The sequence below is a fragment of the Sceloporus undulatus genome, chromosome 1, assembly GCF_019175285.1.
Source record: "Sceloporus undulatus isolate JIND9_A2432 ecotype Alabama chromosome 1, SceUnd_v1.1, whole genome shotgun sequence".
Taxonomy (NCBI): Eukaryota; Metazoa; Chordata; class Lepidosauria; order Squamata; family Phrynosomatidae; genus Sceloporus; species Sceloporus undulatus.
In genome coordinates this window covers 195,959,660-196,023,694 of record NC_056522.1, presented here as the reverse complement: position 1 = coordinate 196,023,694, position 64,035 = coordinate 195,959,660, and the positions used below count along the sequence as shown (strand labels likewise).

Sequence of the window (64,035 nt, the reverse complement as noted above, 5' to 3'; positions counted from 1 at the left end):
CATCTGAAAAACTTCAGCGCAATCTCATGACTTTGCTGGGAGTATGTCCTTTTCTTCTCCAATTTCCCCCGTCTGATAATCTCCATAGTCCAATACTCAAACCACCACACTACAATGGCTCTCTGAAGTGAAAGACACCAAAGCAAAGCAGGAGAGTAGAGGCAGAGCTTCTCCACTGTTATCTGCACAAGAGAGAAATGGCCCCATGTGTAGAGGGGAGGTGCTTGTATAAAAGGGAGTCCCCAAGCATATGTAAAATCTTGGATTACAGCCAGCAGGAGTTGTCACAAATCAGGAAAGATGTAATGAATGTGGCATTAATAAAAATGACAGTCACCACCTCAGCTCCTTGATTATAGAGTCTTTTAGGCTTTTGTCATAGCATTTATCTCTGGGTAGCAGGTGAATAAGCTAAAGGTGTGTGCTTCTGGAAACATAATAATTATGAGAAGTCAGATAGTCCTGATATTTCAGCTTCCTCATATCACTGGGAGTGGGATGAACGAACAATTGGGTGAGCAGATTTACAAAGACAGAAGGCAGAAAAGCAAAACCCGAATGCAGAAACACAGCATGAAGAAGGATCATGCACAAGAAAACTGCAATGAGTAGAAATGTGAGGGCTCGGGGGGAAAACTGCAACTGAACACACTGGGTTTTAGATGATGGGCAGTCATGCAATGGTGCCACAATGATAAATGTTAATACAGAACAATTACGAGGTTAAAAGTGTAGCTTAAGATATAACTGCCTAACAGGATGCCAGCCAGAGTTACTCCTCAGAGCAGAAAAAGACTGGGAGTCTACAATCTGTAAACATTACGGTTTCTAGATTGGAGCCTTTTGTCCACTTTGTTTCCCAATTATTTTTGAACCTCATTAGAGTTACCATAGCACAGAGATCTGGCCTCACACCCTTTTTTAAAGTAAATCATCCTTGCAAGTTTTTATTTAAACAGGTAACACACACACATCAAGAAGTGTGTGCACATGCATGCGCATGCACGCACGCACGCACACACACACACACACCAAGAAGCCAGCATATAAAAATATGCATATTTTTCTAAGCAGAATGAGAAAAAGTGTATAACCCAAATACAGAACCGGGGAGCAGATGAAAAACTGGAATTTTCTCCCCATAACGGTTACATAGTTGGGTGTCATAAGTAATTAAGATAAGTACTAAATCAAAAAAGGGAATAAAAAAGCTATACTAAGGGTTAGAGATAAAATTACCAAATGTAGGGATAGCCATGCTGTCGATCATAAGGCAAAGTCCACATTCTGGTAAATTGTTTATTAGGTCAAATAGAAAGGCACATAATTCATTATGCAGAGGAACACAATTCATTGTGTGAGCTTCTGGGACGGACATGGTTCTTCCATCAGGCGCAAATGGTAAAATGAGACATGCAAGTGAGCAGTGATAGGAAGGAAAGAGACGATGTTAGAGGAGTCACGTAGTCTGCATGTTGTTTTCAGTTGTTATGGAGGAAGGCCTTGCAGACTATCAAATTAGACTCATTAACCACCACCACCCAACCCTATGGTCCTGACCTGCTGGAAGCAAGGAAAGCAATAAAATAAGAGCAATAAATTTTGGTTCGCCATTTGAAATAGACACATCTCTATGCAAATTATATATCAGAGGCCTCTTTTCAGGGGGAGAGACACAACTGCTGGATTAAAAACTGGAGAGGGTTCCTATATCTTTTAATGATTTTACAGAACAGGGATTTCAGCAGATGTTGTTTGTCATGCAGCCAGGGAACAAGCAAATCACTCAAATTACCTTTTCTACACAACCATCAAAGGTATAGGAGCCCTCTCCAGTTTTCACTTGGGCAACATTAAACCAGCTATTTTTTCCTGCGTTGATACAGCAGTCTTACTTCACGTTGCACAGGAGTACTGTATTATTATATCTTTCCTTCAAGTAGGCAGACAGCATACACCAAAAGCATAGGGCTGTAAATGCTTTTCTAAGTGGGGACAGGGTCAAGTTGAAAAAAGTATTGTTCCATTCGAAAAGGTGTTTTATATAGTGGGTACTATAAGGAATATGTTGTCAATTTTTCAAACCCTCACCTAAATGGGTATACACCCCTCTCCCCAGACTGACCAAGAGCACACTTCTACTTTTGTTGGTAAGCTCAAGACTGGATTTCTTCAATGCACTGTACAGTGGATTTCTTCAATGCTAGCTCTGTACCAAGTTCAGAAACATCTATTGGTTCAAAACATGGAAGCCAGATAGGTTATTGTTAAATCTAGGAGTGATAATATTACACCAATATTAAAATAACTTATTTGGTTGCCAGTCAGTTTCTGGGCAAGGTACAAAGTGTTGGTCATTGCCTTTGAAACCCTGCATGGTTTGGGTGTAGATTACCTACAGATCGCCTCCTTCCATATAATCCACTCTGTACACAGTCCTCTGGCAGACATTTACTCCAGTCATCCAGGACTAGGTTGGCAACTATCAGCAATGGACTTTTTCATTAGTTGCCCTAGGAATGACCTGCCAGAAGAGATTGGCCAACTGAATACTCTAAATTTAAGACAGCTTTAAAGACCAGTCTTTCCCACAGGCCGATCCCGATGATTTTAAAATTATGCTTTTTAAAATTATGAGTATTAAAGTATGGATTGCTTGTTTTAATATACAGTATATTGGTCTGATATATTCAGACTGATGCTATGTGTTTTAAACAAATGCATGTTTTAAACTGATGTTATGTGTTGTATTTTTATCTGTTGTTTTACCCTGCCTCAATTCATAGGGAGAGGTTGGTAAGAAATAACAACAACAGCAACAACAATCTTTTGTGTTATGACAATGGGTCAGTTATGATATCAGTTCAAAGCTCTGCGTGTATATGCTTTCAAGTCATCTTTTGACTTACGGTGACCTCATGAATTTCATAGGATTTTCTTAGGCAAGGGATGTGGTTTTCACATCCTTTGCCTAAGAAAAGTTAGAAGCAAGTTCAAGCAGAGACTGCACAACGAGAAACCTGAAAAGCCATCTTTGTAGTCTGTATCAGCCTTTTCCATGTTGTATTACAGCTTCCGCTGTGCCAGCAAGAATGTGCAGCTGGGAGTTGTGGAATATGCTGGCTGACTCATCTGGTTGTTGCTCACTTTGGGGAAAGGTGTATATATGTGTAAATGTATCCCAGTTTTCTGCTGGGTACTATTTTGAACATGGATGGCAGAAAGTGGGGAAAATTTGGCCCTCCAGATAGTTTGGCCTACAACTCCCATCATCCTCATAGTGTGGCCAGTGCTTAGGGTGTTGTACTTTAACACATCTGGAGGGCATTCTCCAGCCCAGCTGAAACACACATAAAAAGAGAACACACAACCAGGAACACCAATACCTGCCCCTTAGTTAGAAAGCCATGAGACATTTCACACCTGCATCTAAAACGGGGCCTCCTTAAAGGCAACATATGGGCACATTGTGGGTCTGGTTTCCTCTATTGGTATCGTTTACAAATTTTCACATTTTGCTGGCATGCATTTCAGAGGCTATTTGTTAATTAATAATTACAGTTGGTCCTCTGTATCCACGATTCTTTATCCATGGATTCAAGCATCCATGGATTATATATATGTAAATTCCCAAAAGCAAACCTTGATTTTGCCATTTTTTTATACAGGATACAATTACTCTGCTAATGTATTTAATGGGACTTGAGCAGCCACAGATTTTGGTATCCACGATGGGGGGGCCTGGAACCCAAATCCCAGCAGATACCAAGGGCCCACTGTATTATTGGTTTTTGCCATATGATAACAATTTTAGTAATAATTATAGACTTGCCATTGCATGCCTATTTGTCAGGCTGTAAGCCCATACCGGTCCCAAACAAACCACCAGCTGAAGAAAAGTGAAACAGATCCCTGTGCTTGCACCTTGGAGAATCTGAGAATACAGGCCTTATTCTGGGACAAGGTATTTAATAAGATGGTAACTATCTTGTAATTTTCTTGCCAAGCTGGAGAATTTACGAGCAGAAGCAAAGTATATCTTGCACATGACGTTCTCAACGCACTATTTAAGGCTGTCTCAGTCCCTACTGAGAGTTGAACACTTTGCACATGCTTGGAAGCAGTTGGCAGCAGGTAGGTAGGGTTTGTGAACAGGCACTTGGCTGTGAACCTGTTATACATTTTGTGGACACCTAAATATCCTAAAGGCAGCAGATTTTGTCTGATCTTGGAACCTAAGCAGGGTCAGACCTGATTAGTACTTGGATGGGAGACAGCTAGCGAAAAACAGGTGCTGCAGGTGATATTTCAGAGGAAAGAACTGGTAAAACTATCACTGAGTTGGTTAAGAAACCCTATCAAATGTCATGGAGTTGCCATAAGTCAACAGGCGACTCAGAGACATGCAACGTCCTCATAGGTTTAATAGACAACGGTTAATAGTTTGTTGTCACATACGAACATTAAACACAGTGCAAGACTTGACAAACATGGGGAGATTAGGACTCTTGCCTTGCCTGCCATGTAATGTGTGGCCATTGTTTTCCAATATGATGAAAAACTGAGTGTGCAAATGTAAAAATGCAACCAAAAGGAATACAGTGACTTTTAACTGTTACTAATAGTTCCAAGTGGCCAGTCATTCTTTCCCCTTTTTTAGACTTTGCCCCTCTGTAGCTTTCAGAAGCATGTATATTTACAATACAAGATCATGGTTAGATCCCAGCGTATGTCTGCCTGTAAGTTTGTTGTTGTGTGCTTTCAAGTCGTTTCCGACTGATGGTGACCTTAAGGCAAACCTGCAAGGCAATGTGGCATAGTGGTTTGGGTGTTGGGCATCAATTCCTGGAGACCAGGGTTCGAATCAATCAAGGTTTGAATCATGGAAAGCCACTGGGTGGCTGGGTGACCAGATATTGTAACTGCAAAGGAGGACAAGGCACTGCAAAGTGTATGCACTCAAGAAAAATGTAAGGCATTACAAAATAAAAGCTTAAAACACATAAACATCAATTCATGCTTCTTAGTCATGGGAATTCCTCCTGGAAAAGGAGGACATCTGGTGACCGTCACTGGGTGACCTTCAGCAAGTCACACTCTCTCAGCCTCAGGGAAGGCAGTGGTAAACCTCCTGTGACCAGGAGAACCAGTATGGCATATTGGTTTGGACTGGGACTCTGGAGACCAGGGTTCAATATTAAATAATATTAATAATAAATTGTAATTAATAATAAATTAAATATAATATTAATAAGAGAACCAGTATGGCTTATTGGTTTGAGTGCTGGACTGGGACTCTGGAAACCAGGGTTGAATATTAAATATTAAATAACTCAGCCATGGAAACCCACTGGGTGACCTTGGGCAAGTCACACTCTCTCAGCCTCAGGGAGTCACACTCTCTCAGCCTTTCAGGGGAAGGCCATGGCAAAACCTCCTCTGAACAAACCTTGCCAAGAAAACCCCATGCTGGGTTCTCCTTAGGGCTGCTGTAAGTTGGAAAGGACTTCAAGGCACAGAAGGCACACATGACTTGAACATGAGCCAACAGTGTGATGCAGCAGCTAAAAAGGCCAATGCGATTCTAGGCTGCATCAATAGAAATATAGTGTCTAGATCAAAGGAAGTAATACTGCCACTGTATCCTGCTTTGGTCAGGCATGGCAGAAGGGGGTTGGATTGGATGGCCCTTGTGGTCTCTTCCAACTCTATGATTCTATGACTCTATGGGGAAACCCAGCCTTCTGGGAAGCGAGCGAGCGAGCGAGAGAGAGAGAGAGACAGAGAGAAAACCCAGAGCAAAGAAAGGGGGCGGGGCTGGGAGGGCCTGTGAACATTCTAGGTCACAGGACAAAAGAATCCCCGCCAGCCAATCAGAGCGCCTCCCGGGGCTGCCTTGTTACATTCCGTTCCATTCCGGCGTCTCCGCGTCCCACGGACGGTTCCATCGCAGCCGCAGGGGGGGCGGGATCCTCCACCTCGCGCTCCCTCTTTCTCCAGGGCTGTTCAGAGCACTGGAGGGAATGGAGGCGGGGCCGCGAAACTCAACCCCCACCCAATGAGTTTCCACCGCGTGGGCGTCCGGCTTCCTCCCTCTGCTTTGTCTTCCTCTCCCCCCTTTCTTAGATGCAATGGTCCAGTCCGGCTGGGTATAAAAGGCGAGCGCAGCACATGCTTGCCTTTAGACAGAGGGGGAGCGTTTGCAAGGAAGGAGGGTCCTTGTATGGGGAGAGCAGTGAGGAAAGGGAAGGGCCATTGTAAAACAAGAATAATAACAACAATATTTGGTTAATAATTATATATATTGTTATTGATTTATCAAGGAGGAGAGGAGGAGGTTCTTTGCCTTGGGGAGGGGGAAGGAGCCAGGCAGTGGGGGTTCCCCCCTTTTCCTATTAGTCCTGTTCACCCCCTTTCCCCCCTATTAGTCCTGTTCACCCCCTTTTTTCTGGGTGTTGATCAGCAATAGAAACCAGCTGTCTTTTTTTAGGACTCTTCTCTCTCTCTCCCCTTTCCAAGACCCCTCCCAAGAATAAACACAATTTATTAATAATATTATTATTAATCAATATTATTAATATTGATATAACGAACTGGTCGCCAGCTCTTTCATTGCCCACCCCAAGTGCCCCCCTCTGTCTCTGTGTGCCAAGGAATGCTTGGTCCAGCTCAGCCTGGCCCCCCCAATAGTCTGCCCCCCATCATCACCATCCTCTTCCTCTCCTCTTCTTCCTCCTTTTCCTGAGCCAACAGGATGAGCATGGCCAACGACACATACATCTTCATAAAAGACATAAAGCCTGGACTGAAAAATTTAAATGTCATCTTTATTGTGCTGGAGATAGGTAAGTTGTGCACAGAGAGGGAAAAAAAAAAACCTTTGGCAAAGCTTTTGGCTTCTTGTCTTGTCCCCCCCCCTTTCTCCACCCCACTTCTTCCCTCTTTTTCTTGGGTCAGGAGTTGCAAAGTGTGTGTCCCTTGGGGTGTGTGTGTTTGTGTGTGGCACGTGGTCCCCTTGCCAAACATTTGGGATTTACTCCTCCCTGCTTTGCCCCACCTTCTCTCCTCCTCTTCTCCTGCTCTTAAATAACCCCCCCACACTATTATTTAGGGTTCCTCCCTGATGTGCAATGCCCCCCCTTCTGTCAGTTATTTCCACTTGCATGCAAAGCCCTGAGGGTCTTCCTAAGGAGTTCGTTACATTGGTGGGGTTCATTTTGGCATTAAAAGAGAGATTAAAGCGCATGTAAAGCATCCCACAAACGAAGCGGAAATGGCGAGTAACTGCATGAATGGTTATCGCACGCAGTTGCGCAAATGATATCGGGAATGCGTGGTCGCTGAAACCCAGAAAGTAAAAAGATGTGCATTAATGCTTCGTTATGGCCACGCTAATGGCGGGTTTTGTGCAACGCGTAAATAAAGCAGTTTTTTTCCAGGATATTCACAGGACAAACTCCCAAGTCACTTTTTGCCTGTGAGTAAACTTTTTAAGTAGCCAGTAGGCAAAAGGGATCTTGCAGCACCTTTTCCAGACTAGGTCTTTGAATTTTAAGGAATCGGCTTATACTAATGGTTTAAGATTGACAGTAATGGTTTGAGACTTATGCAGTCAGCCCTCCATATCCACGGATTCCTTATCTACGGCTTGAAAATATATATTTTTAAATTCTGAAAAGCAAGCGGTGATTGTGCCATTTCATGTAAGGGTAACCATTTTATTCTGCCATTGTATATAATGGGCCTTGAGCATTCATGGATTTAGATATCCACAGAGAGTCCTGGAATCAAACCCCAGTGGATACCAAGGGCCCACTGTACTAATTAATGATTTGGAACGTCTCTCAAGGATTTGAATTTTAAGTAGCCAGTTTATACTAATGATCTGAGGCTTTCCTCTTTTCCTCCTCTTCTCTTTCTCTCTCTCTCCCCCTCTTTTTTCTTGTTTGCAGGGCGAGTTACCAAAACCAAAGATGGGCACGAGGTGAGATCCTGCAAAGTAGCAGACAAGACAGGCAGCATCACCATCTCAGTATGGGACGAACTTGGCAGCCTCATCCAGCCGGGCGATATTATCCGATTGACTAAAGGGTATGTAATGCAGGGACATAATGCTGATCCCAGCCAGTCACTCATTGTTAGCTGTTGGAGGAACTCCTCTCATGGCTGACTGTTCCTGTTAATGCCTTCCTGGTTGGTTCTGACTCACAATATGTCTTCCTCTCTTTTGCAGTGATAATTAGTTCAGGAGGGATATTTGGCTTGGTCTCACAGGGCCAAATTAGATGTGATGGCACCAGTCTTGATGAAGCCTGAGTCTTGCTCACATCACATCCTTAGGAGCTGTGCAGTAACGCTACCAGGGTTTGCAGGATGGACTTGTGGATTAGGAGGGATGATGGCATTATTTGCCACACCCACACCTTTCCTCGGGGCTTTCCTGTTTCCTCTGAGCATAGCTGCAATTGGTTGTGAGCACTGGGCGTATATATGCACACTAGGGATGGGAAGAGTATTGGCAGAATCTCTTGTTCTCGGCAAGAGAGGCTGTCTCGACAGGTTTAGACCAGCTGCAGGCCACTGTGAGATGATGGGTTCTCTGCTTTTTCATACTGAAGTTTACATAATTTGCATGGGAATGTCTAAGCACAAAATTGCTGCCTTCTCTCTTTGTGAAGGAGAGCACAAACATAGCAAATGCAAGAGGGTCAAAAAGAAGCTCAAAAGTGGTAGTGAGGCTTTTTTAAAAAGTTAATTTTTTTATGCCCATGCTACAAGGCAGCAGCTCTTGGCATTTACATTGCAGTATGCATCACAAATGATTCTCGAAAATGTGAAAACTCTCAGATCAAATATCTCTCTCCTGCCTTTGGGGTGGGGAACCTGTGGTTTCTTGATTTTGCCCTTAAGAGTGTAGTGTAGCAGGCAAGGGTTTTTCATCCCTACGTAAACATGCATGCATGTGTACACAGATAAATATGGATGCATCTCCACTTGCATTTTTGGATTCTCTTTTGGAGAGGGTTGGTTATGGGAGCTCTCTTCATTAATGCTGTTACTCCATGATGACGGTTCTCATAATCCACTGCAGAGGAAGCTGTATCTTTGGCTGAGTGTTTTGCCTGGTCTGAATGGCTCTTGGGTTTTCTCCTCCACCTGCTACCCTAGATCCTGAGGTTTCAACCTGGGTCCTTTTATCATGCAGCTCATGTGCTCTGGCCTCTCTCGCTGTATTTTATTCTTGTTATATACCTGCAATTTGACTCTGACCTATGGTGACATGGTTTTTCTTAATAAGAGTTTTTCAGAGGCCCTTCTTCCATTGCCTTCCTCTCAGTCTGTGAGAGTGTGGTTTACCCAAGGTCATGCCTGAATCCTGGTCTCCTGGAGTTCTAGCCCAGCTCTCAAACCACTACCCCATACTGTATGTGGTTTATTTTTTAAAGCAAAGCGAACTCATCTGTCTTTCACATCCCAGCATGCTTCCCTGCAGTTGTCCAGTCTTAGTGGTCCAGTCCCTGCGAGCTACCTTGAGGGCAAAAATTGCTTGGGGAGTTAAGTAGCAGAGGAAGAAGGTTTCAGTTCCTTTCATTGTTGCTTCTGCCCCTGCCTGTGCCCCCAATCCCGAAAGCATCATTTTGTGCATTCATATGTACACGCATATTCTCCCTGCTTGGTACATGATTGGGGCAGATCCAGTTTTAAGCAAGTAGGTTGTCTGCCATCACTTCCATCTTGAGTCACAGTGATGCAGCCTTTCTTGACCGCTGTGGTCAGTGACTCATCTTTCTAAGAAGCTGGTGGTGTTTACTTGAAGGAGACAATGACCCACCCACATTTCCTGCATAGTCTCCTTTTGGCTTTTATACTTTTGCCATTCTTAAATACTGGGTAGACTAGTGTTTTCACATTACAAGAAAGCAAGGGTTTGTTTTTGTCCCTGAGATCCAGAGTGAGCATCCCAGTAGTGCTTGTCCTTAGGACACAGTGAATTTATACAGGTGAAGAGGGCTGGTTGCTCATTATCCTAGCGTTGTCTGACATAAGTTTTGCTGATCCCCATCAGGACAAAAATAACTTGAATAAAGTTGTTTTTGAAGAGAGGATGATTGCTCTGTAAGTAGCCTGCAGTCTCCTAATGTTTTATTTGTAATTTTTAAATTTAAACCAATTATAGTACTAAAATATTAATTAATGATGCATATCTATATAAACACAGATACAGACACACACTCTCCAGATGTCTGGGCAGCAGCTCTCACAGTTCCCTATTATTGGCTATACTTAGTGATCCCCACTCTTTATGGGAACTCAGTGACAGTTTCCTTCATTCACAAAATCTGCTGCTGTGTCACGCAACGTGGTCTGATGTGATCCATGGGCAGCTGCCTCCAAACATGGTGTCATGCTTGAGGGTACATTCAGGAGACAAAATGTTCTCTGGTTTACATTTTTAGTTATAGGCTTAATGTGAAAGGTGGCCCTTTATTTATTTATTTATTTATTTAGGTATTTATATCCCGCCCTTCAGCCCTAATGGCTCTCAGGGCGGTTTACAATTCTTATTTTTAATCAGACAGTTCCCTACCCTCAGGCTTACAATCTAAAAGACATGAAACAAAAGGAGAAGGGAATGGTGGAGGGAAAGGGGATGAGGTCCAGTGGTTCTTCTCTTCCTTGAGGCCTGGACCAAGGCAGATGGATTGGAGGGAGGGTTCTTCCTTCTTCCAGGCTAGTCCTGATGGAGCTGGACCTGCCTGGTGAACTCCCTCTCAGGCCGGCGGATGGCAGTTATGGAGGTGGAGTCTCCTTCCTCTCAGGCTGGCCCTGGTGGAGCTGGCCCTGCCTGGTGAACTCCCTCTCAGGCCGGCGGGTGGCAGTTATGGAGAGTGGAGTCTACTTCCTCTCAGGCTGGCCCTGATGGAGCTGGACCTGCCTGGTGAACTCCCTCTCAGGCCAGCGGGTGGCAGTTATGGAGGGTGGCGTCTCCTTCCTCTCAGGCTGGCCCTGATGGAGCTCCACCTGCCCGGTGAACTCCCTCTCAGGCCGGCGGATATCAGTTATGGAGGGCGGAGTCTCCTTTCTTCAGGCTACCTCTGATGGAGCTGGACCTGCCTGCCAGCCGGGCAGCCCTCTGTCCTCTGCAGCCCCTGGCTGGGCTCCTCCGAACTAGAGTCCTCCTCCGCTCCTGCCGGCGGCGGGGCTTATGTAGTTCATTATCAATATGTAGTTCATTATCAAGCCAAAACATTGACACTGTTGTCTCCAGCCTTTTCTATCCTTTCCCAACAGAGTTGGATCTGCAGAGCTAAATCTTTAGTGGCACATCCCTCGCAGTCAACTAGTGTAGTAGTACCTGGCTTTTTTTACACACATAGTAAGAAAAGCCCAAGTGTGTCCATCTGTGGTATCTTTTTGAATTTTGATATATTAGAGGATTGAGGCTTCAGCATGTAAGATGATTTGTAACATAGCACTTTCCCTGTAGTGGCTGGTATTTTTGCTTCCTCTTTCTATGAGCTACCTTCAGGCACAACAGAGAGAATGGCTTGCTTTAGAAGAGAAATAGATCTATCAGCTAACAACAAAAAGCATCCTATTACCAAGTGTGTACTATTTGCAAGTGACAGATGCAGCCCACAGGAGATCAAAGAGATTGCCATGTTACATCATTTTGTAAACATAATTAAAAATGAGAACCCAACTAATATTTGCTTGCCTTTGCATTAACTGGTCCATCGTTTATTGTCAACATGTAATATAGCCATCTTCCTACCATATGTTTTGAGAGAGAAAAAATGTTTGTCTGTATTCTGGCTTAGAAAGTTAGGTCAGAATATAGTGAAATACATTGCTGTTAGCTTCCCTCTAGTCATTCTCAACTCATGGAGACCCTGTGGATGAGACATCTCCAAGACCTCCTTTGCTCTACCTCCCTGATCGGGTCTTACAGGTCCAGGCCCATGGTCTCGCTGACTGAATGTAGTCCTCTGACCTGTGGTCTTCCTATCATTCTGCTGGCTTCCACATTTCCTAGCGTTATTGCTTTTTCTAATGAATCTTTCCTTCTAATGTTGTGTCCAAAGTATGACAACCTCAGTTTAGTCATCCTGGCTTCCAGGGAGAGTTCGAGCTTTATCTGTTCTGGGGTCCAGATGTTCATTTTTTTGACCATTCATGGTATCCTTAGCACTCTTCTCCAGCACCACATCTCAAATGAGCTTATTTTCTTTTTGACTGCTTTCTTTCCTGTCCAGCTCTCATGTCTGTACATGGTGATGGGGAATACAATAGCTTGGATGGTAGTATTTAGTGAAATATATAGACTTTTATTAAAATTTTTGTGCTAACCTTGAAAATGTGAGGTCACCATAGGAACTTTGTCAACTGTTTACTCATTTGCAGTCTGGACATAATATCTATTTCCCAGGGTGTAAAGGTTATAATGTATACAAAAGCCTATAAATGCTACATACATACGTTTTAATGATGTCAAAGTAGAAAATGCTAATGGCATTATCCCTGGGCAGCAATATTTGTTAGCAAAAAATCATAGTTGTACTCTTAAAGGAAAATGGCATTCTTTTTCCTTATAAGTTAATTTTAGCAGATGTTCATTTATTGAGTATGCACTGGTGAACACAGACCTCATCTTTTACAGAAAGAAATTTTATAATTTTTGTCTCACAAAGCTACTTTCTCCCGTCTAGGTTTAAAGGCACCCAGCTTTGTTTGCATGACTGATGTGTTTGGCCAGTGGGAATGCTTGCATCAAACTGCCTGGTATGGCAAGACATTTCTATAGCCATTTTATAGCTATCCCCAAGCTTATAGAACCCAAAAATAATTGGTTATTAAGTTGTGTCAAAAAGTAACATGGTGACACATGACTAAGAATGTTTGAAAGATAAATCCTAAACCTGTTTGGGAGTTGAATAGAGGGTGGCACACTCTCCTTGGAGGTCGTTAAACAGAGGCTGAATGGGCATTTTCAGGAGTGCTTTAATTGTATATTCCTGCATGGCATGTTCCCTATGGTTCCTTCCATCTCTATGGTTTTATGATTCTATAACCTATTTATGTGCCGATGACAAAGCCATCTGAAAGCCCTCAAGAGAACTAAAATACTCTTTTTAGTTGTGGTTTTCCTTTAGCATAGCGACAGTAGGCAGACCAAGGAAAATATGCAAGGCTACATGTACAGCTTGTGTGGTGGAGTGTAATCTGTAAGGAAACTGCATTGACTTGTCTTCAAACTTCTGTTCAGCTCTGATGTTCATCAGAGGATCTTGGCCAAATCATTTCCTCTCTCAACCAGACCAGCGTCACAGGATTGTGATGGGGACAAAAATGGAAGAACCCACCTATATGTCCTCCAGAAGCTACTTGAAAGATGTTTTGCATACAAATGTGATTTGTACATAGAATTATCCAAAGTGTTGCAAGAACATAGTTCTTGATTTGATGCAAAAACAATCATTAGTGTTTCTGCAGGGCCATATAGAGTTCTTGGATTACCTCCATATCTACATGCGTATGTAACAGGTTTTGCTCTTTGGGATAACGTGTAAGGTGTTCAGGTTACAATTTGGCTTTAGACACCAGGCAAAGGTCATTCTCTATTTGTGTCAGAGCTTTTATATGACAGTATCCACACAAAGTCAATGACTAACTTGTTTAGATACTGATAAAACTTAACAGCATTTGTAGCACCTATGTAGGAAAACGTTAGAAATGTAGAGGGAGATGGTATCCTAGATACTTAGTATGTTTTTTTTCTCTTACTGAGCCTTAGGAATGGGTTTCTTACAAGATAACTAATGATTATATAAGTAAAGATTTTTGCTTGATGATCTCAACAGTTAGTTTTCAAGGCCCAACTGAGCAGAGAGCTGGAAATGTAAGAATCATTACAAACAACACATCTCAACCTGCTGTCGAAAAAACAGTAACAGTTTGAAAATCATTTTTCTTGTGTATCATCCACTTATTTCTTTAATAATGTTTTGTTCCATCAGGCACGATACAGCTGCTCAGTCACCTAGTGATTAGAACCAAAAAATAAAGGACATGTATTTATTGAAGAATAAAGTTTTCTTCTTTGCAGGCCAAAACTTTAAGAGTGTTAGTAATTGTTTGTGAGGTTAGATCATTTTTTCCAGTGGTATATTTTGTTGAATATAAACTTCTGGATCACGGCATTGTCTTAACTGCCATGTGCCTGATTTCTACTGGATTAGGTTATGTATACTTGAGGGGAAAAGAGAGGCAAATGGGAGAATACTGATGAAGAGTTGGGCCATATTGGGCTACTCCTCAAGTATTCTGTTTAAAAGTATAAAGGAAATTGTATTGTCCGCTGGTTTCTTTTTGATTGCAAGTCTTAGTAGGTCTAACCAGTATGTCTGGTGGTGAGTAATTCATGGAGTTGCAGTCTGGTAGTACTTGAAGGGCTATGTGATCCCTCCACCCATAATGAAATATAAGTCTTGGCTTTTAGGTACTGATCCTAGTTTAGCTCATGTGGGTTATGCAATTGGGGGTGCCACTTGGTTGCAGCAGTGGTCCTGCTAACATGAATACAGTACTTGAGTGTGATTCAGTTTCACTAGATATGGACTTAACTCTTCAGGCCTCATGGTTCCCTAGAAGGTGTAGACAATTTATGAAAAACTTTTTTTAAATGGCTGATATTTAGGACTGCTGGTAGATCAAAAGCACAGTAAAGCATTTTTAACAAAAAATTAAGTTGTTGATGATCATCTTAAAGCTGTTTAATTTGGTGATTGCACAGTGGCTATTTTGCTCTAAAATAAGGGGGAACATGATTATATCTTGATACCCTAACAGACAGAATGGACACTAGCGCAGAGGTTGGGAATCTTAGGCCATTGAGATGCTGATGAACTACTATTCCCATTACTACTACTGGTCAGGCTAGCTGGGGCCGGTGAAGCTTGAGTTGAATAATGTGTGGTTTTCCAGCCTTGTTCTAAAATAGAGTTGAGAATAAAGTGTTAAGATGTTGTAGCAGCCCTAACCAGCAGCGACGAATGCTGGGAGGTGCAGTCCTACAATATATGGAAGGCCTCATGTTCCTGCCACTTTGCTAGAGAATCAGTTTGGATAGCAAGTTCATACTGGTGTGGCTGTAGTAAAACTGGTATGTGTGACCTCTGCTGATTTAACATTTGTAGTAATGGCTACAGTGAAGGGCTCATGGAAAAAAACCTGCAGAACATCATAGCCATGAAAGATAATCCATTGTGTGCTGATGGTTTATCAAAATTGCCTGTTGGACAAACCCAGTATCTTCTGTACAAAGTTGAGCACTTCAAAATTCTCTTGGTTTCAGTGGATCATGTGTTTAACTGTCCAATATGATGAGATGAAGATGTGCTTAAGTTTTGCTAGGCCATTTCTTGCCTTTTCTTTTGTCAAGCTGGAACAGTGTTTCTTCTTTTCTTTCCATGCCTTCTAATGCTGCTGGTGCTCTTTTGGTTAGGTATGCATCTCTGTGGAAAGGATGCCTTACGCTTTACACTGGAAGGGGCGGCGACCTTCAAAAAATTGGGGAGTGAGTATCTCATTTTACACATACTTGGTACACCTGCTTGCAGCCTTGTGCTGGGCAGCCTACACTGCTAGGTATATGTTGCCAACAGGCCTCAAGTAACAAACATATTTGCCTGTTATTACTATTTTCTTGTGCTTAGTGTGGTAGTCTGCCAGAACATTCTATTTATGACAATTTGGCTTTTTCAAATGGAGCAGTGTTATCCATTTACAATTGTTTATATAAGATGATTTAAACTATCCCCAAAACACTTTCCCAAAGGGGTTTACATGTGACATTCATTTCTCTTCTGGGTACAGCTGTAAAAAGGTACGTTTTAGGTGTCTAAGCTGTCTCCTTTGTTGGTTAATGCAATTGTCGCTTTCAAGGACTTGCAGCACTGAAAACTGAAGTCCTCTATTTATCCACAGGCCAGTACGGTAGAGGCAGCCGCAATGCAGGCTTCCACATTCTACTCTGGTCATGAGCTCCAGCTTGTCTTGGAGGAGCCAGCCTCTCTAGGGGTGTAAAGGTAAATTTCCCCCTCCATCTAGCAGAGTCTTTCGGGGCATAATGATGATGGTCTAAGTCATAAGCGGGGAACTGTTGACTCTTCAGGTATTTGGACTACAACTCCCACAATCCCTTAATTGTTGACCTTGCTTGTTGGGGCTCTGGGTGCTGAAGTCCAAGACATTTGGAGGACCAGATGTTCCATGTCCAGACATTAAGGCAGCCTTCTCATCCTTGCACCCTTCAGATACTTTAGGCCACAGCTCTTACTAGTCTGGACCATTGGCCAAGCTGCTGGGTATGATGGGTGTTTCAGTTCAAAACATGTAGGTGTTGCTGAGATGGTGAATGGTTCCTTCAGGTGTCAGGGATCATGCTGTTCCTTTGCTTCTTTAACACAGAAAGCAGTTTTGAATTGGTAGTCTGTAGAAACTTGTGATACAGATTTTAAAAGTAGGCAGCTCAGTGTTGTTGGAAAGGTAAATGCATTACAGTATAACCCATATATCTGCGGGCCTACTACCCGTGATTTCACTTACTGATTCTGGATCCTCCAGGTGATTCTATGGTATGCTGGCAGTGGTTGACCATAGAGCCATGCTGAAGGACCTAGAAATGCCTAGATAGGTATTCTGTCTAGGACTCTCTAGGTCCTCCAGTGCAACTCTGTGGTTAACTTCCCTTAGAAGTCATTCATTTGAACACAGTTCACTATTATTTGTAGTTCCGTGTTTTTATGGTACATCCAGGAATGTATCCCCCCTTCCTTGCATACAGATGTCATATTGGAGTTAGTCCACCCAGATGTGTTTACCCACTGATGGTTGAAACATCGTGTGTGCAGATGGATGCATGGATGGGCCATTACATAAATAACAATGGGTATAAGACATTGGTCACTACTGACATCATCACATCAAATACAATGTTTTCTAAAGGTGATCATGATTTAGCTGCTCTTAATTATGTGTATGGTAACTGAACTATGATCATTCATGTATGAGCCAGCCACAATTGTGGTAGAATGTTGTGGACATTTTCCATCTGTAGGATATGAAACATTACAAATTTACCACCAATGGGCTTCCATGCTGTATTTGTGGCCTACTATATAAAGTATGGCCTTTGGATATTTTTTTAAAAAACTTCTTACACTTCAGAAAAAGAGAGCAAGCAAGTTTCTGTGCCACATGGTACATTGCTGGGGATTAAAACAAGTGGATAGGAATGCTATACTGAGAAATAAAACCTTCTCAGTGGAACCAGTCTAGAATTGGCTGGTACTAATATTTTCAAAGACAGAGGGTTTTCTTGATATCATTTTGGGATTTAGGAGGATTAAAACAGATTTATGGAATCATTCACTATTTCTGATTTTAGTTGGAATAGGCAGTGTGACAGGTCCTGCCCATTTCTAATTGGAACAGCATGTTTGAAGAAATGATAATTAGAGGCATGGTGGGATCTTTTTTGATGCCCATAGATTCTTTGCTGATGTGTTGAATGGGCCTGCTGAGCCAATTGTCACTTAACAACTATTAACCTGAGTAGCCTTGCAGACAACTTTTTTCCTTCAGTATTGTGAAAGTGCTTGACAGTTTCATAGACAACGTAAGGTTGTGTGTGAGTTCTGCAGTTTAGCATGCCCTTATATAGTGCTTACAGAGCTTGAAAGATTAAAATAGTAGTTATGTTTCAGGAGTACATATTGCATTAAACCAGGTATGGGGCATCACAGGCCCATCTATCCTAACCAGTGTAGCCAGTGATCTGATGAGAGAAGTAGTTTATTTATCCCCTATAGGGTCATACTCAAAATCTGAGTTTTTCTTTCATCATCTTTGTTGTGGATATTTCCTGTTAACCTGGTCTTGTTTTTTGAGAAGTAAGACATGCTTAAAATAATGAAACTTGCTTTGAACAAAATATGTACAGCAGGACTGGGCAGTTATAGCCCTCCAGATGTTGTAATACAACTCGCACACCCATTGCCATTGGCTGTGCTTGCTAGGGCTGATGGGAGCCATGGTTCAACATCTGGAAAACCACAGTTGCCCACCTCAGTCTATATGATACCAATCTTGGTATGTATGGAAGTGAATGATAACATTCAAGATAGGTATCTCTTGAATACCATGCTGTAAAAGAAGCAATATGGAAACTCCATTGTATCCCGAATGGCAACTTAGTTAGAAGAAGCTGCGTTGACATTGATAGGATCTCTGAGTAGACCTGCTTAGAACTTGACTTGAGTCGCATTGATAAGGCCAACCACTGAGTGTGAACCTTGCTACTGGAGCACGAGTGGGGGCTGCTTGCATCCCTGTCTATCTCTGGGAATTAAAAGAATGCATTCTGTGATCAGGCTAGCAGAGATAATTTTTGCAAAGTACTTTTACAAAGTAGTTTTAGCAAAGTAACCCTCTCATGAGTTTGTTTTGTTTTACAGGTTCTGCATGGTGTACTCGGAAGTGCCCAACTTCAGTGAGCCCAATGCAGATCACCTTGGGCAGCCTACCAAAGCGGTATGTCAGCTGTGTGCTGCTTTGTGTGTGTATCTGTGGTTCAACAGCTTCATGCAGGGTTTAGCTTCATTCTAGGGGACATCCTTTGGATGATGAAGAGTTCTCTTCTGTTCATCCCAGGCTGACTAAGTCTAAAAAGAGTACAGCAACATTCTGAAGGCTCACTAAACTTTTCCTTATACAGTGGTGCCTCGGGTTACGAAATTAATTCGTAACGCGGCCGCTTTCGTAACCCGAAAAGCCTTCGTAAGCCGAATTGCCATAGGCGCTAATGGGGAAAAGCCGCGATTCCGTGCGAAAAAGCCGAAAAAAGCACCAAAAGTTTTTTCGTAACCCGAAAAAACATTCGTAACCCGAAACAATAATTCCCTATGGGATTTTTTCGTATCCCGAAAATTTCGTAACCTGGGTATTTCGTATCCCGAGGTACCACTGTACAGTTCTTTTAAGTGTGATTTTGCCAGTGGTTTGTTTGGTGTACTGTATGGGAGGAGATGGGCACTTAAAAAGATGGGGGAAAGCTATCTTGTAAAGGATAACTTTGGCATCTGTTGAAAGTAATGCCCCCTGGAACCTCCATATTGCTTTCTGTTTTGATAGGTTGGTTAGTTGTCTTAATGGATCTCTCTCTTACATTTCTTTTAAAGGCACAGGGTGAGCAGAGTAATAATTCCCTTCCATCAGCTAATGTGGGTACTTGTACTTTTGGGCCAGCTGGTAAGTATAAGAGTGCATGTTTGACCATACAAGCAAGTGAGTGATTTTTGGAAATGAGATTTAGGAATACTGTGGCAATTAGTTTAAACTGGTTTATTGACACAAGCTAAGATCAGAGCCCATGGATTTATGCTGACTTGTTTCAGTAGGCCTTTGTTTAAATCAGGCCTCCAGAGGTTGTTGGACTGCAGCTTTCAGTAGCCCTAGCCAGCATTGCCAATGGTGAGGAATGCTGGAAGCTGCAGTTCAACACCATCTGGAGGACCCATCATTCCAACCATAGTTTGGAGGCAAAAGATGAACTGGCTGGTTCAGACCAAAAGTAGATATTTCCAATTGCTTCCAGTGCACCTTCACTTTGCAATCTTGGGTTTTCTGAGCATGTCTTCTACTCATTCATTCTCTCTGTCTCTTATTTAGCTAGACTTTCTGCTTATTTTTGGTTGTTTTGCATATACTGTACCTTCCTGATCATCATTCACACAGTATAGAGTCTGTTTTCTTTTGGCTGCCTCCTTAATGAATGGCAATTGCCAACCATTTTTATCAAATGGCGACATGTTGAGATGAATACATGGCCTTTTGCAGGGCTGCTGGTGGGTGTCATGTTCTGGTTGTCACAAGCTCATTTTTCAAAAAAACTCTCCTGTTGAGAGCAAGACCACAGAATACTTCTCACATGTGGGGTGGTATTAGTGGTATTGGATATAACAAAATAAATCCCTCTGTGCTCATCATGCAATGTTCAAAAACGATTTTGTATTCCCTCTTATTACTGCAGTGAGGATAGATGATGAGTCCCAGGCCTGCTTTTCTTCTTATCTATCCTCCCTTTTCCTTTGAGCACCTGCGTCCACTAACAGGCCAGTTGTAGCATCTCAGCACATTTTGCTATCAGTTAAAGCAGACCTCTGGGAAGAGGCTGCTAAGTCACAGAGGCATATAGCAACTTGTTTTCTCTGTACTTTGGTTACCGTTGCGTGGCGTCTGAAAATACAGACTGTCCCTGGGGACTGAGTGTTCCCCACAGATGCCTTCCTAGCTCTTGTCAACCTCGAGTAGACATGTTTCCTGATTTTAAGGACAAGGCTGCTTAAAAGGCAAAGCTGTTTTCAGAACTGATGGCCAGGAACCCTGAGAACTTGGAGTGTCTGATGCTCTCTCTTTTTCTCTTTTCTTGTTTATTCTTTAGGCAATGGTTTGCCCACAGGACCTGAGCTGGGTGGCGTGTCAACCACTTATAACCATGCCCCCTCCTATGCAGGTACTGGGAGGGCCAGTGGACGAGGTGCCCCCACTCCTTCAGTGCCGCCTAACAATACTCGTTCCCTTCAAAGCACCATAAGTAATGGGAGGGACCCCCGCAGAGCTTCGAAAAGATGACCAAGCCAAAATTCCACACTCTCTGCCTAAACTCTTTAATGCCCTACTTGAAAACACTTCCTGCACTTTTATTTGTGGTTAACTGTGAAAAAGGTTTGTCCTTCCCCTTGTTCATAAGCCTTCTGTTTGTCTGGAGAGAGGGATTTTTTCTCTCTCTTCCCCACGTCACAGCTGAAAATCCAGTGGAAGTGAAACTGCTGATACTGTGTTGCCCCAGGAAGAAAACATCTTTAAACAGCGGCATGGTTGATTTTTTTTTAAATATTAGACCATGATTCCCAAAATACACCGAGGCATTCTGGGTTGCTTATTTTTATTCTGGTCTGGTTTGAACAACACAGCCTTAAGATGTTTAATAGCTCCTCTCCTCCCTGTGTCGGACTTTTATCATGGTCAGTGGGAGCTTGTGCATAAAACATGGGGAGGAACCTCAAATCTAAAAAGTGTCCATTAAAATGACATGGTGTTAAGTGTAAACTGTCTGATGCTGTCACAGAAATGCTGTCTGGTTTCTTTCTTTCATTTTTCCTGTTGGCTAATTCATTTAGAGAGTCAGATTTCTCTTGTGACCCTGTTTATATATTTAAAGTCCCTGCAGTAGTACATACATGGACTGCATGCCCCAGCCATCTTTCCTAGATGAGAATGCTGGGAGTTGCAGTTCAGCAACTTGTTCTATCTCTATATAAACAGTGCTGCAACATTTCAGACTTAAATCTCTGTAAAATAATACCTTTCATGTTTGTAATAGACCTCCATGGAAATTGAAAGGTACTGTAGATGCAGTAGTATTGTCCTGGGGCTCTTTCACACTGTACCATTGTAGCACTCTTGATTCTACTTTAATTGCCATGGTTCCATTCTGTGAAATCCTGAAACTGGCAATTCAGGGAGGGACCTTTGCAGTATTCAGGCAGAGACCTCCACTGGTGCCTCTGACCAAACTGCAAAGCCCACGGTTTTATAAGGTAGAGCCGTATCCGTTAAAGTGATATAATTATGCGGTGTGAAAGTGTTCCTAGTCTTCAAAACATCCAGCAGCATGTACCTACTTGAAAGATGTGCAGTCCAGAAGAATATCTACTGCTTGACTCTGCAGTAATGTATAAAAAGACCATTTTCTATGTGTCGCTTACTTCAAAAAGGTAAAGATACAGTTTCATGTTTTGTTTTTGTGGAATGGGGGCAATAAAGCACAGAAGTGTAGCCTGCCAGACAAAACCAGCTTGAATGATTCTTACTTGCTAGTTTTTTGTTTGGTAGTATTTTTTTTTATCCACCCTCTAATGTAGAACCTTCAGCATCATGTCCAGGAGACACTTCACTGCTTGATTGTCCTGATGTCATAAACTGGCTCAAACGTGTGTCAGAGAGCTGCAAACAAAGTGTGTCTCTCTATGTGAGAATATTCACTGTTGATGCCCCCTTTTCTTGAGGAGACCCTCTATCTGAATTCTCAAGTACACTCTTTTGCCCATGATTGGCTTTGGAGCTACTCTTCTTGATTTGTAGAAAGTCAGCCTCACACCTGTTCATGCAAATAGTTTTCAAGCTATTGTGTTTGAATAAGAGAAGGTGTATTCTGTTGGTCCTGGCCCTCAAGTAAAAGGGGTGCATTTAAATATTCTTGGTGTCCTTTACCACCAGGCCATGAGAACATGTTGACTAATTCCTTCGTGGGGACACCTTCAGGTTTGGAATGGATTTAAATGCTGTTGAACGACTGTTTCCCCCCACCCTTGAATTTTTGAAGTGGACCTCAAATAAAAGTTGCACTAGCCATGTGAAGGGGGGGGAGCACCCTAATATCTTGTTTCCACCTAATTATTCAAGAGTACCTGGGATGGAAATGTATGTGTTCAGCTTTTACCTTAACCATATCTCCTTGGAAGTGGATCCTGACAACTTATTTGCAAGCAAGGAAAGGTGGGGGTATTAACATGGTTTAGCTTCACCTTTGATGTATAAAACCTGATCAGGCTTTTGGCATCTTGTTCTATCTGTCCACTTGTGTTAATTTTCCAAAATGTCAATGAAGAGTTTAAATAGGATGGATTACTTGGAAGGGAGGTTGCAACTTTGGCTAATGCAGTAGTACTCCTATATAAAATGCTACTGCCTGTATTTTAATTTTTTGACATTAGCTCACTGTTGGGATATCACAAGAAGTTTAATGGCATGTTTTGACCACTATCCAGTTCTGTCTTCATATTTTAGTTAGAAGTATTAGTGCAAAGTCTGTAGTTCTAAAACTACTCTTGGGTTGGAGCAGAGGAAACAACACCTGCCACCTGCTTAAATGGGGGTGTAATTGCTCTAGGAGAAACCCTCATTATTGCAGCCAATGTTCAGTGTTCATTGCTAAACATGAGTTACAGGCTGTCCACAAAACACTGCTTTTGCGTGCTGCTCATTGCTGTAGATGAACATGTCATATTTTGTAACCAAAGCCGCAAACATAAAAGTAGCACAGAAGGAAAGATGCCACTCTTTTTTTGTAAATATTTTTTAATTCAATATCCAAAAAGAAAAAAAGACACATGATTCAATTTCTCACCCCTATTAAAAGAAAATGATTTCCTGCTTCTCTCAGGCTGTATTTTAGGTATATTTCTATGCTTCTCCATCCTTTCTTACCATCTCTTATTCAACTTGTCTTACCCTTACAAAAACAATTTCCTTATAACAATTTACAGTCTAAGCATCGAACCCTATAATACTGGTGTTCCTCCTTTTTAAATTACAAATTCCATAAAAGGGTTCCATATATCTAAGAAAGCCTCTATTGAGTTGCCTCATGGCCAAATTAGTTAATTATCTGAGCCAATAGCACTTGATTCTGCAGTAACATAAGAAGGCCATTCAGATGAGGGAATCTAGTAGCACCTAAAACATGACTGGTTTCTTCTAGTGGGTTCCCCTGCTGTAGTTTCCTTCATGCTGTTGACATCACAGCTTTCAGAATTGCACACCTGCTGTCTGGCCTCAGTTTGGAAGTCCCAATAGTATCTGGGGCCTTGGAGGATTGACAGACCACCCTGAAGGGGTGGTGTGACACCGGCCCTTTCCTAGCTGGATTGGGACTGCAGCAATTGCATGGTGCAGCCCTGATCCAGTCTTTCTAGGGCGCAAAAAGGAGCCACAAAAAGTGGCTCCTTTTTGCGCCCTGGAAAGGGCATCATAGCTGTGCTGCTATAGCTTGGCAATGCTCTTTTGGCACTGTGTTGTGTGGATGCAATGTCGGAGAAGTGGCATGACACCATGCGCTGTGTAGAGTGGCGTGCGGTGTCATGGCACCCTGGCAGTGGAATCAGGACGACTGTCATCTGGATGCAACACCCTAATTCCACCCCCTGACCGTCCTTAGTGGCTAGTCTGAAGAGGCCCATACGCTTGGGATCCACTGATCTGCACTCTAAATAAGTCAGACCATTTTTCATTTGGCCAGTCACCATTCTCATGGTTTGTAGCTTCTCGGAACAAAAATATATTGAAAACCACAAAGTGTGCCACTTTTGTTTGTTGTTGTTGTTAAATGACAGTACTGCAGCCACAAGGTTATGAGTTTGATCCAGGGCTCCAAGGTTGACTCAGCCTTCCATCCTTTTATAGGTCAGCAAGATGAGTACCCAGCTGGTTGGGGGCAAATGGTTTACAGATTGTAAACTGCTGAGTCCCCTGATAAGTGGTGTAGAAGTGTAAATGCTGTTGCTAAATTGTCATGAAGAAAAGGTTTGTTTTTCCAGCAGTTGAGAGCAAGTGTAAAAAAACCCCACAAAACCATAGAGCAGCAGAACCTGAAAAACAGTTTTAATTTTTATGAGTAGCAATTTTAATTTTTATGAGGGTGTTGCAAGTAGCATATTTATGCTTGAATGAGCAGATTTCCAAGTAGAAGTATGGAGACATTTCTGGAATTGTCCTGCAATGATGTAGCACCCAGATAGGAAGTGAGGAGTACAGTCATAAGTTATTTCTTGTTGCAAGGTTTTTAGGTTCTGTTTTGGAAGCACAGTAGTTCTCCCTCCCATGGTGGAATCAATCGTTGCTAGTTTCTGTGACTTAGCATGAATGCCAAAACGGGATTGATGAGACGAATGTAGTTGATGACGTGGTGCTCTAATCCATAATGCCACACACCTATCGTCATACAAAAACACCACAAGTATTGAAATCTTGATTTGTGAGAAAGTAGTTTCTGGTAAACATGATTTAAGTTTAATAGCAAAGATGATAAAATGTTCAATTTGATTTGTATTGAATGTTGTGAAGCCCACCCCAGCTCTGTGTGGATGTTCAACCAAAATGTTCTGTTAAGTAAAAGCAGTGCTGCTCAGCAGGTGCCATTTCATAGATGAACCAAGAACATCTGTGTAATCTTTATGGTCAGTAATTTTTCTGTTTGTTAATTTAAGCTTAACTGTTCTTATTTTCACTCAATTAATCACTTCTCTATTTTCTTAAGGGCAAAATCGGTATCAAGCCAAAAGAAAATGGAATAAGACAGCACAGGAGGAAGTTTTACTTGGTTCGCCCATCTCCTCATGGATAGCTCTTGTGCAGATGTCTATGTTGGATTTTTGCTTGCTTTATATAGGTTTTAAAAAATCTTGTTTGCTTTATATAGGTTTTTTAAAATGGTGTCCTGAGTGGAAAGAAATGGTCTGTGTGAATGGAGAACAGACTAACCTTGGTAACTTCTTGGAGCCTCGAAAAGAGAGGTGGATGAAGCCAATTCTTTTTTCTTTTTGTATGCACTTGAAACCCTTTGTCCTTGGGAAACCCATGATGTATGCATCATTTCCATACCTTCATTCACTCAAAAGTCCTCTTTCCCTTAATGTAGTACCATCATAAACAAGATGACTGTCACTAGCTCCACTTTGACACTTGATGGCATGTTACCATCGCTGAAGGTACTAAGTGCCAGTTTACTCAATTTATTAAATGTTTATTCATCACTTCTCAGCCTTTCAGGGCTCCCAAGGTGATCCACAACAGGTGACACAACCTTCTTTGAAAACCAACATTAAAATAATTATTTTAAAGTGAGCTATAAAACAGAAACACAAACCGAAGCACACATTTTAACACTGCTCAGAACTATGTGGAACAAAGCAATCCTGGTTGCCTGCCAGAAGCTCATTAGCAGTGGAGTTGGCCTGATTTTTTCAGGGTGGCCTGTGTGTGGCTACAAGGGGGTTTCCACTATATAGGTGCTCACCTGGCCTTTTCAGGGGGATCAGGCCCATTAATAGACAAGCCACAGGAACGTGGCTTCTGGACAGGATCATAGGAGACAAGGTGGTCTTTTGGCTACCCTGTGGATTATCGGTTTTCTTAGTCAAACATTTAGGCATTGTGCCTCATGAGCCTCCATTTCAGTTGTGTAGGAGTACATTCAAGAATGGGGAAAGTTGCTTTGTTAGGCCTGTTTACAGACTGCCACAATTAAAGCTGGTTCGGGTCTCTTTGGAGGCATGCTGTTTAAATGATGCATGCATCTGAAGAATCCGGAAGCTGCACCAAAGCTGCACTCCAGTGTTTAGGAATGGAGTGTGGCTTTGGTGCGACATCCGGACTCTTAGGACCCATGCATCATTTAAATAGCATACCTCCAAAGAGACCCGAACCAGCTTTATTTTGGCAGTCTGTAACAGGCCATAGACTCCAATTCAACAGCTGATTTTTTAAAATATGAGGATCAGGACAAAAGTAGATGCCAGTTTACTGTTAGAACTGATCTTTCACTGTGATGGTTGGAAAGAAGCATCTGTAAGGCTACCATGGTCAGATTTCCAACAACAAGCCTTACAGTAGCCCTCATCTACATGGTGAATCCTTCCCTCTTAAGGGCTATAAACTCAGGCAACAACAACATCAAATCTTACCTAGAACTGTAAAGATGACAAACATTTGTGTAAATGCCCCCTCTAGTGGTAGTAGACTATATGTAGCTCCCCAGTAGCAGATCAGTAACAGTCTTGTTTGATGAGGCCAGAAATAGACCAGAATTGAGAATGTGTAGTTTTCCTTGTTGGGGAGTGGGTGGGCTTGAATTAAGAATGGTGAAAGGGATGAAATGCTTGTCAGTAAGTCCACATAATAAAGGTATCTTGTAGCTGCTTTGTGAGAAGTTGGTTTGCTGCCACGCTGTAGGATCAATGATGTTTGACATGGCTTTAGTTGGCATGGATTAATGCTATGGAATCCTGTGATCTGTAGTTTGTTGTGAAACCAGAATTTTGACAGAAAAGGCTTAATATCTCACGCAGCTACAGATCTCAGAATTACATAGCACTGAACCATGGCAGCTGATGTAGTGCATTGCTTCTGCAGTGTACTGCATTAATTCTGCATGTAGATGCCGCCTAAGTATTTCATCTGATGCCAGATACAAGTATGTGAAGAAAGTGATAGCAAAATGGAGTATAACATGGTGTAGTAGCATGGTATTGTAGTTTGAGCATTGGACTCTGGAAATGAGGGTTTGATTCCCCTGCTTGGCCATAGTAACCTACTGGGCAACCTTGGATGAGTCACACACTCTCAGCCCTAGAAAACTGAGGCTTAGCGTTGGCATAAGTCAGAAATGACTAGTAGGCACACAACAGCATGTGTATGCTTATTTGCATGTATAATAATTCCATGTCACAGTGAAAAAGATGCACAGCATATATCTGGATATCTAAATATTGTAGAGTCCACAGTCATGCTATCATGTTCATGCCCCGCTGCCCTCAAGACTGAGGGTAAACCGACAGCACAAGACAGTGAGTGAGTCAGGCCATAAATGGCAAGCAGTTATGAATATGACAGTGTTATATTTCTTGGGGAGAGAATATGATGGCGTAATACTCCAAAGCACTTTGGTAGAATTATGCATGTTGCAGGGCCTGGTAAACCTGTGATCTGACAAATCAAATGTAACTGTTATGGGTAGTGGTCTGGAACTTGATTGGTTAGGACAGGAATGGCCAGTTTTAGATCATCTTGAGCCACAGGCTGCAACTTATTTTTAAGGGGTTTTTTTTGGGGGGGTGTGTGTGTGTGTGTATGTGTGTGTGTGTGTGTGTATATATATATATATAATATTGCTGTAAATATATAATATTGCAATAATTAATTGCAATGTTAAAGCCACAAGATGGCTGTATCTCCTTAGCAGAACATTGTAATAGGTAATACTAACATTTTAATGTAATCACACAGCTAATTGGAGACTGTGGCCTTTTGGATCTTACTGATAAATCCTTTGAAATCTAGTTGAGCATGATTACTATTAGTAGTAGTCAGCTTTTTCACAAAGGAATCAAGGTGGATTCCAACAGGATAAATAAAACATCAAACAATTAAAAATTACAATTAAAAAAACCCCAAAACCCAACCCCTCCCCCCAATCATAAAAATAGTGATCAACCCCTAAAAAATGATTATGGTAAACATCAAAAAATTTAAGATTGTCCAATATGAATACACTAAAATTTTGGGCCGATATAAATGGCAGGCCTTGGAGCTAGCAACGTAATCCCTCTTTTCCTGGGCGAAGCCTGTCAAGAGAACAGAAAAGCCTGGAGCAGATGCAGATTTATCAACTTCTTGTGCCTTATGAAATTTGGGGAAGGCCCTTTAAGGAGCAAATGAGGTGAGGCCTATAACATTATTCCTCTAGAGCAGTGGTTCTCAACCTTCCTAATGCTGTGACCCTTTAATAAAGTTCCCCATGTTGTGATGACCCCCAACCATAAAATTATTTTCATTGCTTACATGCAAATATGTGTTTTCCGATGGTCTTAGGCGACTCCTATGAAAGGGTCGTTCGACCCCCAAAGGGGTCCCGACCCACAGGTTGGGAACCACTGCTCTAGAGTGTCTGATACAGTGGATCAACATTTTCTCCCAGATTGTGGCAGGGACAGGAGATATATATTTTTGTCATATGATAGTTTCTTGGAAATTCACTGCAACAGCAGCCAATGGTCCACAGCCTACTACTGAGCAGCACTGGTCTATAGGGTATAGTTGGAAGAGGAGAAGGTGTGTATGGGGGTTGTTTGTTGTCATTTCCAATTTATGGCAGTCCTTAGATGAACCCATCACAGAGTTTTGCCTTCCCCTTCCTCTGAGGTTGAGAGAGTCTCTGTTGGCTAAAATCACCCAGTGGGTTTCCATAGCTGAGCAGGGATTTGAATCCTGGTCTCCAAGAGTTGCAGTCCAATGCTCAAAGCACTACGCCATGCTAGCTTCCATATTTACAGCGCTTCATAAATAAAGGTTAATAATAATAATAATAATATTGGATGGCCGTGGTTTGTACATCAAGTCTAAATTTGTTGCTCACAACTTGATAATCTTTGATAGTGGTTTGACATTAAAAAAATTTTTTTTGCATGTTTCAAAAGAATACATTTATGTCTTAATGATTAGCATTAACTCAATAATTTTGTCAAAATTCTATTGGCATGGAATCAAAGTGGGAAGGGACTATGAAATCCAAACATACCTAACTAAAGCACCCCTGAGATGGCCATCCAAGTTTTGTCTAAAGACTTCCAAAGAAGGAGAATCCATCACCCTCTGAGGCAATCTATTAAACTATTGAGCAGTTCTTGCAGTAAAAAAGTTCTTAATGTTTAGATGGACTCTTTTCTTGTGATCGGAATACATTTGTTTGTATTCTAGGCACCGTAGTAGCAGAAAACAAGCTGGCTTCATCTTCTGTGTGACATCCTTAGAAATACTTTACTATCATGTCACTTCTCAATCTTTTCATTTCCAACCTATTAACAAATGTCCATGAATTAATTTTTAGATATAAATGACTTGTGCATTAGAACGAATTCCAACATTACCAGGTTGTAGCATCTTGATCTTTTTCCTCTGTCCTCCTTTAGCACTCTCTTCTCTGTTATTTATGCTTTCTGTGGCACTTCAGCAACTCCTCTATCTTGCATGCCAAGTTCTGCTGTCCTTTGCCTTCTCTGGTGGTTATACAAGTATCCATAAAATCAAGCTACACATTATTTTAAAGATGTAGCTAACAGGGATCTAGCAATAAACATTGTAAGTGTGATCTAGCAGTGGAGTTCAGGACCTTAGTAGGAGGCAAAATGTTAGCACAACCTGCCAATGCACTATGAGCTCCAATTCAATTAGGTCCCTCTGTATACAAATGCAGAGCTGCAAGATGTTTCTTTAAAGCTGTGTGTAGTTTGGATCTCGGAGTTGGAGTGTGTGCACAAAAGGCATAGCTTATCTTGGTTGGCTCAAGGGCATAAACAAGAACCCAACAAGAGCACTCCTGGTCAAACCAGGGTTCAGTATTTTATTTTCTCAGTGACCCACCAGATGCTCATATGGGAAGCTTACTAGTAGGATATGAGTGCAAATGCACCTTCTAGTTTACATCCTCCAGCAGTGGATATACAGAGGTGTTCTTTCTCTGACACAAGGTGTGCTTGTGTATGTGCTATTGAACCATTATGACTAGTAGTAACTGGTATTTTGAACTCCATCTTAGACCTATAACTGTCCCCTGAAAGAGCTTCCACATCATTTTGGCTGCTCCTCATCATGACGGAACACTTTGAATGTTGGACTATGACTCTGGAGACCAGGGTTTGATTCCCAGCTTGGCCATGGAAACCCACTGGGGGACCTTGGGCAAGTCACATGCTCTCAGGGGAAGGCAATGGGACACCTCCTTTGAACAAATCTTGCCAAGAAAACCTTATGCTAGTTTTGCCTTAGGGTCACCATAAGTTGGAAACAACTTGAAGGCACATGACAACAAAGAAAACAACCAAAGGGTTCTAGCAAAAAGATATGTATAAGGAAATAACAGCACCCTTTAAGATACTATATTGTTTTTTTGCTCCAGGGTGCTGTTATTTCCTTATACATGTCTTTTTGCTAGAACCCTTTGGTTGTTTTGTTTGGTTTTTTATCTTGGGTTTTTTCAGTTTGGTTGGTTTACATGACAACAAAGTCCAGAACCTCAAAAGATAGGGTTTGTCAAGATAACTGGCAGGATGTTTTTATAGGTGTGCTTCCTCCTAATTTATTTATTTTTTACCTGCCTCTCCCCATGAATCAGGGTGGGGAATGACAGCAAATCAACAATGCACATCAGTTAAAGCACATTAATTAAAACATGCAGCAGTTTAAAAGGCTGTGCAAGTCTGTTTCTCAATTTGCTTGTGGAAAATGTGCCATTCCATGAAAATGGAGATATTCCCTTAATCCGAACATCTTTGTTGAGATGTCCCACAAAAATTACTTCTAAGTGCAGTTAAAAAAATATTACTTTGGTTGAGCCTTTAACGAAGTCTGACATAGGAGGAAACAGTGGGAAGGAAAAATCTAGGAGCTGCCTGGCCCAGCACAACAGTTTTAGAACAATTTTTATCTGCCTGAAATCTTTCACCATCTCATCATGCCAGCCAGGAATGATGGAAGTTGTAACCCTAGACAGCTGAAGGACCTTCAGGTTGGTTTAGGCTGGTAGAGACAGTGTGGAGGCAGATGGATGAATGGATAGACCTGGTATAAGAATGCTACCCATGTTTCTTTCCAAATGGACAGTGCCAATATTGGACTAAATTTCCCATCCTGCCTGGTCACTGGTTTTGGTTATGAAAGTTCGGCAAGGTCTGGATAACTAATAAGCTGACACCTTCTGGAATGGTGATGTCAGTTGCAATTCTACCTTACAGTTAAAAACTATAGGCTTTTCTGTTTGACACAAGCTCTTGCAGTGTTGTGGCAACCTTACGAAAAGCACAGCAAAGGAACAAACAACCAGGATTTGTGGGAGTTTACATTAGCTATTTTTATGTTTCTTTGCTTGTTGATAAGACTCTCCTGCATTGGGGAATTGTTTGCCTTTCCTTTTTCCTTCTTGATTGGCACGAAGTTTAATTTAAGCTAATCAGGCTGAGCGCACGAAAGGAAAGTGCAGCTCTTGGCTGATTGCAGTGTAGAATGTGGTTTGATGAAGGGCTGCAATAAATAGTATATATTTTTATGCACCTCTCAGTAGGATTGGGAGGAAGAAAACTACCAAGGGAATAATTCACTCTTCTATCTGCTTAGGAGGAGGTGCAGGAATGGACAAGAGGAATGTTGTGAGGAAAGGGGACTGTTGACAGAGTTTGGAAAAGTTAGATCTATGGCTCTGGCTGTTTTGGCTGGAAGATTTTATAGAGCTATAGTCCAAAGAAGAAGAAGAAGAAGAAATGTTCCCATTGCTTCCATGCCTTTGTGTGCTTTCAAGAAACAGCTGGCTGGATATTTTGGTTCAATGGGAGCAGGTAGTTCCTACATTCTCCTACACAATATCCATCTCTTTTAGAATAACATTGATTGAATCTGCCATTCCTGAGCCAATTTGGTGTCATTTGTAGCAGAACAGACCTTGGACGTTTCAAAAGGCGGATGATAAAGAGAAGAAATACACATTTCTTTCTTTTCAACTAGTACAAAAAGGAGGGTGAGGTGGGTGGCGGGGGGGAAGGTTCTCTAAGAAATCTGTCTATATTTCTAGAAAGGCTGAACAAGAGATTGTAATACATATAATGGACAATCTGTTTGATATATAAGGTTGAAAGCTGGAATCAAAATTCCTGTTGAACAGCATTTGCAAGCCTAGCCCTTTAGTTAAAGGTAGGTTTTGACAATTTTACCATGATTCTTCAGTACAAAATGTGTTCCACGTGGAAGAGCTTTCAGTCCCCTGAAAAGTGAAGGACACAAAGAGCCTTGCATTTCTTTATCCTTCCCCATCCCCCTGGTTATTTCAAAGATAAAAATCTTTGAAACAATTTCCCCTACCCTAGGGCCATCTGTTCAAAAGTGACTGTAATTTTCTAGGTGAGTGCTCCTCTTCAAATATTCTGCAACCATGTCTATCTTCCATTGAGCTGGAACCTCAGGTGCCAAATAGAAAGGGAGTGTAAAGCATTCTGAAGACACACATGCTGTTACCTGGTAAGAGTTCTCACAACACAATTTAAGAGGTTAGCATACAATCCTCTGTTCTTGCCACAATTAATGAAAGAATACACATATGTATCGGCTTGGGAGAAGTACCTATCATATGTGTCTGCAAGCACTGTAGGAGCCATTGCTGGTCTGAGACTCTTTCCCAAACTTCTTCATCTCTGCCCTGTTGCTTTACCAGCATGTCTTTTGGGTCTTTTAGTTTTATTTCTCTCTCTCTTTTTAACACAATTTGGGCATGGTGGCAATGCAATTTAAGTGGATGAGAGGGGGGGGGGGGAGAAAACATTTTTTGAAAGGGTGCTCTCTCATCCTGGAGAGAAGTGGCCAGTGAGATGCCATAGGGTTTTGTGCTGGGCCCAGTGCTATTCAACATCTTTATCAATGACTTGGATAAAAGAATAGACGACATGCTTATCAAATTTGCAAATGACACCAAATTAGGAGTAGTTAATACCCCAGAGGATAGGATCAAAATTCAAAATGATCTTAATAAAGTTGGTACAAAACTAACAAAATGAATGCCGGCAGGGAGAAATGAAAGGATGAAAAAATGAAATGCACAGATATAGGAAGTGAAAGGGATCTAGAAGTCCTAGTAGATCTAAACATGAGTCAACAGTGTAATGTGGCAGCTAAAAAAGCCAATATGATTCTAGTCTGTATCAATATAGGTATAGTGTCTAGATTGGAGGATGCTCTCCCACTGATGAATGATAGAACTGGTAGTCCACTCAGCTCTTGCACATGGAAAGGGGAAAGGTGCCATCTTCCTCTTTATCTCAGGCAGAAAAATGTCTTGGGTTGACCCTGATGTACATACTGGTTTCATTCCATTCATTGTCATGGAGGCAGCCGTTGGCCTATCTGCAGAATATGCCATTTGTATCTTTGTCTACAGTGTTTATAAACTGAGAAGAGCATGGGGTAAGAGCAGCGTGTTCCCATAAAAGCAAGAATCTGACATAATTATCTGAAAGCCAATACAGTTTGAACGCTGGTAAACATCTGATGGTGAACAGCTATTCCAGCACAAAAGAGCACGCCTTGAATATTCAGAGCTGAAACAATACATTTAAATAAAGTAAGAAGCATTATTGTCACTGTATTAATGCTGTTTTTCCCAGTGTGTTGTCAGCAGTACCTTGGTTACAGAAAGGGGTCAACTTTTAATTGACTTTTAATTAGAAGAAGCATGTGTTTCTCCCCTACTAGGCATTTGCAAGTAACCACCAGAGAATCCCAGTTAACAGTATAACCAATTTGTAAGAAATTCCAAAGCTTGTTTCCTTTGCAGTAAAAAGTGCTCCCTTGGCACCTGGAGTGTGTTAGCCAAAGATACCTCACTATGCCAAATAGTACTGCCTGACTTCAAGTTTCACAAATTGCCTTCCATGTGGCATCATACCAGGATTGGGAGTTCACAACCTTCACCATCCTATCCCTCCTATTTAGTCTCAAATTCTACAGTAGTTGCTGCCCTATTTCTAAATTCTATTAAAGCTTGGAAAACTTCAAAACCATAAACAGAATTCTACATGCACTACGTACTTCATTACATAAGTATGTTAATTGTGTAGTTAAGTAGTGTCTCCTGGCCTAACCCTTCCAAATCTAATTTACTGGCAGCAGCCATATGGAGAAAAGATGATCCATTCTTCTGGCAATTGGAGTGTGGGTGGATGATGTTTTCACTCTCCTTCCCGGCAGCCAGGCAGGCTGTGACAAAGAAATGTGACAGGAGTTCGGCTTCTAATTGTCACAGCCTTGCTTGCTGGTGGAAAGGGGTGGAAATGTCATCTGTCTATCCACTGATCACCAGCAGAATGAACCCACGTCTCTCAGTGTGGCTGATGCCTGGAAAAAAAGATCTGAAGGCATACAATTGAGGCAACAGTGCCATGATTGTGGCTATGTAGGGACCATGAATACAGATCTACTATGGACACATAACCCCAGGTTATGCATAAATCGGATCCTGAATTCCATCCCATAGTTCCCAGAATTCTCCATGGCCATATTGAGGATAGCTGGACCATTATGCTATGCTGGCTTGTTTCTAAAAGCCCATACCTAAAATGCCTAGTTCAGGATTCTGTAGGATGGAACCATGGCAGAAAGTGGGATCATAGTGGTATACTGTAATTGTGTCAAGTGAAGGTGTTTGTCATTTTTTATTTTATTTTTAAATAATTATACAGTCCCCCCCCCCCCCCCCCCCCCTGCGATATACATTTTTCACTTCTACTTTTATCCTAGTAATAATTCAATGGAGTCAGATGTTCACAGCCTCAGAAAATCCCATGATAGGTTTGACTTAGGGTCACCATAAGTCAGAAACAACTTGAAGGCACACAAGAACAAAGTTAGGCTAAGAGATGGTTCCTAGCCCAAGGTCATCGAGTGAGTATCAAAACTCAGGTCTCTTCCCTCTTGTCCTAAATTCCCTTTCTGTTTCTAGAGTCAATAGCTTAGTGGTTAACCAACATTTACATATATCTAGTGATTCAGTGAGGCTACTCCACCTGGAACTAGCAAATAGATTTAGGCTTTACCAAAAGCAAACCAATGAAAACCCAACCTCCACTGCAAGTGTGTACATAAGCTGCCTCTTTACTGTCCTTTTATTACGTTCCTGTTCCTGAATATAACACCACATAATCACTGGATTAGCGATAATTAATAGAATTCTGAGTAATCACTGGATTAGAATTCATTAATGATGTTACAGGTAAGCTTGGCCTTATTTTAATGAGAGTTTCAGAGTGGTGATAGATGAGAATTTAGCTGTCTGCCTAGCAAGTGCTAAAATACAGTAGCTTTTCTGGGCAGGAAATTAGATACTTTCTGATATTGTGTCTCTTCAAGTCATTTTGGACTTCGGTTGACCCTAAGGTGAATCTATCACAGAGTTTTCTTGGCAAGATTTGTTCAGAGGGTTTGCTTTTGGCTTGCTTTGAAGCTAAAAGAGTGTGACTTGCCCAAGGTGACCCAGTGGATTTGCATGACCCAGCAGAGATTTGAACCCTGTTCTCCTGAGTCCTAGTTCAATGCTCAAACTACTACATCATGCTGTCTCTCTTTTACAGGTACTTTTACAGATGTAGCAAACTCTGGATAAGAAGAAACAAGAGTACCATGTATAACAGCCAAACCATTTTCAAACTACATCACATTGCTTATGCTATTCTTTATTCTACATTCGTGTTTAGCTGGTAAAAACATTTTCTCTAATTTCTGCCCTCTACGTTTTTGTTGCCCGCTTGCTGTCAGCTTTGATGCAAATGTAGATTCAATGCCTTTCAAAGGTAGTCTTTTATAGAGCAGAGGTTATACCTAACCTTATCAATTCTGTCCCCCTCCCCAATAGTGTTACTTCAGGTGAGTGATGTCTTCTCTGCCAGATCATATCTATGACAAATTTAGAATTTCAGTCTCATTGCAGAAAACAGAGACAATGAAAAAGAGCTGGAATCTATGGTTCAGTTTCATCAGACACCTGTTAAGGCCCCCAATTCTGCAAGGGAGCTATTGCCAGTCTCTGGAGCCTCCTACATTGGTGTTGCAAGCAAGTGAGCAATGAGAGGAACAAGTTGAACAGTACTGTCTTTTGTGTGCCTTTTCTTCTCTCACTGGAAAGTGGTGCCACTTGAGCTCAAAGGAACGGAAACCAAAATGGCAAGGAGGAAGAAATGAGTGCACTCACTGAGCAGAGGGCTGGTGAGAGCCTAATGCCTAACACCCAAGTATTTGAAGGGGTGTCACATTGAGGATGGCGCAAGCTTGTTTTCTGCTGCTCCAGAGAGTAGAACATGGAACAATGGATACAAGCTCCAGGAAAAGAGATTCCACCTCAACATAAGGAGGAACTTCCTGACAGCAAGAGCTGTTCGACAGTGGAACACACTCCCTCAGAGTGTGATGGAGTCTCCTTATTTGGAGGTCTTTAAGCAGAGGCTGGATGGCTATCTGTCAGGGATGCTTTGACTGAGATTTCCTGCATGGCAAAGGGTTGGGCTGGATGACCCTTGTGGTCTCTTCCAACTGTATGATTCTAAGATACCCATAGATCTTATGATATAGGGCAGGATATGAATATTTACATCAGGGACGTAGGCAGGATTTTAGGAAAGGGGTGGGTGGGTCCAGACTAAGTGCCACCATTATAATGGAGCTTGGGTGCAGTGGCGCAGCAGCACACACCATTCATTTTTCTAATGGAGCGGGGGGTCCGGACCTCAAGATCCCCCCCTTGGCTACGTCCCTGTTTATATATTACATAATCAGTACCCTCCCATCCTGAAACCAGAATGGCAGTCATGCTACACTCTTGCAACAAAACAGAGCAAAATCCTCTGGCACTTTAAAGACTGGTAGGCTGTTAGCCAGTGGATTGTTGTCCATTGCATCCAGCACATTCCCTTGGTGAATGTAGACACATTTACAGGGTTACAAATGTCTACAAAAGGCCAATTCAGCACTAAGTATGTGATCTGTCTATGCAAATGTATAAAGGATATAAGCAAACTGAGCATTCACAACAGTAGTCACAGTAAAAGTGCTGTGTTTCTAGCTAGGACTGTCTAATGTAATACTGGTAGGTAGGGAATAAAAGAGCCCCAGAGTCTCAATTAAGTCTGAATCAGTTTAGGACTTAGGGCCAACCCAAGGCATCTTACCACCTGAAGCAGATGAATAGATGCCACCCCACCAATGCTTTAAAGGCTAATTAAATGAATTTGTTAAATGGCCTGAATTTCCTCATTTTGGCTGAATTCCATAGACCAATTAATTTAAAATGCAGTTACTCCTACACTTTAATGGATTAGTTATTTGGGATCATTAGAATTTTTAAGAGAGGTTTTCCCTCTCTGCCAATAGAACAAGACAGGAGGGCCTCAAGAGAAGAAGGTTGAGACTAGAGGAAATAAGTCCTATGGTTTTCTGATGGCTGGCTTTCATAGATTAGACACAAAAGAAGTGATAAGGAAAGAAACACACACAATAGTAAACCCTTCTAGAGTGGAGGAATGGAATGGGAAGGGGGGTTTGCCTAGCAAAAGGCCTTCAGAGATAAGCTCTGCCTTCAGACCCTTTAGGACTGAAGGCAGGTGCCTCTGTGGACGCTAGTGCAGTTTTTCTGGGTGGCAGTTGAAGAATGGGAGAGATTGTGAGTCACTACCATCCTCCTCCTGTAATTTATATTTTAAATTTTATTATCAAGTCTTTAAGTGCTTTTATCTGTGACCCATCTTTCCAAGAGGAAGGCAGCAAAATAAATAAATAAATAATTTATTGATTTTATTTTCTGGTTTAGAATATTATTGTTCGAGATGAGCTTTAATGAACCTGTTGCTGTTGCTATGTGCCTTCAAGTTGCTTCCGATTTAAGGCAACTCTAAAGTGAACCTGTAATGGAGTTTTCTTGTCAAGTAGGCAGCAGTAGAAGGCTATTGTTGGCAGGTGATGGTCTGAGTCATGCTGGAAGATGAGCAGACGAAAGAGTCCTCAGAGGTATGGTTGATGTGATTAAGTCCTGCAATGGTGTTGCAGGAGGAGGTTTGTTGCTGGACATAGTTCATGGAAGTATGCCAGGACTGGCTCTAATCAAATCTGTGCACTCTAATTCAGTCCTGTGCGAAAACACGGGCATCATCTAAAATCCAATAGGCATCATGTTGTATAGATTTTAGGTAAAAGGAATAGTCCTAGTGAATATGTCAAAAATACCCAGAAGGAACTGGAATGATAAAGCAAGATTCCTTGCTGGAATCCAACTTGTGGTCAGTTATTACCCCTCTCCCGCTCCATTGCAAGTTAAAAGAAATGGAAGCTGGCAGTTGTGAGTTACCTAGAATTTTGTTAGTATCTGTGTTACAATGAAAATGTGCCATTTGTCCCTTTTATGGCATGGTTTAAAATGGCCTGCCTGATGTATGCTGGGGAAATGTATACGCAGTGAATAATTCACTACGGCATCTGTTCCCCAAGACTACATATATAATTTTCCTCCCAGAAACTACCTAATATGGTGTCTGTGTTGGCAGCAATTTCTCTTTCAGTATTTTAAACAAAGGTTTATTATTTCAACCAGCACATTTCACCCCAAGTGTGTCAGCGCACTGCAGAACTGATTTTGATCTATGTTTATAGGATGGGTGAAAACTCAGCTAGAGTCATAATTTTCTTCTTTGGCTTAGCGGAATAAGAGCTGTGTATATACTTTGAGTAAACAGTCCAATTTGGACAAGCGAAGAAGCGCAGCAAACACACCATTTTGATGTCTTAAAGCACTCAAGAAATACTGCTATCTAATAGTTTCACAGTATCATCTGCTTTATAAGCTGAAGTGAAAGATACCTCCTTTCCTAACAATTTATTAACATTGCCAGGTTTGTAAAAACTGGGTTGTCTTTTCTTCCGCTCTTGAAAATGGAAGTAAAATATATTTGCCTGATGCCTATTATGAAGCGTTATACATATTTGTCAGGGTATAAATAAGCAAGCACCTTTTGACTTTCTTTCAATAACACACAGCGGATACATTCCAAGATCATTTTATCAAGTGAGTTTCTGACATCTCATGGTATTTTAAGACTCACAATTTCAATACAAAGGCTAGCATAGAAAAAATTCTGGATTTGTGTTAATATTTTTACTTTCCTTGATGCCTGTCTCACATTTCAGATGGAAATAGCCCAAGGCTGGCCCAAGATATCTGGCTGCCTGAGGCAAAGAACAAGATGGTGCCCACTCTATTTCATGTCCTAGCAATTGAATCTTAGATATGGGCAATGGGAGGACCCTGTACTATACTTGAAGACAGCAGATGAGTTTAGGGGATGAAGAACACACACACCTCTGCCCCCCAAGAGAAAGAAATGGAACCAAGGAGGAATGCCTGGTCAGAGGGCACCACGGTCTCTCAAGATCTGTGGCCTGGCTCTTTTGCCTTAGTTTGCCACATGATAGAGCAAACTTGGAAGCGGCAAAGGTTGGTGAGGAAGGGGGCATTATAATAAATTTACATTTCAAAAGTATCATGAATGGAAATGATGTGATACATTTTTGGTGATAAGTACCATTTCTAGGCCCTGCCCCCCTCTCCCCAAAAGTTACAGAAAAGTTACAAGAAATGGAATGAGCAATGGAAAGGATTGCTAATTATTTGTGATAATGTTCATTGACAGTTAATTTCCTTTGGCAGCTTTGCAAAAAGCTACACAATAAATTCATTTTTAAAAAAACCTAAAAACATTCTGAGCTCTGTAGTAGAGTTGGACTTGAGATGGTCTTAATGTGGTTTTGTATTTCAACACTTCTAAAGGGCAGTGGAATCCAAGGCTTAAGCAGTGACTTGTTGAAATCAATTTATCTTTTAACTTTGACTTATATATGCTGGTATATTCACTACCAGCTCTATTGATTACAAAGGATTTGTTTGAAAAATGAAATAGAAGAGACTGTTGATGTGTCCCAAAAGCTGTTGCATCTTGGCAGGCAGCAAATGAAATTTCACAGCTGGGGACAGATGATGGTTTCTTCAGAGAGCTGAAGACAGCTTGAAAGAGACCTCTTTGCTTGCCCCTTACGTCATCATAAACTACATTCAAGTTGACTTTGTCTCTTGGTGATCCTGTGAATAAAGCACCTTGAAGCCCTTCTCAACTGCACTGCTTAGGTCTTGCAGGATCAGGCCTGTGGCTTCTCTGATTGAGTCTAACCATCTGGCCTTCCTCTCTTGTTACTTGTCTCCATCTTTCCTAGCATTATCATCTTTTTAGTGAGTCAACTCATGATGTGGCTGAAGTACAATAGCCTCAGTTTAGTCATCTTGGCTTCCAGGGAGAGTTCAGGTTTGATCTGTTATCTTTTTGGCCATCCATGGTATTGTCAGAACTCTTTTCCAGCACCATATATCAAATTAGTGGCTAAGGCACCCCCGTAGCCTCCCACAGTTGCCCAACCCTACTGTAAGGGATAGTAGCAGGACCCCCAAATCCTTGTTGACCCAGACCTCACACACCCCTTAGGTAGTCCTAACTGTAAGGTTTTCTGTCCCATATAACCAAATACCTTGCCACAGATGAGCAAGAGGCACCATTTTCTACTCCACCTCACTCAACCAAATGTCTTGGACCAGGTCTAGCCAGGGAGGAATGCATAAATGTGGTTAGGTGACTTTTCTTTCTCAGAGGCTTTGTTGACTGAGGGATGCTTGTATATAAATATCTTAAGAGGAGAAAAAGCAGTCAATGAAGGCTTTTTAAAGTACATATTCCCCACCCCAAGTTGGGGAGAAAAAGAGAGAGAGAGAGAGAGAGAGAGAGAGAAGCATAGGATCATAGAGCTGGAAGAGACCACAAGGGCCATTCAGACCAACCCCTGTCATGCAGGAATACACAATGAAAACACTCCTGATAGATGGGCATCCAGCCTGTGTTTAAAACCTCCAAAGGAGTCTCCACTACACTCTCAGGGAGTGTGTTCCTCTGTCGAATAGCTCTGTCAGAAAGTTCTTAATGTTTAGGTTGTTGTTATTATTATTATTATTATTATTATTAACCTTTATTTATAAAGCGTTGTAAATTTACACAGCACTGTACATACAATCTTTTAGTCAGACAGTTCCCTGCCCTGAGGCTTACAATCTAAAAAGACACGACACAAAAGGAGAAGGGAGTGGTGGTGGGGAATAGGAAATCTCTTTTCCTGTCGATTACTCCAGGTCCTAGTCTCTAGAGCAGCAGAAAACATGTTTGCTCCATTCTCAATATGACATCCATTCAAATATTTAAACATGGGGGCAAACCTTCCCTGAATAAATCTCACCAAGAAATGCCCATGATAGGTTTGCCTTAGGGTTGTCATAAGTTGGAAATGGATTGAAGGCACAGAACAACAACAACAACAACGTTTAAGTCACCCCATAACCTTATTTTCTCCAAGTTAAACATACCCAGGTCCCTAAGCTGCTCCTCTATAGGGCATGGTTTCCAGACCTTTCACCATTTTGGTTACCCTCCTCTGGACATGCCTCAGCTCGTCAATGTCCTTTTTGAATGGTAATGTAAATTGTGAATGTCAAGGTGAGCTTCAATCAAAGCAGAACTGGGTAGTACTATTACTTTGCTCAATCTAGACACTTAGCCTAGTATCATATTTGCCTTTTTTAGCTGCTGCATCACTCTGTTGACTGATGTTCAGTTTGTGGTCTACTGAGACTCCTAGGTCCCTTTTGTATGTACTGGTGTCGATTCAGGTGTCACCATCCTATACCTGTGCATTTCATTTTTTTTCTGCCTGAACCTTGTCCCTATTGAAATTAATTTTGTTCAGTTAATAGTTCCTAGATGAGCAAAAATTTGAGAACAGGTAGCTGGGACTTGGAGGAGGAGCTTTAAATCTCTGTGTACTGTATTGGTCCTGAACAAGAGCAGAGCCCCATGTGCTTCCATAAAACTAAAAGCAAAAATGAATTAATGTAATGGCATGCTATATATTTTAACGTACCATGCAGTTTAGTTCTGGGACAACTCTTCCTCCTCTGCAGGAATTTGCTGAACAGAAGGGAGCCTGCTAATGTGGAATTGTTTGAACACAGAATCCACTAGCAGTTAAATTTATCTGTTAAACTTCTAAACACATCTTTGCTTATAAGGATAATTCACTCTGGGGTGAGCACCTCTAACAAATGTTTATATAACTTTTTAAAATTGATACACATGTATAGTAAGGGACAAGCTCACAGTGGAATAAAAGCCCCTCCATGGACCAGTCCAGAGTGAGAATAATTGAAGACACAAACAAACTGTCTCTGTTAAGAACAAAGATAATAAAATCAATGTGCATGCCCAAACACACTGCCCGAGGGATATGTGTGCTTCTTTTGAGCTAACTTCAATGCCTTGTCTCTTTGAATGACAGGAATGTAACTCCTCTGGCACTGGTTTTGAAATGTACATAGCTACATCTGGGTATAGAGCTGCCCAAATAATGTGATGCATGGGAAATACAAAAAAGAAGAATATCAGGGCAATCCATTCTATAGTTTGCTGTTTTCTAAGATCGTTGCCTGAAAGTATCTAAAAGCACATCTTAGTAAGAGCTGCTCACAAAGCTACACAGGAAGAAACTGATGTATGTGTGCAAATCAAATGTATTTGTTACATTGCAGTTGCAGAAGGAATGGGAGCCAGTTTTCACCAATGCTACATCATGGGCTATGCTGGTGCATTTTGGCCATCAATATGATTTGGGGCCACACTTTTTTGTGGTTTGGGGGGCTCTGAAAGGTGGGAGAAATAAATGACATTTGTGGCTGCATTTAGATTGTTTTGGCCAGAGAAAAATTGTCTGAAAATTGGTAGCCATTTGTTTCGGATTGCGTGGGTTTGGGGGAAGGATGCGACCATCTTCAGGGATACACGAATTAGACCCAGGGGCTGCTTGCAGCCCATAGTTCCCCCTTGCCTAGGTTACATGATCTTTCAAGTTTGAACACATTACCCTATTGATCTGTCAATTTATAGGTATATATGTATACACACACCCACACACACAGCCACAGAGTATATATATAGCACAGCAGGACATTTAGAGCTAATTGCAGTTTCCAAAGGTGTATACATAGGGTTAAAAATATACTTAAAAGCATGACTTTCATGTCACATGCAGATATCTCACATATACATGGTTCTAGAATTTGTTTACAGTTGGCCCTCTGTATCCATGGATTCTGCATCCGCAGATTCAACCGTCCACACCTTGAAAATATTTCCCCTCAAAAATTCCAAACAGCAAACCTTGATTTTTGCTATTTTATATAAAGGACCCCGTTTTACTATGCCACTGTATATAATAGGACTCGAGTGTCCACAAATTTTGGTATCCACAACCAAATCACAATACCACTCTCTCTGTGTATATATCTTCAAGTCACCTGTTGACTTATGTATGACAACTCCATGAATTTCCTAGGGTTTTCTTTAACCACATGAAACTTTGTAGATGTAAATACATTTAGGCTCTGCATATGATCTTGTAATTTAGAAGTATAATTTTAATTTTGCTAGTTGTTTATGTCACAACTATTACCTTTACATTCAGCGATGTATGGGAATGACAATTTATGACTAACATTAGTCCAAAAAACATTACTAAGGATTCTGTATGGTGTGGTATGGGAAGTGGTCAGTAGGGTGGTTACATTATGAGTTACTGCATGGGTGACGCCAGCTCTAGTGACACCACTGTTGATAGAAATGAAAGCAGAAATAGAAAAGAAGCAGAGAAGAGGCACTAGGGTGGGTGAAGGACTAAGGGCTTTGTGTTGGGTACTTTGTCTAGTTGGTAAATAAAACAAATATTAAGATAGTGTTGCAAGATGTAGGATATTTTCTCTAGCATGCAGTTAGGCAACAAGGGGAAAAACCCATGGAAAAGCAAACACAAAGTCTCTCCAGAGGCCTCCACAAAGATGTCTTCACAGGAAAAGCAGGTCTCTTCATGGTGGTGCATTTGATTTTCTCCACCTTGTCTTCAGAAGGTACCTGATTCCTGTTCAACATGCCTGTAAACATGATAATGAGATGGAATTACAGGAGCCATTGACGGAGGCTGTCTGAATGGCTGCCAAGATGTTTGTTGATTGCTGGTACGCTGCCAGGCCTCTTTAGAAATTAAGGGATTCTTTTAAATCATAAAATTGCTTTGTATTGAGGGGTAATTATGAATGACTGCAAAGCATTTCATATCAAGCAAATAAGCCTATTTTCATTCCCCATACTGATTGGCACAGTGTTTTGCATCTTTCCTGTAGCAATTAACACAGCCCTTGTGTATTAAGTCAATCTGTCTTATATGGGCCTGTGCATGGAGAATTTCATGCAGAATTTGTTATCTGGCACTGAATTATGGGAGCTTTCTATTCTATAGATCGTTCTGCTTTGTAAATACATTTGTGGCGTTGGCTTTTGAGGATGTGATTATTCACCGATTTGATTAATATGTTCTCTCTAGGAATCTCTAGGTCCTATGGTCAACTTTCACCAGACATTATGATGGAGGACATAGAGATTCCTAGAGAGACCACTTGTCTAGACATTTATAGGTCCTCTAGCACAATTCTATGGTCAACCTCTATCAGATGTTGACCACAGAGTTGCACTGGAAGACCTAGAGATTTCTAGAGGGGTGACCTCTCAGGTTAAAAAAAATAGTGTTATGTAGTTTTCCCACTTTCACAGGGATCCTGCATCTCTAACACCAATGAATGTGGAGTGCCCACTGTAGAATAATTTCCTGCTCTCTTCATGGTTAAGTAACTCTCTATTTCCCGCGATTATGAGGACACCTGTGAAAATGTTGTTGATAGCAAGACACCGAGTGCTATATAATTCTCCCGTAAATGGGAACATTTCAAGGAAGCTTCCTCTCTGGACTAGTTGAATTCCTCCTTATTTTGCTGCATTTACTGTGCATTTAATTGGCTGTTATACTGTTTCAATACTGGGGATTGTTTGCTGCCATGAATGAAATATCAAATTTTAGAATAATTAAACAAACAAACAAACACCACACATTGTTTGTACTGTTGTTCAAAGTGCAGGGCAATGCATGCAATTTATAAGTGAAAAATAGAATGCGCATTATGTGTCACTGAACACAAGGTGAACAGGGCTTTGTCCAATTTTTTTGTTGCTTCAAGTTCCTCAATGTGGGTGAGTGATTCAGATATTGGAAAAATTCTTCTTTGGGATTACAACTCCTTTAATCTCCCACTGACCACACTCATGCCCACCAGTGAATTCTGGGAACTGTTTGTTTGTTGTCATGTACCTTCAAAGTTGTTTCTGATTCATGGCAACCCTAATGCTGCCCTATCATAGGGTTTTCCTGGCTGGATTAGTTCAGAGGAGGTTTGCCATTCCATTTCCCTGACGCTTTCTCTGGAGTTTATCAGACAAGGGAAATTGAAAGTATAATCCAGTGACAATCCGAACGCAATCATGAGGTTTCACATTATTGTGTGATAGACTACCACATACAATTTCAGGCAATGGCAAGCTATTTTCGGGTAATGGGAAGTCAGTTCAAATGCAATTCGAATTCATGTAAATTCGCTGAACTAGCAAATTCACATGAATGCGTTCTGGCCCCACTTTCTTTTCATTCGAAATTAAGAGAAATTCCTCCCGTGTGATAAACTCCTGTCTCTCTGTGGCGCAGCAGGAAAGTCAATCAACTGCATAGGAACTTGAGTGCATTCCAAATGTGCAAATGTAACTAGAAAATGTATGTAGAGAGGTCTTGTAGCACCTCTGAGACTAATTGAAAGAAAGAAGTTGGCAGCATGAGCTTTCATAGACTTAGATCTACTTCCATCTATGAAAGCTCATGCTGCCAACTTCTTTCTTTCAGTTAGTCTCAAAGGCACTACAAGGTCTCTTCACATACTGATTCTACAGACTAATGTAACTAGAAGTAACTTAAAAAGTAATAGTGCTAAAGGAGTGATGGTATCCCTCCTGAACTGTGATCTTATTTTTATCTTTGTTGTTGGGGGAAAAGAGTAGTATTAAATTTACAGTGCACCCGCGTTATATGCAGGCACGTCATACGTGGCTTCCAGCATACGCTGGAAGCAGTGCTGGGAAAAAAAACTTGTGCACCTCAGAAGAAATAATGAGGCGTGTGCCCACCGCATGGTGGGCACGAGCCTCATTATTTCCAATGGGGCTTGAGTATACCCATTTTTCTTTTACACGGGGGGAGGGGTGTCCAGAATGGATCCCTGCGTAAGGGAAGGGCCCACTGTATAATGTTGTGTGCCTTCAAGTTGTTTCCAATTAATGGCTGCCCTAAGGTGAATTTATCATGAGGTTTTCTTGGCAAAATTTGTTCATAGAGGGTTTGCCTTTGCCTTTCTCTGAGGTTGATAGAATGTGACTTGCCCAGGGTCAGCCAGGAGATTCATGGACAAGCAGGAATTGAACCCTGGTCTCCAGAGTCATAGTCCCACATACAAACCACTATACCATGCCATCTCTCTTTTATTAAACTTATATGTAATGTTTATTAATAGTATTAAAACAGTATAAACAAGTTATTTGGAAGACATTAACTCTGTCAGATTACAACTGCTATCATTCCTAGTTAGCATGGCTGTACTATTTCAGGATGGTTTGAATTGCAGACTAACATGGTCTGGACAATGCCAGATTAGGGAAGGCTTGGCTGGAATTTCTATCTCATTGGCTAGATGAGCAGTTACTTTCTGTAGTAATATGAGATGAAGTCTTGATGGAATAGGGCTTCTTGCCTGTGGTTATTTTTGATGAAGCCATTGAGCAATGATTAGATTAAATTGCCATTGCCCTTGTCATTTCTGATGTCCATCTGCAGCTGCAAAAGCATATCCTGGGGCTTGATCTCATCATTGCCAATGTTGTAGAGATTCTGACAGGTTTTTCTTTCTCTTTGTTTAAAGTTTCCTTACACCTTGCTATGCTCACTTTGTAGCTTCTTTGAAAATCCATGTTTCTGTAGAAGGGGCCAACTGAATCCTTCATCAAAAGCCTGAAGCATAATGTTGCCCATTTGCTCTGGGTTTGGACAGTTCATGATGGCAAGAAAAAATGCCTGTTTATGGGGAAAATACATTAGACTATTGTTCCCATCATTCTCAGATAACACACCATGTTTGTCTAGGGATGATGGGAATTGTGCTTGGCAAAGTATTAAGAGGGCTGATCAGTTATCAGCATTGATTGTTGCAAGCAGAGAACATACATCTTTAGAAGGATATCCAAATTTGGTCTTGATAAGGACAAAGTTCAAGAACCATTGGTCTTGAGAAATAGATAACAGATCAGTCAGAAGAATTTCAGTTTCATACACAAAGATGAAGATTTTAGGTGAAATTCTGTGACTTCTGTATTACATCAGATGCTCACAATATTCAACCAGAATATCTGTGAATATGCATGAATAATCCATACTGTATATAAATGGGTTAGGCAGAATGCAACAAAATACAACTTTCTCAGAAATTTCTTCTTTCAGCAGAATGTATCTGTGTATAAATTTGCAGCAAGAGATTATCTGGATTATAATTAGGAAAGGTGATCCCTCGGTTAGAAAGTACATAGATGCCCCATGACTTTCTAGTGATTCAAGCAGGGAGTCTAGTAATCTTGTTCTTTTTGTTGTCAATGCTTCAAAAGATCCAAGGAATTAATGCCTTGACTACAGCATAACATGTTTTGTGATGTCTTCTAAACCTTATCCTGCTGCACAAGGGCAGATCACACTGGGCCCAGGAGATTATTACACTCATAGTTATAGCCATGTATCAATTATTTGAAACAGAGCCACAAAACTGCCAGCCAAAGAGTCACTACGTCTCTGAGGGCATTGTTAAAAAGGAGATGCTGAGCGGCTGTTTGTCCTGCTGTGCCACCCAGCACTACTCTCACTACCATATGTCACTTGCTCTGAGGTCAGAGCAAGGTGCCCAGCATAAAGCACATGGCTGGGTGCCTCGTTCTGACCTGAGAGCGGGGGATGTATGGCAGCAGTGCTGGTGCAGGGAGGCACAATAGGCCATGTTGTAAACAGCAACTCAGCACTGCAACAGAGAGCTCTGAATCTTCCAGGAAGATCCAGAGCAAATAGTGAGCTATTTTAAACTGTTCTAAGGGGGTACAGTGGCGTCGGTGCTGAACTGGCTGCACATTGTCCAGCCAGATCACACCAGAATCAGTTTGGCCAGTATTTAAGAAAGCTGTTCTAGAGACAAAATACAGAGGAAGGGACTAGACCTCTAAGAAGTCTAAGTAACCCTTTTCAAACTTCACATAGCAGGATTCTGTAGGATTCAGCAACAACAGTACTATTTCACAGCTATTACTATGTAGTGTAGACACAATCAGGTGGTCAGCTGGTTTTCTGGAGCCACATGTGACTCAGTTATATTGTATACCCTACCCATATTGTTTACCCAATATGCTGTAATTTGAGACTGAGACTTACCCAAGGTCATGCAGTAGGTTTCTATGGCCGAGTCCAATGCTCAAACCATTATACCATGCTGGCTGTGATATGTAGTAACATAATGCCAGTCCTCTACTGGATATGGATGTTATGGAACTTCCCAATTCTTATTCCCGCAAACCTAAGTCCTCCTATGAAATTGTAACACTCCAGTAGGATTCCAGCCATTAATTGCACTCAACCCAGCTTAGCTTCCCAAATCAGACAGGATTGGGTGTGTTCCGGGTTGCATGGTTACCACTGGGCTATTCTAAATGTCAGGTAAATAGATTCATAAATACACAATTTGTTGCCTTAGAATCATAGAGTTGGAAGAGACCACAAGGGCCATCCAGTCCAACCCCCTGCCATGCAGGAAATCCAAATCAAAGCATCCCCAACAGATGGCCATCTAGCTTCTGCTTAAAGACCTCCAAGGAAGGAGACTCCACTACACTCCAAGGGAGTGTCTTCCACTGTCGAACAGCCCTTACTGTCAGGAAGTTCCTCCTAATGCTGAGCTGGAATCTCTTTTCCTGTAGCTTGCATCCTAGTCTCTGGAGCAGCAGAAAACAAGCTTGCTCCCTCCTCAATATGACATCCCTTCAAATATTTAAACAGGGCTAACATATCACCTCTTAACCTTCTCTTCTCCAGGCTGAACATCCCCAGCTCCCTAAGTCGTTCCTCATAGGCCATGGCTTCCAGATCCTTCACCATTTTAGCTGTCCTCCTTCAGACATGCTCCAGTTTCTCCACATCCTTTTTTAATTGTGGTGCCCAGAACGGGACACAATATTCCCTGTGGGGCTTGACCAGAGCAGAATACATTGGCACTATTACTTCCCTTGATCTAGACACTATACTTTTATTGATGCAGCCTAAAATTGCATTGGCCTTTTTAGCTGCCGTGTCGCACTGTTGACTCATGTTCAACTTGTGGTCTACTTGGACTCCCAGATCCCTTTGACACATAGTTTCGTTCAGCCAGGTGTCGCTCATCCTATATCTGTACATTTTATTTTTCCACCCTAAGTACAGTACCTTACATTTCTCCGTGTTGAAATTGATTTTGTTAGCTTTGGCCCAGCTTTCTAATTTATTAAGGTCGTTTTGTATTTTGATTCTGTCCTCTGGGCCTTCAGATGCTACATTTGCAAGTGTACATTTCAGGTGTACGCTCAAAAATGTAATGTGTAAAATGTTCCTTAAAAATAAGAAGTATCGAGTACTTATGAGTAAAGATGTGTTGGATTGTTGTGTAAATCATTCACCCATGGGGCAAAGCAATGAAGCATACAAAATATGCAAAGCATATTTAGAAGTAAGATGACTACTTTCCATATGGTACTGCCATGTATGTGTGCTTAAGGGTGTCATCTTAAAAGGTGTGCACTCTATCTCACATGCAGAAATCATTGCTTATACATTTCTTGAAAAGCTTCAAAACTAGATAACCATTTTTCACCCAAAAGACATAATTCAAAAGGTGTGTAGATGGATATACTTTCAACTGTTTGTGTGTGGCTCTTGGAATTAATAATAAAAAAAATAAAATCTCCCTAATGCCTGTTCTAAGCTATCCATTTTGAGATCTGAAATGACACAAGTGTAGCAGTGAGGCTTGATCACAATTACAGGAATGTTCAAGAGGTGATGAAACTTGAATTTAGAATCAGGTACTTATTGAGACAAATCACTAATCAACGTTCAGGGACTGAAAATACATAAAATACCATGGAAATGATGAATCTCACCAAAAGGATTCAATTTAAACATTTGTTTAAACATTTTTAAAAAATATTTCTTGCACCTTAACATTGACTATGCTAATTATTTCCAGCATATCTTCACCTATACAAAATTTCATTTTATTTACCTTTCCAAAAGTTTTGTTTTAGGGATGAAGGAGAAACATGTCTGGTCTGAATTTTTGCACAAGTGCACAAAATGCTAAGTTGCTGGATCTACAATGGACAAAATACACTTGTGCCCTGAAATCTGTAATTTTTTATGATTCAGTTTTGCCACTTTATGCAAAGGACATGATTTTGCTACATCATTGTTTTTAAAGGGACTTGCGTATTCACAGATTTTGGTATCCAAGGGAAGTCCTGGAACCAAACTCCAATTGATTGCAAGGGTCCACAGTATAAGGAAAAGACCAGGTGCAAAAATGCATACATTGCATGTGTATGTGTGGGAGGGGGGGTAAAGGAGTTCATTAAATTAAAGGGAAATACAAAAAGATCGCAACCTAGGAAGAGTTTATGAAAATTATTACATTGGGAGAAATAGGTTTGATGAAAACAAGGGCCAAAACAAAGTGGCAGAAATTTGACAAAATTTCACCAATCCCTACTTTATTTAGTTTAATTTTTATTTCATCTTTCTTTTAACAATGGAGATTATCACACATAAAAAAGGACAGGAGCAAATCAGATCACTCCCATCCTTATCCTGTCCTTATCGCATGATTGCCCAAAGATTATCACACACATCGCGCTTATCCTGTCAATGAAGTGGAATTGTCCTGTCACTTTTCATTAACGGAAACATCTGTTAATAAAAAGTGATGTGACAATTACACTTCATTGATGGTATAACACCTGGATAATTTTTACGTGATAAGGACTGTAGATAATCTGTTTTGCTCCCGTCCTTTTTCACTTGTGATGATCTCCAATGTCAAGGAAGAATCCATAGAGACTTTTCCACCCAGATTTAGAACAATCCAGTGATGTTGTACAAAGAACTATGGCGGAATCAGAGGCCTCATTCAGGCATCTGGAAATACTCAGGAGGCACATGTTCTAATTTTTTAAATTTAAACAAATTCAGCCATTTATAGAATAATTAATTTAAAACTGGGACTGGCATGAGGTGGATGGAAGGAGGAAGTGGGAACACAGGCAGGCAAGAGATGAGACAGGACAGGATTTGTAGATTTGTTTGCTACAGCAAGCTGAGGGTTGTCTGTGCCAAGGTGCAATAACTGTTATTTGCTGTTTAAAGCATCAAGAATCTTTCCATTTTGAAGGGGTGGCTCAAGAGGCTTGGGGGTGCTACACGTTTGAATCTGGTTGTATGCATGTGGCTATATTTTGTATTGTGGGATAAATATATGTGGATGACAGCAGACTTGTGAGGTGAATTAGGCTGATCAGGCAGAAAGAGAGTGACAGGCACAATGGACCCAGTTAATCCCTGAGTAAGTGGCGATTTAAAGTCAGAGTGGAAGACTCATTACACATCACTCTTATGCCTCCTCTCTCACCTTCATGACAGCCATCGAGGAAAATCTTCGTTTGCAAAGGATTTCTGAGACTCTTGCTAGCCTTCCAATGTCAGGCATTAAGAAGTGATTAAAATATAACTGAGAACAGTTTCTGAACTTTACCAGCATTAGGTCATGGACAAGGGCACGAAAATGTAAATCTGTTGTCCATTTAAGAAGGCCTTTGTTCAAGACCAAACTTTGAAAGTTACTTCTTAAAATTAATATGTTTCCATGACTCGTCACAGCATTTGAGGACCAATCTGTTGCCTTTATGCAGTTTTTAAATGATGTAGTTTAAAAAGTACCTATGTGTGACTCGCTCTATTCCATTTAAAATTACTCTTGAAATGACTCTAAAATTACCCTTTATACTAACTTTGAAAATTGGAAAGTGTTACTTCTTACACAAATAAAAGGACTTTATTCCTATCAATTAGGTTGTGATCCAAATGTAACTTCATACAGTTTACTAAGAAATGAAACTTGGCCCATCTGATATGGCTGCATCTGCACTGCACAATTAATGCAATTTGACACTGCTTGAACTGCCATGGCTCTATGCTATGGAATTCTGGGATTTTTCATTATATGAGATATTTAGCCTTGTCTGTCAGAGAGCTCTGGTGCTGCAACAAACTACAAATCCCAGGATTATATAGGATGTACCCATGACAGTTAAAGTGGTGTCAAACTACATTAATTCTGCAGTGTGGCAGCAGCCTATGTTTCTTGAAACTCATTGACCTAATTCCAGATGTTAATATCAAATACAGTAGGACTAATAATAAATAGAATTAAATAGATTTAATGAACAGATTAAATACAGTTGGACCACCATATCCATGGATTCTATCCATAGATTCAATCAAACTCAGTTCAAAAATATTCACACACACAAAAAAAAATCCAGAAAGTAAACCTTGGTGATTTAAAATCAGAGTGGAAAGAAAGAAACACCATTTTACTACATCGTTTTATATAATAGGACTTGAACATCCACTGATTTTAGTATCCACAGGGGGAGGGAGGTCTGGAAACAAACCCCAGTGGATACCATGAGTCCACTCTAGAATTAAATTGAATCAATGGGAATTTAGGAATTCAGCACATATGTGAGTTCCACTGATTCAGGGGCAAATTATTACTTGGATTTAGGTTATTACTTTCAAGCACTGTTTCCAGATTAGATGATGGATTTGTGAAACATCTGCTAACAATAAATACAGTGCTGGAAGACAACAAGAAACATGACTTAGTGTATTCCACCTAGTGCCTAAAATGTACAAACCAGATATCACTACATGTCCCAGTTGTTTGTGGTGTTAGTGCCATCTGGGCAGATTGACCTGATCTCCTAGACCAGTGGTCCCAAAACTTTGGTTCTCCACATGTTTTGGATTTCAACTCCCACAAGCCCCAACCAGGTTGGCCAACAGTCAGGAATTCTGGGAGACGAAATCCAAGACATTTGGAGGATCAAATTCTGGGAACCACTGCTGTAGATTAAGTGTTTACAGGAGCTACCCATGGTTCTGAACTTCTTCTGAAGCTCGAGGTCCATACCTTGAATGTTTATTTTAATGTTTAACCTGTAGTGGAATCACCACCACAGTGGCATGGAAGCCACTGGCTCCTATTGCTCCAAAATAAATACTCAGATGTATGAAATGTAGAGATGCCACATGTCTTTAAAGCCACCGCAATGTCACAGTTGTACCCAAGAGTCTTTCAAATGAGTATGTCTCTCCAATAAGTCATTAATTATGGTTTTAAAATAGGTACAATTTAAGTTATTTTAATTCTGTTCTGAAATTAGTAGATTTCAGAGTCACTGATGCTGTATTATTGGGTAAAATTCTTACCGAAAAATCCTTCAAGACATTTCACTGGGATTTAATTTCCTTCCATCTAACAATCAACTTGAACATCACTTGATTGACAAAATGCATCTGTTTTGTGGATGGCATTGTTGCATGAGCCACAAAACTCTGCTGAAGACCACATTTACATGGAAAACCAGTTTACTATGCCTACTTTTCATTGTTATCAGCCATGAGGAATAGAATATATAGGGAAAAAGTGAGTTCTAACATATATGTGGATGTTTAGATTCAAGTGACCTTAAAAAACACTTGGAGCACCTTAGACAAATGCTTTTTGGCTCTTTCCTGTCTGCTTACAACATCAGAATACATACATACATACATACATATGGTGTACAAAAGGTCTTACACACATGTGTTATTCTCACAACATCCCCACCCCACCATCAAGTAAAAGTCTAGGCCCTGGAGAGTGATGGAGTCTCCTTCTTTGGAGGTTTTTAAACAGAGGCTGGATAGCCATCTGTTGAGAATGCTTTGATTGTGTATTCCATATGGCTCTTGTGGTCTCTTCCAACTCTATGATTCTGTGGTTCTATTTTGTACCTTGCCGGTGGTCATAACTATTCTTCTGTGTTTGCTTCAGGTCAGTTCATTTCAGCAAATAATGAAATGGTCTCTAAGCAGGGCTGGCCCTAACATCTGGCAAGATGGGGTAGCTGCCTCAGGAAACAGATCTAAGGTATCATGAAAGAGCTTCAGATGGTTTACTGACACTGTATGTGATGCTAAGAAGCCTTGACTTGATTTTGAGTGCAACTGAAATGGTCAGACTGAACCTGTACTCTATATACTGTACAGTTCTTGTACATTGGTGAGCAGAGGGGGGCTTTTATTGAGGCACATGGTCTCACTTCTTCAAGGACTGTATTTTTTATCAAGACCATTTCAGGAGGACTCCTGGCTGAAAGAAACTGTCATGGCAACAGTGGCTGCAAGTAAGGAACCAAAAGAAAACTGAATGAAATTTAGGCATGGTTAGGAGCTGGTCTTTTAAAACCATAGCGCTTAATAGGATACACATGCAGTCAGTGGGAATTGGTGCCTCCCATGTTAGAAGGACAGTGAATTCATTCTGGTTTCTAGTACAAATCTTAAAGGAGCTATTTTGAGAATAAGATTTAACGTCTTGCATAGTTCCTTTAAAGTTCAGGCTAAATACCAGAGTGGACCCTCTATCCTTTGTTGTTGTTGCATGCCTTCAAGTAATTTCTAATTTATGGCGACCCTAAGGCAAACCTATTATGGGGTTTTCTTGGCAAGATTTGTTCAGAGGAGGTTTGCCATTGCCTTTCCCTAAGGCTGAGAGAGTGTGATTTGCCCCAGGTCAGCCAATGAGTTTCCATGGCTGAACAACCACTACGCCACACTGACATGAAGTCCCTTAGCCATGGATACTATGCACCTTAACTTAAGTGGTTTTCGAGTGGTGGTGATAGTAGGTGTCATTTGCTCCATCTGAGGCAGCACAATGTGAGTTAGACTCTATAAAATTCATAGTTAAGGTGCTACGGTCTTTTTGTTCATTCCAAATAAACAACGACAGACCTATCAGCTTTAAACTTGAAATACTACAGCTGTCATGAAAAGCAGCAAGGTCTGCTTGCACCCACCAGATGGCAATGTTGTCCTGCAGGACCAACTGCTCTGAGCATTTGGGCTGCCTCCTAAACTGTCGAAGTCAGCGACCGTATGTATAGACATCCGGTGGGTTTCACGAGTCTGAGCAGAATCTGATTTTTAGAGCACTTTTTATGATGATATCATTATTTCTTTACAGCTACAAATTAACTGTCTGCTTCAATATGCGCTGTGTTCTCCATGCCTTCGGGGATCTCCTTGTCAGTTATGCAAGCTTCCAGTTTTATGAGTCTGACACGGTACCAATGAGAATCGAGATGGATTCCTTCAAGACAGGCCATTAGAGACGACAAGCCAACGCTAATACCTTTGGGCAGTGAATCCAGCACGGGCGGCTCATTGCCATTGATTTCCGGCAATTATATTAAAGTTGCCTGTATGAACAAACACCCAGCCAGGCTTAACAAAATAGCCTTTGTTATTCTGACAACATCATGCACCTTCATGGCTGGCATTGTTTTGCTTTAGCAGTTATCCACCTGATGCAGAATAAAATAAAAAGGAAAGAAAAAGGTGGAGGCAGGAGAATCATCTCATATTTCGGGCTCTAAGACTGCATGCTGTGAGGATACAGGAAGCTGGACCTTAACAACTGGCTTTGATGCTTCAGGCTATGGGCTCCATCACATGGAGGAGACAAACATCATTAAATCGTGATTAAATCATGCTAATAGCACAACTGAGAGGAAGATTAACACACCGCTGCATACTTCTCCTGTTCGTATCCTGTGCATAAACAGTAATGGACACGTAATTGGATAAAAATGGGAGTTTCCGTTATTATCCAATGATGTGTCCATTACTGCTTATGCACAGGACATGGATTGGAGAAGCTCACAGGGTGTGATAATCTTCTCCCTGATCATGCTAAGAGCACTGTTTAATCACCATTTAATAATACTTGTCTCCCATGTGAAAAAGTCCTATATGACACTCTTTCCTTACATTGTTGATTCACACATATATCCTGTACCTAGCTTGATCACTTCAGTGTGATGGCCACAGGAAGAATGTTCATGAGCTCCTCAACTTGTCCTAAGGCACAGTGCATTTCAGTCTAGTAAACATCTCAAGTTCACTTGTGATTGCCAATGAACAGGTGAGATCTAGAGGTTGATCCACAGATGCATGATAGTGATGTGATCTCTATCACTTCATGATAGTGATGTCAAGTGAGGATTTGGATGTGTGAACGCACTGTCCTGTATCAATGCTGTATTTAATGTAATCTAGAGCAAGTGTGAGGGAACCAATGTGGTTTAGTGGTTTGAGCATTGGACTATGGCTCTAGAGATCATGGTTCAGATCACCACTCAGCCATGGAAACCCACTGGGTGGCCTTGGACATGTCATGCTCTCTCAGCCTCAAAGGAAGGCAATGGCAGACCTCCTCTGAACAAATCTTGTCAAGAAACCCCCCTGATAGAGTTGCTTAGCATTTCCAAAAATCAGATATGATTTGAAGGCACGCAACAACATGAATACATAAGGGAGCCAGCATGGTGTAAAAGTTTCAATGCTGGACCGGAACTCTGGAAGACCAGGCTTCAAATCCCTACTCAACCATGAAAACCCTTGGGCAAACCCCATTCTCTCAGCCCAAGAGAAAGGCAATGGGAAACCTGCTATGAGCAAATTTTGTCAAGGAAGTACTATACAGTGGCCACAAGGTGGAATCAACCCAAAAACAAATAAAAATGAATGTATAATTTAAAGATTTGACGTAATATCCTACTATTTAAGTTATAGTAATTAATTCTTTATCTGCATTCATGCATATAAATCAGTCCATGGAGAAGTGTATTTTCTCCTTCTACAATATGTCTATGGCTACTGTACAGACAGACCAGGAAGTGGCTGAGGGAAATTGCCTATCTGCCACAAGCTCACTGGGGCTATGCACTGGAGACCCACTTTCTCTGGCTTGTCTCTGAGGATAGGTCTATCCACAGCTATTCATATATTAGTCAGATGAAACCTCCATCGTCGTCGTCGTCATCATCATCATTTGGATTGACAATTGAATTTTTCTTCAACACTGGAGTGAAAGGGCTAGTGTTCTCCATCCTGGCCTTGGACTGACTGACTGACTGACTGATTGATTGATTGAGTACTGCTCCTAGAATATCCTAGCCAGTGTGGCCTGTGGCTACCACAGAAGATTCAGGACAGCAGTGGTGGCTGATGGTTTCCAGTGGGGCAGTGAATCTATTTGGGGTTCTAGGCTGAATTTTAATGTAGCTGTATAGTACAAGGTGCTCAACCGACTTTGGGAAGAGGAAGAGAGGTTAGTACCTTGGATATTGTTGGTAACTTCCATTGAGTCAACCCACTGCTTGGCTTAGGTCCTGAAAATTCAGGCCTGTGATCTCCCTGATTGAGTCTAACTGTGGCCTTTCCCTCTTTCTACTGCCCTTTACCTTTCCTAGCATTATTGTCTTTTCCAGTGAGTCAAGCCTTCTCATGATGTGCCAAAAATACAGTAGTCTCAGTTTCAACATCTTAGCTTCCAGGAAGAGTTCAGGTGTGACCTGTTCAAGGATCCATTTGTTTTTTGGCTGTCCAGGTTATTCTCAGCACTCTTCTCCAGCAACACATCTCAAATGTGTTGATTTTCTTGTTATTCACTTTCTTCACTGTCCAGTTTTTACATCCATACATTCTAATGGGAAATATAATGGACTGAATGATTCTAATTTTACTGATTATTTGTATATCTTTACACATCATGATCTTCTTTACTTCTTTCTAAGTTGCCCTTCCCATTCTCAGTCTTCTTCTGATATCTTGACTGTGGTCTTCTTTCTGACCTACGTTTGTCCAAGGTATGGAAATATTTAACTATTTTGATTTCCCCATTGTCTAGGTTGAACTTATGTAGCTCCTCCATGGCCATTATTTTTATTTTCTTTATGTTCGGCATGTTTCTTTTCTTTATACTGTATTATGATCCCTTTGCCAATTGGGAACCATTCTGTTTCTCCATGTTCTTTTCTAACTATATCCTCTTGTCCAAAATACAGATTTCTCACTATCAAATTTAGTACCTTTAAGAGCATTCTTTTCAACATCTATGTAGTCAAAGGCTTTGCTATAGTCTATAAAGGATATGCTGATTTTCTTTTGAAATTCATTGGTTCACTCCATTAACCATCATAAGTTTGCAATGTGGTGCATGGCAAACCTAGCGCCTCTCTTTTTTGAACCCCACTTGTACCTCATGGGTTTCTCCCTCCATATACAATTGGAGTCTATGCTGCAGACATTTGAACATAATTTTGCTTGTGTGGGATATTAAATCTATGGTCCTTTGGTGCAGTCTTTTGTGTCTCCTTTTATGTGGATGAGGATGTATATTGATTGTTTCCAATCTGTTGGCCACAATTGTGTTTTCCATATTTGTTGCATTATCTAAGGAGCTTATCGCATGCACAAATATGCTGATTTACCTCTTCTGCATTCAGTTCAGGATCTTGGATGTCACCGGATGTTATCAGACCTAAATCACCACCAATCTAGCTGTGATGCCACCGCCAAAATGCACCCTGGGTTGAAGCTTCTCTCAGCCAGCCATTTTTTGAAGTCGGAAGTCTGATTCTTCAGATTCTCTTATATTCTTTTCTTCCAGCCTCATCCTCCTGCCTCCTACATGGAGATTAAGCAAACAACTTTACTTTACAGGCCCAAAGATTAAAGGTGAAATGTTTTTAATACTCTGAAATGCTACCTAAATTCTCAGTATTATTCTAAACTTGAATGGTCCAGTTGGAAACTGGTGAAATAGCAGTTCTAGAAAATGGCATGCCTGTTTCATTGTAAAACATTGGCTGTTATCGTGGGGGCTGAACTATCAGGAAAAAGCAACAGCCACCAGCCATTTTGTGTTCCTTTCTGCTTGACATTGTCCTTAAAGAAGCAGTCTGTCTGACTCCCAGAGGGAAGAGAATGCTCCCAGAATATGGCAAAAGCTACTGTTTTGGGCTACAACTCCCAGATCCCCTAGCCAGCTTGACTTGTTGACATGCTGTCTGGGGTAATCCTGGGAGCTGCAGGCCCAAAAGGTAACATTTACTAAGCTCCACATTTTCCTGTTTTCCCCTTCTTCTGTAGGCATCTCGCTGCTACACATTCATAGGCTGCCTCTGTGTGACATTTACTGAGAAAGATGCAGAGTCTCTTTATAGTGACTGGAGTGAGAAGGGAGAATTCTGCAACCAGGCCTGACGCTTAGCTGCTATTCTTAAAGCTGTGAGTCCTTTCTCTGTGAAGGGAAAAAGAATGTGCCAGCATATGTTTAAAATCTCACATATGTCAGGAGTAGCTTGAGTGGGGAATACCATTTGCTAATAGCTTCCTTTCTACAAAAGCAATAGTAGAAGAACAAACCCCGTGAACTCTGATGTGAATTGCCCTTCCCTCTGCCTCTCCAGGCATTATGCCTTTACTTTTTTGGCAAAAGGTTCTCCTCTCAACTGTCTTTTGAGCACAACAGAACCTCTTGGTTTAATTTTGGCATTAAATATCATTAAAGAGTTTCTTCACTACATAATCTATTTTCCCATTTCCTCTCTTTACCTTATCAGTTTGGGGGACTGAAGCATTTCAGAGACACCTGCATCTAGTTACTCATCACAGCCCAGGCAAGAAATAATTACAGGTGCTTGTGAAGCAATATTGGGAGAATACTGATAGTTTCGTATTCATTGCCTTTATTGTAGATGTGTGAGCACATTTCAGAATCGTGGGATCTATTTTGCAGACTACAGAAAAATGGAATGGTTTTCAGTTGGCAAGGGAGTCAAGCAAGGCTGCATTTTATAACCTTATACTGTATGTTTAACCTCTATGCCTAAAATGTCATATGTAAAGCAGAACTAGACTTGGAGGGGGAAGGAGGCATGAAAATTGGAGGAAGGAACACCACCAATTTAAAATATGCAGAGGACTCCATACTACTAATACAAACTAGCAAAGACTTGGAATGATTACTGAAGAGATATACTTTTCAGCTTGTGCAGCCTGATGATGTGGACACGATCCTTCGAGAGATAAAAGCCATGGACACTGGCTGAGTGGGTAAAGGAGGTAGTAAGTGCCTCCCTATAATAAGGCAGAGTTCCATCTTGCCTAAAGGAGGCGGTTGTAAGGTCTTTGTTAAAAAAAAGCCATCCCTCAGTCCCGCTATAATGAATAATTATTGGTCAGTGTCCAACCTACCATTTTTGGGCAAGGTAGTGGAATGTGTGGTAGCTTTCCAACTCTAGGGGTTTCTGAAGGAAATGAATTACCTAGATCCATTTCAATCTGGTTTCAGGCTTGGCTATGGAACAGAGACAGTTTTAGTTGCCTTGGCTGATGATCTACAGAGGGACCCGGACAGGGGAAATGTGTCCCTGTTAGTTCTGCTGGACCTCTCAGCGGCTTTTGATACCATTAGCCATGGTATCCTTCTGGACTGCCTCTCTGGGATGAGACCGGGTGGTAGTGTTTTACAGTGGCTCCATTCCTTCCTGGAGGGGCGAAACCAGAAGGTGGTGCTAAGGGACTCCTGCTCAACCCTGGCCATTGGCCTGTGGGGTCTCTCAGGGATCTGTTTTGTCCCCTATGCTTTTTAACATATACATGAAGCCACTGGGAGAGATCATCCAGAGCTTTGGAGTGCGGTGCCATCAATATGCCCATAACAACTCTACTACTGTTTTCCATGCCAATCCAAGGAGGCTATCCTGTTCCTAAACTTAAAAACTGCATGAGAAGCCTGGAGAAGCATGGATTGCATACGAGCTGCTTACGGGTTGTCATGGGGCAGTATGATAAAACCCGTCTTTGACTTTTAAATCCCATGTCTATCTTGCAGGTGAATTGCTGTGCAATAATCTCCATGGATCTCCAAAATAAAATCAGAAACAACAAGCAGAAAATCAGCAATCTTCTAGTCTAATCAGTCTGGATGCCTTCTTACAATCTGGTTTTGTAGAACAATTCTCTTCTATTCCCTCCTTGTATCCATCTTTGTTACCCATATTCTCTGGATATGCGGGAGGATTCTCTCCATGTGAAAGAGTTTTTAACTGGTTTGCCCTAAGGCCTGATATGAACAATAAAGAAGATGGCTTCAGAACCATCTTTAATGTCAAGCAAGCAGATACTAAGAACATAAAGGCTAGAATATGTTGTAAAAATAGACTTCAAAACAAAACAAAACACTAACAGTTAGTTCTAGCTAGCTTTCCCAAAAAAATGCTCACAGCCAATCGCAAAGGAGGATACATTGCTATTATAATCTAAACCTGTCCTTTATGATCCTGAATAGTATACTTCTTGCAACCCCAATTTTCCTTACCCTCCCTATTCTTTTTTTCTTTTAGCAACCTAATTGAGTGTGATGGGTTTCTTTTTGTTGTTGCCACTGTTAAAACAACTGGGAGCCAATTGTTTTGCTGATGTAGTGGAAACAATCCCAAGATCTACTAGCAAACCCTGATTTACATTCTGCTAGATCTCATCATGTGAAGCATTTCATTGGCCACACAGTCTAGGCTTCATGGAGGCTGAAGTCCAAAGTATCTGGAAAACACCAGATTGGCCAGGCAACTTTACAACCATTGTGCAAATTTGATTAGTCTGCAGAGGAAGGTTTGAATGGTATTGAGGCTGATGTGAAGGCTAACATGTTTGACATTTGTTAATGTTAAATTCTGTGACTCTCATACATTCGCATTGTGCTTCTGTAGTCCTTTGCCCTTCTGCCCTCTGATCGATACAGAGGTGAAATTCATTCCTCGTGTAACATTTCTGGAAAAGAAAAACAACTATAAATTTATAAAGGAGCTACACTGTATACACTAAACATGCCAGTTAATACTACAACTCAGGCAGTTTTTAATTTTAGATAGATAAGTCAAATTGCTGAAAAACAATATTTGATATTTAGGCATAGTGTACTCAGAAAGACTGAGAACCAATCTTTTATAAACATGGCCCATATTTGTCTCTTCCCAGTCTTTCCTGTAGTTAGCTCTGCTATGTGGATACAGAAGTGGTATGAGGAGTAGTACATCATGAAGTATAGTACCATTGTTTTCAGGTGGGTTTTTATTTTAAACCTCCATGGTAGTTCCTCTGCTTTCTGGCTCCTATACATGGCTAAAAGAGAGCTGAAAGCATTAAATAAAAATTGAAGAGGCAGCTGTTGGATCACCACACAGGACCTGCTTGGGATGCAGATCTTGACCATGGCACATCAGTGTTCAGAGGTAGTAACAGTGATCACCATCTTTGTTGCCCATATTCTGCCAGTCCTTATGTAGCAAAGTTACATTTACTTTGTTACCCATATTCTGCCATCCTTGCAGACATAGTTCAACAGTTTTGAGAACTTCAAAGTCTGTAGAAAACCCCCCAGTTAAGGTGGGGGAAAGGAACCTTCTACACAAAACAGCCCATTGAGGACTGAGCATGTTAATAGCAATAGCACCTTCATTTCGATACCACTGATAGAGAGTTCTGCTGCTGAGCTTGTGAGAGTAGATCTGCTTCTGTATGTACCTCACTCCATGGAAGAAAATCAGAAAATCATGGAAGAAAATTTATGGACCCCAACATGCTGTCTGGGGGGTTCTGGGGAAGTAACTCAAACATTAACTTTTCCAGACTGAGACGAAAACCCCTCCTGCTTTGAGATTCTCAGCAGAAGAAACATGGTTGAAGGGTCACTGAAATCATCACTATGCAGATAGAGCAAAGCTATCCTGACAGGAGAATTCTGTATGTGGCTTGGTGGATGGTGATGCAAAGTCATTCCTCTCAGTGATTATTTTCACATATATTAATCTGGAGCTTGACTAGCGCATGCACATACACAAACATGGAGAGCGACCCAGCTGCCTCCACTGTGCTGAACACAGACAAGCTGTTGGAGCCCAGGAGTGTTCAGGCCCTGACATGTTTCCAGGCAGGATGGCTTTCATATCTGATAGGGTTTTGCTTGTTGCTGTTGGAGTGTCTGGCCACTGGCTGATCCCTTAATGAGAGCTGACTTGTCATTTCCCCAAACTAAAGGCATTACTGCAGGTCTTGCCCATGTATTGTTTCTTGCATTCTTAACATTGGCAGTGGGTGACATCAGCCTCGGATGCTCTCTCCTGGACTTGCTGCAGTCAGTGAATAAACCACATATGTTGGTGGATTCCAAAGACAATTCTATGGTGTGTCTGTGCCTCTTTTCATGGCTCTGAAATCCTGTGTGTGTGTGGCTGGATTCGGACTGCAAGTTATTTCTGTCAGCTGGTTCTGTCAGCATTTGCATGAGAGGGGGAAAGGGCATAGCATAAACTAGTAATTGATGAGACCAGAGCTTGGAGGAAAACAACAACTGTGGGGACTATAATTCCCAGAATCCCCAGCTGTGTTAGCTAGACAAGCCTCCATGATCTTGATGAAGTGAGCCTTCCAGTGAGGCAGCTGGGCAATGTTAAATGCTGGATATATTCGTCTTATGGG

General features: G+C 41.3%; 1 protein-coding gene across 5 annotated transcripts; it reads left to right on the top strand.

The window, feature by feature from the left end:
* The first annotated feature begins 6,156 nt into the window (after positions 1 to 6,156).
* On the top strand, positions 6,157 to 26,155 carry NABP1 (nucleic acid binding protein 1). Of its 5 annotated transcripts, none has more exons than XM_042445669.1 (7): positions 6,164 to 6,845; positions 7,953 to 8,091; positions 15,506 to 15,577; positions 18,519 to 18,594; positions 19,242 to 19,311; positions 20,504 to 20,575; positions 25,160 to 26,155. In XM_042445669.1, exons 1-7 carry the CDS (start codon positions 6,755 to 6,757, stop codon positions 25,549 to 25,551), a joined length of 912 nt encoding a protein of 303 aa, XP_042301603.1. In that variant the 5' UTR covers positions 6,164 to 6,754; the 3' UTR covers positions 25,552 to 26,155. The 5 variants fall into 5 exon arrangements, with proteins under 5 accessions (XP_042301604.1, XP_042301603.1, XP_042301605.1 ...); XM_042445673.1 differs by lacking the exon at positions 6,164 to 6,845 and adding an exon at positions 15,988 to 16,088 and having other exon boundaries at positions 8,048 to 8,091; XM_042445670.1 differs by lacking the exon at positions 15,506 to 15,577 and having other exon boundaries at positions 6,157 to 6,845.
* Positions 26,156 to 64,035: the final 37,880 nt, after the last annotated feature.

Coding starts and splice junctions, on each gene's coding strand:
- NABP1 (XM_042445669.1), top strand. CDS start 6,755: ATGAGCATGGCCAACGACACATACATCTTCATAAAAGACATAAAGCCT. Junction 18,595..19,241: donor TTGGGCAGCCTACCAAAGCG/GTATGTCAGCTG, acceptor TTTCTTTTAAAG/GCACAGGGTGAGCAGAGTAA. Junction 20,576..25,159: donor CCATGCCCCCTCCTATGCAG/GTACTGGGAGGG, acceptor TATTTTCTTAAG/GGCAAAATCGGTATCAAGCC.